General features: G+C 40.9%; 1 protein-coding gene and 1 long non-coding RNA gene across 2 annotated transcripts; one reads left to right on the top strand and one right to left on the bottom strand.

Annotated features, from left to right (window-relative positions):
• The first annotated feature begins 283 nt into the window (after positions 1–283).
• LOC122457717 lies at positions 284–10,831 on the top strand. Its single transcript, XR_006277390.1, has 3 exons — positions 284–519; positions 4,683–4,727; positions 10,732–10,831. It is a non-coding gene; the product is annotated as an uncharacterized LOC122457717 (long non-coding RNA).
• A 16,045-nt stretch (positions 10,832–26,876) lies between these two features.
• On the bottom strand, positions 26,877–28,175 carry CLDN14 (claudin 14). The gene has a single exon (XM_038378623.2). The coding sequence runs from the start codon at positions 28,098–28,100 to the stop codon at positions 27,390–27,392; it is 711 nt and encodes a 236-aa protein (XP_038234551.1). The 5' UTR covers positions 28,101–28,175; the 3' UTR covers positions 26,877–27,389.
• Positions 28,176–60,948: the final 32,773 nt, after the last annotated feature.

The following is a 60,948-nucleotide window of genomic DNA, read 5'->3' as shown; positions in this document are numbered from 1 at the left end:
AGATAAGAAACAGGAGGTTCCTTTGGTCCCGTGGGTTTCAACCTGCAGTCCGCGGACCTCAGGGGGTCTGCAGACTTTGAGATTTCCATTTGAACATTTTTATGGGTTTGCAAATGAAAAAAGCCACTGCTCTAGGCGTCGCCCCTCTCTAGCTCCAGGCAGGAGCTTTTTCCATTACACTTTTTTCTATTCTTCTCCCTTTCCTTGGTGTCCCCCTCCCCCAACGTGGGGAGAGGATTTTGAGAACAGGAGTCTGCAGAAAACGGTTATTTGAGGACAAATCTGGCAGGGTAGCAGCCCAGCTAAGATCAAAGTGGCTCTAGCGCACACCCCAGCTGCACATTAATGCACCAGTTGCCCCCACTCTGCAGCGCTGTGGCAGGCAAGCCGAAAGCTGTTTGGGGCGGAGATTCAGCGGAACCTGGCATTTTGGAAGTGTCAGGCCAGAGGTCCTTGACTGTTTCTCTATTCTGACTGGGGTGAAAAGTGGCACGACCCTGGAGAGTCTTCAAGAGCCTGGTAAGCCGAAGGGCAGGAAATATAGGCGCCAACTTTGTGGGTGCTCCAGGGGTCAAGCACCCACCTAGGGTGACCAGGTGTCGTTTTTGACCGGAACACCCGGTCAAAATGGGATCCTGGTGGCTCCAGTCAGCACCGCAGACCGGGCCATTGACTGTCTGGTTGGCAGCGCCGTGTGGAGAGCTGGCAGGCTCCCTGCTAACCTCCATGCTGCACTGCTCCCAGGAAGCAGCCAGAGTCATCCCCTCCCCCAGCCCCCTGAGCCAGCCCAGTGAAAATGAGCAAGTGAGTGAGGGTGAGGAGAGTGAGCAACGGTGGGGGGAGGGAATGGAGTGAGTGGGGGCGGGGCCTCAGAGGATGGGCAGGGCAGGGGGCGGGGCAAGAGCATTCGGTTTTGAGTGAGTAAAAAGTTGGCAACCCTACACCAACTGGGGGGGAAAAAGGGGTGCTCAGCACCTGCAGGGATGGATGAATCTTTTGTGGGCCCTGGCACCTGGTCCATGGCCCGGCCCCCGGCTCCACCCTGATACCCTGCCCCCACTTGGCCTCTTCCCACCCTCTCCCCCCAAGGCCCTGCCTGCCACTTGCACAGGGGTGGGAGCAGATAGGAGGGAGCACCCACTGGTAAAAACAAAAGTCAGGGCCTGTGGCAGGAAAGATCCATGATGCAGGACCCCTCAGCCCATTCAGACTGCCACAGTAACCAGGTGTTTCTGCCCTAGGTGTTCCAGAAAGGGCTTTAGCAGCACTTGGCATCAGCTCCCCTCACCCTCTATCCCTTTTATTGGTTTTGTCATCCCCTCTCCCTCTGAGGGAAGCTCCGATTCCCACAGGCTCTGAAACCAAAACCCCACGTGGGGTGCTAGTTCCCCTTACATCACAGGGCAGCCTGAGGGCTCCATGTACAGATCCGGTCCCTCCAGCTCCCTGTGGCATGTGGGTTTGTACAGCATGGCCAAACCTGCCATTTCCCCAAACTTTTCATGTTCCTTCCACAGGCTTTTTCTGAGGAAGTCAGCAGAGCGGGCTGGTCCATACTGCTAATTAACCCTCTATTCCCCAGGCTCCCTCAAGTGTGGCCTCATCCAGTCCTTTCTCTTACTGCTGCTTTCTCTGATTTTTCCTTTCTCAGGATACATGAGTGATCTACCTCATTCATTTACCCAGCAAATCTTCTGTTTGGCTGGCTCTTAAGTCTGTGTATCCCTGTCTCTTTTTTTTTTTTTTTTTTTTTTTTTTTTTTTTACCATGCCTGCTGGTTGCTTTACTTACCAATGCAGCAGAGCAGTCTGACCCATACTGCCAGCCTGCATATGCCAGTAGACCACCAAAATAGCTGGAATGTGCAGATGGCGGTGTGATTAAGTCTTTCTCCCTCCAGGTTCTCCATGTGTGTTAGATCAGCCTACCCTGCCATTTTCATTGAGCCTGACAGCAGCTTTCAACTAAGTGGCATTGCTGAAAGTTTACTTGCTCTTTCCATCAGCCTTCCAGTTCCAGTGAATGATCTGAAAGTCTGTGATCTAGCACTAAAAGTTCAATATTAAAGGAGAAGAGTGCATCATTTTGTTGCACAGCTGTAAAACCAGTTCAGAAAAGCTTTAAAGCTCACAGAGCATTACTGCAGGAGCAAGGGGCTTCCTGTATAATATTCATGCCCAGCTCTGCTCTTTTTCCCTCTCACCCACCTACCCACCCTGCCAGCTCCTGTTTAAAAAAAAAAAAAGATTTAAAGAAAGAAGGCACTTCAAGGGGCAGGACATAGATAGGGCAATAACAAAACAGGTAGCTGTGGAAGCAGAATCTTTACAGCTGCGTGGCTCATTATGCTGAGTTGCTCAACCATTTCCGAGGAGGTTAATTCAAGCCCTTCGATAAGATGCCTTTGTGTACCATGACCAAAAAAGCACCCCAAAAACGAAGAAGAAAAATTCTTCTACCATTTTTCTCTTTAGAACTGAGCTTTCTTCCAAAGTTTTCAAGATTCCAAAGTCAAATTAAAAAAATATATATCCACATATGGGTTCTCAAAACCATCTGAGAGAATCTTCCTGTAGGTTTTGAAGTTCCCCTTCTCCATTCATCCTCCCACCCCACTTTTCTCTGGATCAGTAAAAGGCAGTAAAGGGCAACATTACAAATCTTATTTCAGCAGAAACAATTACTCCTTTTCCTGAGATTTTTTTTTTTGGGTGTTCAAGACTTTTTCTGGTAGAAAGTAATAACAAGTTCACTCTCTACTTATTCTGTCCAGGCTGATTGACTGGTGCAAGGTCCATTTCTACCTAAACTCCAGGACTTTCTGATAGAGATTTCTCCACAGGATTTTCATTGTCCTTCAAAAAAACCTGTCCTCATGGACCAATTTGCCTGTGTCACCAATACTACAAGTACTTTGCAATGTTGCAGAGCCATTTCCAATTCCAGGCAATGCCCTTAGACTTTGCCCTGTTCTGTTTTTTCACCATTTTGATGGTCTGTCTCGTGTCCATTCTACAACAGGAAGGCAATAGAGTACTTGTTAATAGCCCAGCCATATGAGAGAACGTCTGTACATAATGACCAGAACTTTCAACTTCTTGAGTCCCTTGGTTTCTTCATAATTTATTGCAACTGTGAAAATGTAAATAGATAAAAACTAGAAAAAATGCTTAAAACCCATAATTTTGTGCCTGTGAAAATTTAAATTGGTAAATAATGAAAAATGCTTAACGACAAACATTGATATCTGTTGAAATTATTTAAAAAATTGAATTCTAAATTCTTATATTGTTTGTTTATAATAGTATCAACTGTGTGCTAGTCCCTTACCAACTCCTCTTTAAGGACATTTTGTGCTTCAAGGGCTTCCCAAAATAAGGCATCTAATTATTAAAACTGCCACCTACGTTTGAGCAAAATGGCCTGGAACCTCATAGACTTACAGACTTTAAGGTCAGAAGGGACCATCATGATCATCTAGTCTGACCTGCACATTGCAGGCCACAGAACCTCACCCACCCACTCCTGTAATAGACCCTAACCTCTGCCTGAGTTACTGAGCCCCTGAAATCATGGTTTAAAGACTTCAGGTTACAGAGACTCCACCATTTACAATGAGACATTTTGCCTTCTATAGCATGAATATTCAGGAGAGCTCATAGATTTCTTGCTTGAATCTAAAAACTGTCCACAAATCTGAGTGTTTTCAAGGGATTCTGAGAACTTGAATTTCATGGTGCTCTTAAAAGGACTAGAATACCATTTTGTTTTTCCTGGTAGTAATTACATGGAACAGAAAAAATATTACGTTGGTGGGGGAGGGAACTTTATTCATCTGGAATCCTTGTGTCCAATTTTTTCCCAGATAAAGTGAGTCACAGGCCTGCACCAGATTTTTTTTCTATTTTGTCTCTCTTGTGATCCAAACCCTTCCACATGCATGTTTTAGATATGGTTAGGGTTGCAAATTGTGTTTACGCAAAATATTCCTAAAAGAAAATGGGATGTAATTTTATAATTAAATAGGTGACCAAGGAAGGAGCGCAAAGCATCCATATTTACCATTTCTAGATGGATAAATTCAGGAGCTTGTCAGGCCTACACATTTTTATAAAAGATCCCCTTCCTGCGAGAACTCAGTCAGGCATTTGGTCATTTCCTGAGTAGAACAGTATAGTACTTCATTCAAGTAATTTTGCCTTCTGGCTACCTGGTTTTCAGTGCATTTTTTTTATTGCTTTCAAATAGCTATGTCGTTGTTGTCTGTTCTGAGTTTTGGACACATGGCTCTGCAGTCTCTCTCTTGGTTTGTAACCCTTCATATAGAGGGGAAGGAAGAGGAAAGAAAAAAGACAAATAAACAAACATCCTCGACTAAAAGGTGCTTTTTCTTTGTTCACTTTTCTCTATCTTTTAAGCTTCCGTCATTTGTGGAGAGTTTAGTTTTTACTGCTGCCTACATTCCAGTTGTCTGGGGATCACTGAACACCAGGTGTCCATGAGGGAGAAAAGTAAAATTTACTTACCCTTCTGCGATTTGTCGTTTTCTGAAATGGGCACCAGGTGCCAATGAGACCCCATTCAGGGTGTCACCTAATTTGCATGACCTTTTATTTGAAGGGAAATATGTTAATCCTTCCTTTTGAATCCCTTTCTTTTTTCTTTTTTTTCCTTTTCTGCAGAGAGAGATGGAGAGATATATTGGGATTGCCTTATATTGGGATCTTGTAAGTATTAATATCCATTTTTGTAATATAAATGAATATGTAGATTAACCATCCTGCTTGGCTATAGCTAATCTTTCATTATTAATCAGAATTTATAGTTCATCTTCTCTGATAGAGCAGTGAACTGGGGAGTTAGAGAGACAATCAGCTCTCTGAAAAGCTCCACCTGCTGGTACTATGTTGCAAAGCTAGAGAGAGATTTGAAAAAGGAAAAAATCCTCTGTTCTTGGAAGATGAAAAGGAATGACTTAGTTGTTATGGAGCAGACAGGGCTGATGGCACAAAAGGGAGAAGGAAAAATTATGGGAAGGTAAGTAAATTTTACCTCTCTCTTCTCCTCCAATTTTGCTGGCAAAGTTACTCTACTGGATCTATAGCTGCATGGGTCAGACACTTCTTCACATAAGTAGAAAATGATCACCTCTGCAGTACAGAGCTTTCATTGTTATAAGTTACCTCTATACAGAGTAATATTTAAGTGATCTTACTACCACTTTTTTCTTCTTCCTGCATTGACTTCTTACCTCCTCCGGGTTAGATGTCACTGTGTTAGGCCTTGTCTGTGTGCAAATTTGCAGTGTTTCACTGAAACCAGTGAAAAAGGATGTGTGGCCACTCTGATTTTGGTTTGAGTGGCTTATTTCAGTTAAGCTTAGAGCTATACATAATTGCCTTATGATAAACCGAAATAAACCTGATGTAAATGGAAGTGAAGTGTCCACATACCCTTTGGCACTTGTTTAAGTAAGCAGGTATAAAATCACACTTTTTAACCTCATGTCGTGCACCGCTGTATGTACCCCCAAGTAGTGGGGGCTGCAGGAACCTTGCTATTCCTCTCTCTGTTGCTAACACCAGTGGAGCTGTACCACTTGGAAATATTTAGGGTAGGGTGGGAGTCTACATTAGAAGTGCTACAGCGGCGCAGCTACACATCAGTGCAGCTGCGCTGCTGTAGCGTGTCTGGTGAAGACGCTCTATGGCTGCGGGAGAGAGCTCTCCTGTTAGTCCAAGAACTCCACCTCCACAAGAGGTGGTAGCTATGTTGGCAGGAGAAGCTTTGTTCACATAGCGCTGTCCACTCTGGCCATTAGGTCGGTATAACTTACGTCGCTCACGTCACGCACACCACTGAGCGACATAAGTTGCACCAAAGTATGCGATAGTGTAGCTCTGGCCTGAGTGTTGACCAAGCCTGTGCGGAAGACTATGTGGATTAAACCTGCAGGTAGAAGAGATGCATTACGTGACTTGACACTGCAGTATTTAAACTCAACATTTGTAAGTCTGACCATATGAAGTTTTTGTATCTCTGACATATGATGAATTATTACAAAAAGATAACCCCTGGGAATCAGTAACAAACAAAAGTAGTCGTTCTTTCAGGCGCAATAGTTACATAAAACTTTCTACAATTACAGTATTTTGTCTTGATATAAATGCTGAATGCTTTTGTTTCATGTGTAGTATAATGTATAATAAATACTGTTGGTTACAAGTATTTTTCTTGAATATTAAATATTACATAGTTACAGAAAGTACATTTATTATAATAATAATAATAGCACCTTGCATTTATACCATGTCCTTCATCCAAGAATCTCAAAGCACTTTACAGACAATTAATATGCATTAGTGGCTGTGATTATTGCTTTGAATATTAGCTATTTGTAATAGATTAATAGATTTTAAGATTAATAAATTTTAAGGCCAGAAGGAACCATTAGATCATTTAGTTCTTGTCTGAGCTCCTATGTAACACAGGCCACAGAATTTCACCCAGTACACTGTTTGTCACATGATATTGTTTCTGCTATTTGATTGCATATTCCCACAAACTCAAACAGCTTTCAAAATGACCTTGTAATCTTGCAGAGATTGTGAATATTGTCAAAGTAAATTCTGTCTTTTATTCAAATGATATTTTCAAAACCTTTTAACCTACTTATAGTTCCACCAACTCCCATTAAAGTTCATGGGAGTTGAGAGCACAGGATTTGGTGTGCTCTTTGCAACATTATTAGAAAGGGATTCTTTGATGTGATTGACTAATTAGAAAAAAAAGTGACAGTGATGTTAGACTATGTAATTGCTCCTTAATTTACAGTATTTTTATCCTGTGTAGAATAATTTAAAATGCATTTGTTGAGATTGTGCTCAAAATCCACATGCTAAAAATCATAACAAACTTTTGTTATGTCCGTAGCACTCATAAATTAAAATAATTAAGTTGTTTTTGTTTGTTTCTTTCATAATAATTCAAAGCCATTAGTTCACATACTGGAGTAATGGAGGGACTTTAAAACTTCACTTTAAACCATTTTGGATTATAGGACCACAAAAGTGCATCTGAAATTACTATTTTTTCCTCAGAGCTACTAGAAATGAAAAAAAGCCACAAGGACTATTTTCAAATTTGTAAAATAAAATCACTTCTGATCAAATCAGTCAGGATTCAGCCTGAAATGAATTTTTACATATGAGCTACAAATCCACAAAAATAGGGTTTTCAACAGAAAGTCTGATGCAATGTTAACTATTTTAATCACCCTCACTCTGTACAAATTACAGTAAAAAGGGGGGATTTTGGATATTAATAATGTCATAATTGTAGAAACTATTTTTTAAAACAAAACTTTATTGCTTTTCTTGTGTTAACAGGAGCACTCAGAGGAAATAATTAGCTTCTTGAATTAATGAATTCAGACTCATGCCTGAGCAATTACTCCCACTAGCCACATGATGGCAATATTGCTAATCTTTAACTTTTATTAGTCTGAATAATTTACTTGCTCAATATGTTTTTGTTTCATAAAAGGCATGTAAATTATATGTTAATACTTAAGCTTCTCTGTTGTTTACAAGAAATCTGTTTCATGACAGACTATATTTTTTATGTTCCAGATATATTTGATGCACATTTTGTATTTGACCACACTTTACATGCGTAATTTCAGGAAATTACCTTAATCTGTGACATCACATAGCTGTATATTGGGCTATACTTCTCAAATGTGTGGTGTTAGAAGCTGTTTAAATGTTCATTGAAGACACACAATGGGGGAGCAACAAAACTAGTAAAAAGTGTAAAACGAAGGAATTGTTTCTAAAGATTGCTGTAAACTCAGTTTCATGATGCAGCATTTCTGATGGTTATCAAGCCCCATATCTTCACATAATGCTTTACGTACATTCCCTGCTCTGAAGAATTTTCAGTCTAAGGCACTAGTCCTGCAATCTGTTTTGCGTGGGGCGACCCCTATACCTGCTTGGAGCTCGCTGCAGGAGCAGGACCGAATTTAGACAAATCTACTTAGATAATCATTCAAATGTAAGAGGTTGCAGAGGCAGCACCAGTGATAGAAATGATATAGGAAGGCTTCATGTCAGCCAAAGGCTTCAGTGAGGGATCTGAAAGAAGCAAAAGAAGGCACTTTCTGCATGGGAAGAGGGAGACTCTCCCAAGTGCAGAAGTGTGCCCGAAAGAAGGTTCAGGGTTGAAAGTGAGAGGCAGTAATGCAGAGAGCAGTTAACAGAAGGGTGATGAAGGCATAGGGTGAAATGAAAATAATGTTGACCGTAACAAACAATGAGAGAACATTAGGTTTGTGTGAGGTGGAAGTGAAGTTGGGTCCAAAATAAATAATGTTACCTTGTAACTATAAATAGTTGAGAGGTCCTGTATGCTTCCAGCTCAAAATGAGCTGGATTTCAGCATGCCAGACAAGAAAAAGCGATTGTTATCTTTTTATAAGCTAGAGTGTAACCTGTCAAAGCGTTGTCCCTAGTGGGAACTAAGTAATTTCTGAAATAGTTCAGCTATAAAATAGAACAGGACCTGGCCCCAATGAGAGAGCACAGTTGATTTTAAGTAAGATCCTCGTTAATGTCCACAAATAATATAGGTGATAAATACAGGCAGTTTTTGGTAGAGGCTGGGGAAAATCTGTTTCTTGTGCCAATGTAACTATCATCTTGACAAACTTTTTGCCAGATTATTATTTGAATGAATATTTAATGTAAAACATGCAACCTACTCTAATAAGAGCACATTCATAATTTTTAACACACTAATCCGGTCCAGAATTCACTTGGCTTTGCTCCTTGGTAAGGGATACTTTAAGAAGGAAATGTTGGACTGCAGTTACAGTTGGCTGAAGTTTTCAGTACATGAGCAGCTGTAGAAGCCAGATTTTCTGCAATAAGTAAGGCTGCTACAATCCTGACGTTACTTTGATTTTTTTTAATGAAAAAGCCCATATACAGTTTATGACTTCTCATACAATTATTTATTTTAGCAAAAAGACATCTGCCAAACACAGCAAGTAGTTAATATCCAATTCAGTTTGAAACTACTACATTCAAATAGGAAAAGCACTACCAGCTACATCCTTTGGGATTCTGTGATTAATCTATAGAGAGATGTTAGTGCTTTCTCCATATGAATGTACATGTAACATACTTTATGAGGCATTAAAAATCTTCAATCCTAAGTAAGGCAAATCAGATGATTTAACTCATCCTCTATTGAAATATCTCCCTTCTTAGCTGGAGATGAAGCATGCTTTTATGGGTTTGGCAGTGAGCTGGGATACTTTCATGGATCTGGTAGGAGATCCCTGGCTCACTGGTATGTTGGGTGATCATGGTGCAACCCACACTTACACAATTGGTACTCTGTCCCCTGCTAGTGGCTGGGACATACAGAGAGGTTTGAGCATGCTACAGTCTTCAAGTGAACAGGCCTGTGTCTTTTAGCTCTGGCAGTAGAGGCTCATGCTTTTAGATCCGGTGGTCCAAGGTACCATCCCCGCTGCTGACAGTTGACCCAGCAGCCTCGTGTTACACTGGGAAATTCACTTACTCTCTCTGTACCTCATTTCCCATTTGTAAAAAATAGGGATAACAATACTTCCCTCCTTCACAAGAGTGCTGGGAGGCTAAATACATTAGTGTTTGTGAGACACTCAGATACTGCAGTGATGGTAGCCAGGTAAGTACCTGGGTAGATAGCACAGAACAATATTACTTTCCTACTCCAGATATCGCCTAATATTTTACAAAGTGATGTGTTAAATATTGATAGTATGGAGATTATATGCAAATAGAGCCACTATTAGCTATTTATTAATGCATTATAATACTAACTCAGGTTTGGATATTAGTACCTGTTCTTGGGCAAGGCATATCCCCCACTCATTTTGAAAATGTGTTACATAGTTGGATTAATGAACTAATCTAGTTTAAAAAATCACCCTTTATTTCTTATCACAGGTGTTCATTATTTTGTTCCCAACCAAATTTAATAAACCAGGTTTTTATTGCTCCCAGCCTTTCCAGATTTGTGTGTCTATCCATCACAAAGTGCATATAATCATAGGAAAGATGGACTGATCCAGTTTAGCAAAATTTAGGTCTCATGGTGAACAGGACTGTTGGAAGTTCATAGAGAAATCCATATGTGAAAGTGTGGTGATGGTGGACTTAAGACACAGGATGGGGGAGTTTTCAGAAAAAATAGTTTTATTTTAAAGATGTGAGCAAAAATAAGTTAAAATTGTTATATTAAGATACTTTGTTACATAAAATTTGTGTTAATCCACCAAAGAAGTGTAGTTTAAAAAGCATGTATATAGTTCTCTTTCTCACTCACACTCACACACACGATTTCTGTAGTGATTCCATAGTTAAGGTTGCCCAGAGATTTGCTCTTAAAGCAGGACTAAAATAACTCTCTCTCTCTCTTTAATTATTACTTTTAGTCTTCAAATTTGGCACAAAATTTTTTCAGAGGCAACTGAATTTTTGATTTTGTCATTTTAGAAAAATATTTATGAACTTCTGTAGAGGAAACAATTTAAAATGCTTCTCACATCAATGTCCATCAGCCACCCTAACCATTCTAATCAGCACATTTGAAGCCAGACATTGTTAACATTTGGCTGTGCAGTCCATGTTAGTAGTCTAACGATAAAGTACAATACTTCTTTCTCTCCTCCAACAGTACGCTTCATTAAAAGATAAGGGAACAGGAGGCTGAAGACCTACTGCGGGCTTGTGCTGCCAGGAAGGAAAGCTTAGTGCAGAAGCGTGTTATTCAGAATATCAAGGCAAGTCACAAATCTGTGATTCTATCTAAATATGCCATTGACTAATCCATGATTATGGGCAAAGAGCCCTAAAAATCATAAGAACTAAAATGCTAATGGAGACTTATGCAATTTGTGCTTCCAAGGTCTCCATTTACATGATACTTACATTATAAAATGCACATCCTGCCCTTGGAAACAGGTGATTGGACACTAAGCTGACAAACAGACAGAGACAGAGTTTAACTCGCAGTATTATCAGTAATCAGGCCAAAAAAGATCTTACCATCTAATTACACATGTGATATGACAAGGGAGGACAACAAGACACTGGGAGAAGCAAACTAACTCCCTAGGATAGGAAATAAAGATAAAGGAGATAAGAAAAATGGAAACCTCCTGTTGCTAAAGGCTTCCTTCTTCCTGACTGAAATAAACAGGTGTCTTATATTCATTGAATTACAAAGTTAGATGGGCCAACGACACTTGTATCCTGGTGTGATGAGCACTGTATAAATGCTTAGATGGACAGAAAGAAAGAATACAGTGGATTGTCAGATGTCACGAATCTGTGCCTTTGCCATGTATTTACCATAGGAGAACTTCTCCTAGAAGCTTTATTAAGATAATGTTGATGTAAAAAGAAAACAGTACAGAGTTTAGGCATAGAAGTTTCTGGTTATCAGGGAATAAGACACAGATTATGAAGGGGTGCAAAATTCGGTTTAGGAGCAGGTGGCATAAGGAATACATAATCTGCAGTCTCCCTGATTGGGGGTAAAAGTTTAACGGGTCGAAGTACAGATATTGAGATATGGGGGTATGTTGTCCATATAATGGCTATATTCAGGTGTGGAGTATAATGAGCGGATACGATGATGAGGATGGATCTACCCTCATTTGGTGGGATTTAATGTTCAGTGAGTTTATGGTTCCAGTTCATATGGTCCAATGGAAAAAGTCTCTCAGTCCCTTTCCCATAGTTGATGCATGATGTCGTACCGGCTCATACCTCCTGGTACTGTCGGTGGCCGGTGATGTATTCAATGTAGATGTCCCTGGACCATCAGATGGTGTCCGAGACCATGAGGCGCTGCATGAGCCGTGCGTAGCGTCGACCGATCCCGCAGTTCCGCAGCACACGCTTGTTGCAGGGGTCCCAAGCGCCCCGGGCTCCAACGATCAGGGCATCCATCTGCACCTCGTAGCCCTTGCTCTCAGGGTGTTGGCCAAAGATGTAAATCTCCATAGTCAGAATAAAAAGTTGTTGTCTGGATCTGAGGACAGGACAAGTCATCACAGAGACAGGCTGAAGATGGAGCAGGTATCTATAATGTTATAGAAGTCCCTGGTGTCATGATATAAAACCATGCCTATAGGCTATTGCATAGCAAAAATAAATAAAACAATCTGTCAAAATATGTTAGGCTTAGATCAAATCCTCCTCATGCTCAGTACACACTTCATTATACTTACAGTAATTAGATGCAAATACGATACCCAATATTCCTGAGCTCCATTGGGTATGACTTGGAACCGGGCATACAACTACTTTTTTAATCAACCAACCGGGTGTTTGATGATAGTTAAAGAAGAGTATTTTAATTGGTGCATTGAGAAAGAAGTAATACTTAACACAGCCTTAATGCACAATTAGATTTACATACAGTGCTTAACACCCATGTTACAGAAGTTTAGGATAATTTTCCCTGAAATAGTCTCTCATCTTTTTCACTGTATTTTCACTGTTTTGAGCAAATGACAAAGACCTTCTTATCATATTTTTCTCTCTTTTTGGGTGGCACCTCAGCAACTTGGATACAGTGTTATGTAGTTTTCTTTTCAGATGTAAATCAATAGCGTCAATTCATCAGGAGGGGATTTTTTTTCCCCTGCCTGGATGTTTGTTGCCACTATTGAGTCATTTCTTATGTTTAACCAACCATCTTTCATTCATGTTGATTCTTTTAGTTCTTCCTTAATGTTTCCTCTATTTCTTCACTTTTAATTTCTTCTAGGCATGGTGAATCAAATAAATAGAATTCATACTATGAATAAATAGAATTCATTCATTGCTAGTTGGTAATAACTAAAACAATAATCATCCATTTGCAGTATTGATTAACAGCTTTCACATTCACTATAGTTAGAATGAGAAAACCGTTTAATGAAATCAACACTGAGGACCAAAAATTGAAAAATAATAAGCTCTAGCCAGCCAGCTCTGTATAGCACCATGTGATCAGATATGTTACCACCTCCCAGAAGTTCTAGCTAACCAGATCCTACTATCAGTTCACAAGTCCATCCACTTTTGTTCCTTTACCATCCAATGACAATTGATTCCACTCACTAGCCATGTCCCTCTCTGAAAACTCTGATGACTCCACCCGTTTCCCATCTCCAAATTTCTAGACAGTTTAGAAATGTTCTTACTGTTTTCTAATAGGCAAAAAAAATAGAATTTGTTCTTTAAACATTTTACTATAATGTTTTTATTCTCAGATTGAAATTCGAGCCTGATGTTTCCGGTATGAAAACACTTTCAAATATGTGTTATGATTACGTAAATAATTCAGAGTGATATAGATGTTCAAAAACTGAAAAAGCATGAAATCCCTGCCCTCCTCCAAAAAACCCCAATGAAACCTGATCATTTCCCCCAAAAACTAGACTGGATTAGTAAGGGGGAGGGAGTTCTGTAAAAGATGGTATATTGTTCCAGCTTTATCGCATGAAGTACAGATTTGAAAATGTATCAGAAAAGATAATACTCAACTTACAGTGCCTAGAAGCAGCTCCAGCTTTCAATTTGTAATGCATATAGAAAAGTACATGACTGTTAAGTAACCAGGGGTGTGCATTACTATAACCCAATGCACTACATAATATGCACTCATTGACAATTCTCTTAAAGAAGTGTGCAATATACCATACATTGCCACATACACCCTGAGCTTGTGTTTTTCCTGTACATTAATTTTTAGTCCTTGGCAAGTGTACATGACAGACACATCGTCATATTGTTTCATTACTGTGGAAAGTAGCTGGGAGATTAGTTGTTTTTGTGGGAACAGTCCCATTGCAGTGAGCAGCAGGTAGTTTTCCTTGTGTTAATGAGGCCTATCAAGAATATATCACAATTTATAGCAGGTGTGATGAAGATGGTGTGCATTTAAAGTGGGATTTTCAAATGCGCAGCACACTGGCTGAACTCTACTGATACTGAAATCAATGAGAGTTTCACCATTGACTTAAATGAGAGTTAGGCCAAAGCTGAGCGCTTTTGAAAATCCACCTTGCAAGTTCTGCTCCCTCCCAATGAGCTGGAAAGAAAGACATTAATGCCCTTACTGAATTCTCTGCAATACTGGAAGTCACTGACTGCGCTTATGTCCCGTTAGCTTCTCACACACATGGCCAAATGCTGAGGTGGGAATGCAGGAAAACTCCCAATAGCTTCAATCAGTTTCCCTGAGAAAAGATTGAATGTGTCTGGCCCTTCTGTGGGTGTGCATAGGACACAAGAAGCTTTCCCCACACTTGAGCAGCCAGTGGAAGAGTCCTATTATGTGGGCTTAAGTGCTGGCTGTTTACAGAGGGGTGAATTTTCACCCCTTATTGATTTGGGCTCTTCAACATTTTAATTTTTTATAAAAGCTTTTCAGTTAATCTATAATGGATTACCTGACACTTCTTTCCCCGCTGGAGAATGCTGATACTCACTGTAAAAGAGAATGTTTTTACAAGTGGACCACATTTACAGTGGCATTCCTAAATTTAAAGTATTTCATCAGGTACATATATATATGTGTATTTATTATGCTAATAACTACTTGCAGTGAAGTTTAAGGTAAGTTATTAGCCTCCGTCTTTCTGGCATATGGCCCACAGGCATTGGCAATCGTGTTGCTTGAATTATGAATTTTCTTTTCATTTTTTTAATAGTGAAATAGCTGTGCAGTGTAACTTTTAAAGCTGAAGTATATAAAAAGCAGTGATGCAGGTGAAGCAAACCGGGGGAAAGGTGCAACATCTGGATTTGGATTTTCTACAGCTAAAGGGCTGTAGTCTTTAGTTACTTTCAAAACCAGAATAACATACAAACCATTCACAGAGGGCAGTAATGTTGTGACACATGAAATCCACAAACTGGTTTATGAACATGCATAAGGTTCAGATTAAAGTTACTCTGCAAAATGTACAGCAAACTATCTATAGGCCTGATCCTACTCCTATTGAAATGAAAAGTAGAGCTGGTTGAAGATTTTCATTCAAAACTTTTTTTGATGAAAAATTGCTTTTGGAAATTTTCCAAATGCGTTTTTTTCCTCCCCAGTTTTCAATGAAAACCTAGACTTCTATTTTCTAAATTCAGCTTCTTCCACCACAGAAGTTCCCAGAATATGGTTTTCAGACTGCTGGTGAGCCATAGAGTGTTTCCAGGTGGTCTGTGTAGCCGTTTCTGCCATCTGTCAGTCTTCAAACTGAGAGGTAGTGGTAGGTTTTTCAGATGTTTTTTCTGACCAACTCAACCAAAAGCCCAAACCTTTTTCTTCCTTCCACATGGCTTTGATGGCTTCAGGTCTTACATGACAGGCGTTTCTTTGCTCTAAATTCAATCTTGTGCAGATTTCTGGGCAGCTCCAAACTAATAAGGTAAACAATGTGCAGGAGGACACAATCAATCTGCAAAGCAATCTGAAGAGATCAGAGCAAATTTGGAGGAACTGGAACCAAGGAGAGGCGTTTTGGTGCTAGGAAATTAAAAGTGCTATAGTAAACGAACACCACTGATACAAAATGGAGAGCCATAGCTAAGTGCCATACTCATTGTGTTTAGGCAAGTTTATTTTCATATTGTTTTTTTAATGCTGCTCTACTAATATGATGCTACAGAGAATGTATAGTATCAGGACTGTGAAATGACTTGGTCTATAATAAAGGTCTGATACACAGGTAGGGTGACCAGATGTCCCGATTTTATAGGGACTGTCCCAATTTTTGGGTCTTTTTCTTATATAGGCTCCTATTACCCCCCACCCTCGTCCCAATTTTTCACTTTTTCTGTCTGGTCACCCTACACACAGGAAAGCTGGCCGGAAACGGAAACTTCACCTACTGGCCCATTCACAGGACCTGGGCACAACTCTGAAGGCAGAGATCCCTGTCTCATGACAGGGATCATTACCCATCAACTCCAATGGCTACTTATAATAGTCCACAAGTGTGTCTCTGTCTTAAAGAAATGCTTCATAATATAGAAGAAGTTTGAAAGCCATTGCTCTAAAGCACTAGCAATTGCCTCATAATTCTCCTTTTCAAGGCTTATTAACCTGCCTCAACTTTTGTCCTTGTGCGTTTTATACATAACTAACTCTTTGCCATTCACAATTTGAATGGATGAAAAAAAGTGGGCAGCTCACTGTAAAATGTCAAGTCAAGGGTGGGCTTATTCGGTCAGCTTGGCCCTTTTCTCACACTGGGAACACAGGAGAGATTGAATGAAACTGCCATGCATTAGCAAGCCTGCCTAACTGAGCACAAAATGTTTGCAAAGTAACACTATCCCAAGCCAGATATGGATTCCAAGCACTGCCATTCACAACTGTCGATCAATATAAATGATTATGGCATTTTAAAAATAAAATTGATTGTCCTTGACTGAAGTGGAAGGGAGAACCCCCATGTGTCACGAGGAATGACTGTCCAGCTCCATATGAAATGGAGTTAGTAAAATGGCTTCATTTTTTTACTGATGCTGCAGAGGTCTTTAAGCTAAATGCTGTACAGTAGACTTGGAAGTATTGATCATGATAACAAGCTTATGGGTGAAATCCTGACCCCATTAATGTAGACATGATGGCAAACGAGGACAAACATAGGGGTGAATTTTAAGTAGCAGACCACAACTTTATTAAATTTAACATGGGGAAGAGGGTGCTGTACACCCTGTTAGTCACCAGATTCTCACCAAGCAGGTATTTTAAGTGGCTCCAGTATGGGGTTACAGGGCTCCTACCTTATAACACATACTCAGGGTAGACTCTCCTCAGCCTACCCCCAGGATTCAGCTTGCTCTTCTGAGTCCTACCACCCACCCATCCCCCTGTGAAGGGACCTCAGCCCACGAAGGCTACAAGGTCTTCCTCCATCCCACGAGCACAAGGCTAATCAGTAAAATCCCAGCTCTGTTAGTTCTGGGAATGGTTCCTTTTAGCCACACTGGAAACTGGCTACAAGTTGCAACCAGCTAACATCCTTACCAAGTGCTATCCTAATTATTCAGTCCTAGTCCTCTTTTACTCAACTGCACCTCCAGGGTGCTGCAAGGAAGGTGAAAAATTCCTTAGGCCTCTGCCAATTTGACCCCTCTGGGAAGAAAAAATTCCTTCCTGATCCCAAAACAGATGGTCAGTCAGACCTGCAGCATTGGCAAAACACAGCTCCAAGGCTTCCAATACCCGGTGGGGAGGGTGAGGCTGCTGGAATGGTGCCAACAGAGGCTCCATGTGGCCCAGGCTAGAGTTTAAGGTAATGAAAGAGGAGGGTGAGGGATCAACCAGCTCCCTTCATGCCTAAACCAGCTAACAAGTAGCTAGAGATTCTGTAGGGGAAGGGACCCCTGCAACCTCTCAGTGTGTGCTTTTCTCCTCAATTCGATGGGGCCTGTCCCTGCTGCTGATGGTCCCATCGAGTTTCCCACCTGCTGAGGTGGGTGAGTGGCACTGAAGTCAACGGAGCCACGATTTATCCATATATTATATTTAACAGATCACATCAGCACACCTGGATACACACAAGTTCTTTTATTTTTTATTGACCGAATTTCCTAGCAATTTCCTTGCCAATGAGATTTCAGTAGGGTATAGAGAATTTAAATGAGCTGATGGGACATTTAAATGAACTGAAAGCAGAAAAGTTAGCTACAACTTTTTCCCCAATCCCCAGGAGACCTCTTGAAGAGTACCTTTTAAGGCAAAGGTGAGAGCGGTCAGTGTATATTGCATGTCTTCTTTCTAGCAACCTTTATGCCCAATTTGTTTGTCAGTGGGAATTGCTGTATTGCAAACTAAGCAGTTTTCTTGGTGATGAGAAATGCATTAAGTAGTTGCATAAAATGTACTGCTTGTGAGAAAGAAAAAGAGGGAAGTTGGAAGTTTGACTTAAATGGAGCTTTGCTGATTTATACTTGCAAGGAATTGGCCCTGTATGTTCAGACATGCCTCCTTATCTTGATGATAGAACAGCAGCAGAAGAGCTGACAGGTTTCAGAGTAGCAGCCGCGTTAGTCTGTATTCGCAAAAAGAAAAGGAGTACTTGTGGCACCTTAGAGACTAACAAATTTATTAGAGCATAAGCTTTAATAAATGTGTTAGTCTCTAAGGTGCCACAAGTACTCCTTTTCTTTTTAGAAGAGCTGACGTAAACTGAGAATCAGTTCAAGGAGGTGCTGCAGTTGGTTATTGGTAGGAACAAGAAAGATTGTAGAGAAGATCAGAACTTAGGGTCTTGCTATAAGAATTACCTCATAAGAAAGTGAAAGATATTTAAAAAGCTATCTGTACCTAATTTGCCTTTTAGTGACAAACAGCGATCATAAAGTTAGGAGCAATCTGTAGAAAGTAGAGATATTAGCTGAGATTTTTAATGACATGCAGGCAATGTTCTCTCAGATTGTTTCCATCCATGTGTGGAATGAATTTTGTTATGTGCAGCACCAATATTGAGGTGATATGAGGATGTGCGCCACCAGTAGAAACAAAAACCGTAGATATGATATATATATTTTTTTAAAAAGTTGTAAAGAATATTAAAACAAGGGATAATTAACAAGGTGCACTGCTTATTTAACATGAACTCAAATAAAAAGAACATTAACACTGCAAAATTTTCAGTAGCCTTTTGGAATCTTACATGTATCTATTCCTTTGAGGCATAAAACAAAATTATCTGTTTTCTTGACATAGGAAACAAAATATTTTATCATTAGTATTGATGCATGCAATAAAATAATTGTTATGCTTTCTTTATGCTTGAAATACGCCGACTTCTATGGGGGCCTCACAAACCCTGCATCAAGGTGTTTGGCATAAGAGCTGCGATACTGGGTCAGACCACAGGTCCATCTAGCCCAGTATCCTGTCTTCCGACAGTGGCCAATACCAGGTGCCCCAGAGGGAATGAACAGAACAGGTCATCATCAAGTGATCCATCCCATCGTCCATTCCCAGCTTCTGGCAAACAGAGGCTATGGACACGATACCTGTCCATCTTGGCTAATAGCCATTGATGGACCTATCCTCCATGAACTTATGTAGTTCTTTTTTGAATCCTGTTATAGTTTTGGCTTTCACAACATACTTTGGCAAGGAATTCCACAGGTTGACTATACGTTGTGTGAAACATTACTTCCTTTTGTTTGTATTAAACCTGCTGCCTATTAATTTCGTTTGGTGACCCCTAATTCCTGTGTTATGAGGAGGAGTAAATAACACTTCCTTCTTTACTTTGTCCACACCAGTTATGATTTTATAGACCTCTATCATATCCCCCCTTAGTCATCTCTTTTCCAAGCTGAAAAGTCCCAGTCTTATTAATTTTTCCTCATATGGAAGCCATTCCATACCCCTAATAATTTTTGTTGCCCTTTTCTGAACCTTTTCCAATTCTAATATATCTTTTTTGAGATGGGGCGAATATACTGCACGCAATATTCAAGATGTTGGCATACCATGGATTTATATGGAGGCAATATGATATTTTCTGTCTTATTATCTATCCCTTTCTTAATGATTCCCAACATTCTGTTCGCTTTTTTGACTCCTACTGTACATTGAGTGGATGTTTTCAGAGAACTATCCACAATGACTCAAAGATCTCTTTGAGTGGTAACAGCTAATTTAGACCCCATCATTTTATATGTGTAGTTGGAATTATGTTTTCCAATGTGCATTACTTTGCATTTATCAACACTGAATTTCATCTGCCTTTTTATTGCCCAGTCATCCAGTTTTGAGCGATCCTTTTGTAGTTCTTCGCAGTTTGCCTGGGATTTAACTATCTTGAGTAATTTTGTATCATCAGAAAATGTTGCCACCCCTTTTTCCAGATCATTTATGAATATATTGAAAAGGACTGGTCCCAGTACAGACCCCTGGGGGACACCACTATTTACTTCTCTTCATTCTGAAAACTGACCATTTATTCCTACCCTTTGTTTTTCCTATCTTTTAACCAGTTATCAGTCCATGAAAGGACCTTCCTTCTTATCCCATGACAGTTTACTTTGCTTGAGAGCCTTTGGTGAGGGATCTTGTCAAAGGCTTTCTGAAAATCTAAGTATACTATATCCACATGCTTGTTGATACCATCAAAGAATTCTAGTAGATTGGTGAGGCATGATTTCCTTTTACAAAAACCATGTTGACTCTTCCTCAACAAATTATGTTCATCTATGTGTCTGACTGTTTTGTTCTTTACTATGGTTTCAACCAGTTTGCCCGATACTGAAGTCAGGCTTACCAGCCTGTGATTGTCAGATTCACCTCTGGAGCCCTTTTAAAAATTCGCATCACATTAGCTATTCTCCAGTTATTTGGTACAGAAACTGATTTAAAAGATAGATTACAAACTACAATTAGTAGTTCTGCAATTTGGTAACTAATTGATCTTTAAATATTCATGATAAATAGGCCTAATGGCCTGTGATGGGATGTTAGATGGAGTGGGATCTGAGTTACCCAGGAAAGAATTGTTTGTAGTATCTGGCTGGTGAATCTTGCCCATATGCTCAGGGTTTAGTTGATCGCCATATTTGGGGTCGGGAAGGAATTTTCCTCCAGGGCAGATTGGAAGAGGCCCTGGAGGTTTTTCGCCTTCCTCTGTAGCATGGGGCATGGGTCACTTGCTGGAGGATTCTCTGCTCCTTGAAGTCTTTAAACGATTTGAGGACTTCAATAGTTCAGACATAGGTGAGAGGTTTTTCGCAGGAGTGGGTGAGTCAGATTCTGTGGCCTGCGTTGTGCAGGAGGTCGGATTAGATAATCATAATGGTCCCTTCTGATTTTAGTATCTATGAGTCTATGAATTTCACATTTGAGTTCCTTCAGAACTCTTGGGTGAATACCATCTGTTTCCGGTGACTTATTACTGTTTAGTTTATCAGTTTGTTCCAAAATCTCCTCTAATGACACCTCAATCTAGGACAGTTCATCAGATTTGTCACCCAAAAAGAATGGCTCAGGTTTGGGAATCTCCCTCACATCCTCAGCTGTGAAGACCGAATCAAATAATTCATTTAGTTTTTCCGCAATGGCCTTATTGTCCTTGAGTGCTCCTTTAGCATCTCAATCATCCAGTGGCTCTGCTGGTTGTGTAGCAGGCTTCCTGCTTCTGATGTACTTAAAAAAAAAAAGTTGCTATTACTTTTTGAGTCTTTTGGCTATCTGTTCTTCAAATTCTTTTTTGGCCTTCCTAATTGTATTTTTATATTTCACTTGCCAGAGTTTATGCTCCTTTCTATTTTCCTCATTAGGAGTTAACGTCCACTTTTTAAAGGATACCTTTTTGCCCCTGACTGCTTCTTTTACTTTGTTGTTTAGCCACAGTGGCACTTTTTTGGTTCACTTACTATGTTTTTGAATTTGGGGTATACATTTAAGTTGAGCCTCTATTATGGTGTCTTTAAAAAGTTTCCATGCAGCTTGCAGAAATTTCACTTTTTGCGCTGTATCTTTTAATTTCTGTTTAACTAACCTCCTCATTTTTGTGTAGTCCCCCTTTCTGAAATTAAATGCTACAGTGTTGGGCTGCTGTGATGTTTTCCCCACCACAGGGATGTTAAATTTAATTACATTATGGCCACTATTACCAAGCGGTCCAGCTATATTCACCTCTTGGACCAGATCCTGTGCTCCACTTAGGACTAAATCAAGAATTGCCTCTCCTCTTATGGGTTCCAGGACTAGCTGCTCCAAGAAGCAGTCATTTAAGGTGTCAAGAAATCATTTAAGGTGTCACGAAGGAATAGGTTTTGGATTTGAAGGGACAACCCCAGGCCCAGGGCTACGGCTACGGACTTTTCCCAGCCCTCTCTCCCCACAGCAGCCCTGGAGCTGGGAGAGACAGGCATCTTTCCCTGCAACAGCCCCGGAGCTGCGTGGAATCCTTTCTCCCTGCAGCAGCCCCGGAGCTGGGAGAGTCTCTCCCCACCACAGCCTCGGTGTTGGGGAAGCAGCATCTCCCCCACCACTTCCCCCCACTGCCATCTTCCAGGCCCACCTGACTATGCCCTCTGTGCAGTGTGCAGGCCTGCACAGCTCTGCTCATCAAGTGTGCGGCCCTTGGTAGGCTCTTGTGCAGCCGCACAGGTGCACACCTTAGGGGGAACACAGCATGCAGGCGATTTAGACACACAACTTCCATACATTTTAATGCACGGCTGTGAAGAATCCCAACGGCTGGTTATTACACATGTATCTAATTATAGGAATGTTTCTGTAGTTTTTGTTTTTAAACTAACAAAACTTCTAGGTCACTGAGTTCAGCATTTTCTAGTCTCATCAGCTAACTCAATCCCTATCTTTTCTCTGAATTTTCTCATAGACTCAATATTATGATGATGATTTTATTTTATTATTTATTTGTATGTATTATCCAGAAGGTCAGACTAGAAGATCATAATGGTCCCTTCTGGCATTAAAATCTGACTCTTAGTGGCTCCAGTTTCTTGGAAGCCCTCAAGCAACTCGCACTTTCCTGTAGCTAAGGAGGGTCTCGGGTTAGGTTTTTGTGCCATCACCAAGCTACCCTTTGAGGCCTGTTAAAGGAGCTTCTTTTTATTTTCTTGTCAGTCAAACCCCTTTCTTGGTGATTATCACCGCTTACGAGGACCGTCAGCGAATTAGGAATATGTCTTGCAAGGCGCCGTTCTTAGACCTTTTTCCAGATACAAGACTTGAATAGACAGCACCTGACTGTTCTCCCTTTCACATCAATCAGGAGATCAAAACAAGATTTAAGTAGTGCATAGCCCTTATGTTTAGGATGAAAGTTGACAGTTTTATTTTCAGCTGGGGAGTGCCTTTTAGGGAAAGTTTGAGGCTAAACCAATTGGGCTTTCTCGAGAACAATGGATCAAAGCAGAACTCAACACTCCTATGAGTGCAGGTGCATAGGGAGGAAGGCAAGGCTCCTGCATCAGTGCACATATCACATAGCACAGAGTGTTGTGATACTGTTTAGCACATAATTTGCACATGATGGAACTTGTTTTCTAATTTGCATTTTTAAACATTTAGGAAATTGCAGACAAAAACTAAAATATTAAAAGAATGTTCAGTTTGCAAAGCGAAGCACTCAAAAAGAAATGGCCCTCTTTTGCTCTTGCATTGTAGTTTAATGTTCAGTACTATTTCCTAACCAATATACCATAATACATTGCCATTCTTCTTTATAAGAAACATGTTTGTGGCACACTATAGTCGTGATTACTACCATACCATTTCTGTAATTTTGAGTGCTTCACCATGCAACCTTGTTGTTCTTTTAGGACAAATTAGTAAACATATTTAGAGGTTAATTGTAGCTTTGCATCAGTCACCATTTGTGTTCAGCACATTTTTGTGCTGCCCCAGCAAAAAACCGGGAAGCATATTATGACCTGGAGACTTATGATCTGCCTACTGGTTTCTCCCAGCCCTTTACCTGACACAAGTACATCTTTCTCATGGCAGTGCAGCTGCACAGGCTGGAGCATTGGGGGAGGAGCCAAGGTACCACAGGTTTCCTACTCTCTCCCTGCCCATCAATTTGGGTTGGGTATATAGTAGCCTCACAAAGGGTGTCCCTCCCTCTGGACCGTGACCCAAAGAGGCATATCACAATCATGTGAATCATCCCATAGGTTTCAATAATACCAGTTGTGTCAAATTTCTTCTCATGAGCATTTCTAATTCCTCTTGTAAATTCAGGTATCTAGCATTGGCATAAAGGCAATGAACGTTTGGCTTCTCTTCAGGTCCCTTGTCATCTTGATTTAATTTGCTTGTGATATCTTCCATTTGATACACTGTCCCATCAACACTGACCCCTGCTATACTTTAATGCCTTCCAGACTCGTCTATCTCGCTGTCACCCAGAAGATTTGTTCCCCTACTACTGAGATTGAGGCCATCCAAAGTGTACAGCTCCTTTTTCTCATAAAAGGTAGCTCAGTGTTCCATGAAACCAACCCCCCTACTTTATATCATTTACCTGGAGATCCCACTGAAGACAATGGGACTTAAAGAAGTAAGGCTATTGGGAATTCGCTCGGCTGCTAAGATCTTAGAGCAGTGCATCCTTTTACATGTCACACAGACCAGGGAAGGATTTGGTTCCATATGTACAACTGTTGTTCAATTCAGTGTGCACAACTGAGGGCAGAATTTGCCCCAATAATATGTGTTGCAACAGTTTGGCATAATAGGAGGGTGAGTTATAATTAAAGGCAGCATGAATTCAAATTTAGTATTTATATTTTCCTTTATTAATTGAAATCAGATCTTCTATTTTATTTATATAAATAGGAATATCTTTTTAAACCAATAGTAAAAAAAGATGGGGGGGGGGAATTCATCCCGTTAGCATGGAATGAGATCCACTGGTCCACAACACACTGTGACATAAACCATTCCTCTCTTTTTATTGACATCAGAGCAGTTCCAGACTTTTTGCCAGGAGTTTACAAACTGTTCTTACTACTGACACACATTCCATTTGGCTGGGAATTTGTGCAGTAAAAATAGTACTACACATTAGTATTCCCACTGCACAAGCATCTTGGCAAGTGGAATAATTTATCAGTATGTAGTAAGCATGCTACATAGCTCATTTCCTGTACTTGGACTTGTATTCATGACTGCACAAAACCCTTGCTCCAGGTTGATATCATAATTGCTTGGCTGGACCCATTGTAATGTGCATACAGTAAAATCTCCATAAAAAAATCTTTATTAAGCTACCTCTTGTCCTAAAAGACCATCCCAAAGAATCCCCAAATGTACGAAGCACAATTCTGCTCCACCTGTTAGAAAACCACCTGTGTCAAACAACCGGTTTTTGTCTGTCCCCTGTGTGGTTACTTAAGATAGGTTTGTTGTAATAAAGTCCCTCTACAAAGCCTGGGTTTCACATAATATACAATATCGACAGTAGGGAAAGCTGAGTGTATTAACCATATGTGAAATAATGATCAATATAAGTTTTAAAAAAACCATCAAATAGATGTTTGGCCAGCAGAGCTATCTAATATCAGTTTGAAAGATAAAGTTATTAGTTTTACCAGTCAAATGTCTGTTTAAAATAATAATGATGATAATAAATTGTACCTCTGCTGAAAACGTCCATGTCAAGTTTCAAGCCAAATGTGAATACAAATGGCTGGATGATCAGCCTCTTTAAAAAAAAAAAAAATTTATAGTGAAACCCCTGGAAATGTTGACAGAATCTGAGCTGTGGAGGTGCTGCCAGGTGACACTAATTTCAAACAGGCTTTTTGCCAAGAGAAGTGCAGCAAGTTCAGTTGACTCTCAGATGTGGAGAGTGTTTTTCTTACCCCTATTAGCAGTTAGTCTGTTGGCCCATATGTTGCTCCAGTGGGGTTAACAGAAATCTACTATTTTTATTCTTTGTGACAGTTTTGTACTGTGCATTACATGTTGGGTTGGCCTTTACTGCAATATAATGAGGACAGACACTTTTATTTGCATGTATTGTGGCATAATTTCATTTTACCATGATTTTAAATGTAAGTTGCTTTCAGCCAGTGTTTTGGCCTTGGCTTTACTTCTGACTCTGTCCAGCAAGAGTCACAATCAATGGTACAATCCATGTTTTTTGAAATTGTACGTATCCCTATATGTTTTGGAAGTTGGCTTGATACGGGCTTTCTCTGTCAAGGCCTGATCAAAATCCCACTAAAGTAAATGGAAACAACTCCTGTTGACTTCAGTGAGCTTTCAGTCAGGCCCCAAATACACCTCTACTCCGATATAACATGGTCCTTGGTAGCCAAAAAATCTTACCACGTTATAGGTGAAACCGCGTTATATTGAACTTGCTTTGGCCTCAAGCATTTCAAATATTAATAGTCACTTCCCGCTCCCTGACTGACCCCTCAGAACCCCCGACGCATCCAACCCCCTCAGCTCCTTGTCCCCTAACTAAGCCCTCCAGAGACCCCCCCGCCCCTAACCACCCCTCCCAAGACCCCACCCCTACCTAAGCCCCCCTGCTCCTTGTCTCCTGACCGCCCCTCCAGAGATGCCCCCAACCCCCTTGCTCCCTGTCCTCGACTGCCCCAACCCCTATCCACATCCCCGCCCCCTGACAGGACCCCCGGGACTCCCATGCCCTATCCAATGCTCCCGTCCCCGACCACCCCGCCCCCAGAACCTCTGAACTATCCAACCCCCCTGCTCCCTGACCGCCCCCCAAGACCCTCTGCCCCTTATCCAACCCCTCGGCCCCAGCCCAGCACCCTTAACACCGCTCAGAGCAGCATGTCGGAGCCAGACATGTTGACGTGTTGATCTGCCGGAGCGCACAGCTCCGCCCCGCAGAGCGCTGCTTTACCTCATTATATCCAAATTCATGTTATATCGGGTCACGTTATATCAGGGTAGAGGTGTACAATAAAGTAATATAACTGAGAGACTAAAAAATTAATACCTTTGATTACTCTTTGAAATTTCTGGGATGAGATAATAAAAGTTATTGTAATCAAGATAATAAATAGCATGTACTGTGGTAGATTCCTACATTAGAACATTTGTTTTTATTCTGAATCAGAAAAAAAGTCAAAATGTTGAAATTTTTCTTGGAATAGAAATTCCAAGCAATTTTGATTTGGAAACGTCAGACTGTTTTGTTTCAATAATGTTGAATTGTTTCATTTTGACAGTGTCCTAATATTTTGTTTGGATAAGGTCAAAACATTATAACACAATATCAAATATGTCTATAATATGAAATATAATCTTATAATATTATATAATATCATAGTTTAATATGTTAATATATAACCAACAAAATGATCAAATCAAATCTAAATGTTTTGATGTTTTTGAAATGTAATGAGAAAGTTGAAAGAATAATTTAGTCCAAATCAACATTACCCTGAAATGTTTTGATGTAGATGAAACATTATTTTTCAATGGAAAATTGTTTCATTGAAAAAATTTCAACCAGCTCTACTATTAACCCTTCTTATTGTTTGTGAAAGCAGGTTTTAGTATTAGAAACGTGATCAAAATAAAAACATTACTTTTAATCAGAACTGACCACATCCACAGCTTAAGGTTGTTGACCTCACATAGGGAGAAATTTGCAGCCTCTGGAATACAACAAAGTCCTCCCCTCCCCCCCGCCAGTTTCAAAGCAAACAATTTCATTTTGTTTCTCTGCATAAATACACAATGGTAAACTTTGTATCAAAATTTGCATAAATTATAAGTGTTCTTTAGATTAGTTTTATGTCATACACATCCATTATAGAGCAGTTCTGACTCTCAGGTGAATCTTAAGGAACTCACACATAGTCATTTAATCTGTAGCCACTCTGTGAAGCAGATGTCAGCGAAGAAGCATGGTTTCCCTTGTAGGCAGTTGGTGGTCTATATGAGGGAGCAGCCCTTGTTGTGCTTCTTGGTTGTGGCTGGTAAGGTATGTTGTTCCCAGCACTCTGGCATGATGTACACAGTAGAGCTCCGCCAAGTATAGTCAAAGATGCAGAGAAAAAGCCGAGGTAAAGAGCTTGCCCTATCTCATACTTCATCCCGTTGGGAAGCATGGGGTTGTAAAAATCTGTAACCACATCATTAGTAGTCCAAGAAACAGGAACCAGGCATATGAGACCAGCGAGGATGAAAAAGATTCCACCAGAGACAGCGAGAGAATTTTTGGCAGAGGCCCCTTTGACACATCGAGTGCAATGCATGCCAATAACAGACACCACACATGCCAGTGTGGAAATGAGACAGGAAATCACCATCATGGCACGAGCTGCTTGAAGGTCATGAGGCAGTGCAAGCTGAGACCGATGGACCTGACACTGGTATATGCCAGTGCTATGCCAGACACACTCCATCCAGAGCCCTTTCATGTATGCCACAGCTGTTATAATATTGGTGCCTACATGTGCCGTCCTCCACCAGTGAGGCAGAATAGTAGCAATTAATGTTCCAATTAGACCAAAGAGACTTAGTAAGAAGCCCAGTAACTGAACAGCCATGCTTGCCATGTTAATGTTTGTCCTAATTATTCCCTTTAATAATGTATCTCTGGTCGGCTTCCTTCTGAAAACACAAGCTTTTCCTGGGAGATATGCAGCAGTTTTACTCTGACACCTTCTGGACTCCTAATAAAAGGTAATTGAGGAAAAAGAAGTTAAATATTACCTAAATGCATTATTTCTCTAACCAGTAAGATGCATTTCAAGTGCAATTAGCATAGTTATGGTGGTTAATGATATTTTGTGGAAGCAGTGGGAAAGTAAGCTTCCCTCTTCACTTATGTAAACAGGCTTCCATGGCCTGTTGGGGAAAAAACTTCAGGCAAATTATGAAACTGAAAAAATATTTTAAAATAAAATATTCTTCTTCCCAACAGACTCCTCAGAGAAACATGACTTCCTTTCTAAAGTAGAAAATTAACAAGTGTTAACACTTGGATTTATAAAGCAGACATCTGAAAGCTACTTTACATGATGAAAACATTTCCAAAAGTTCATAGCAGGACTACAAAAACAATAAGGGTATATTTGCTCGAAATAGAGAGCAGAGAGAGTGATTTAAAATCTGTGGAAGAGGATAACAAGTATTGGATTAAAGTTTCCTTCCCTACCCTAGTTGCCAGTATTTCTTGAGGTTTTATTTTATTAAAGCAACTCAAAGAGGAATAACTTTTATTAATCCCTATGGAGACTCAGTTTATGACTTCAGTTTGTGGGTTACATGACAGCGTGTTAAACCCGATGTGCATCACGCATCTTCTGAGGAGCAATGCCTCGTCATTTCAGAAGAATATCTCATAACAAATTCTACCATAAAAAGCCCTTGCAAGAAATAGGAACTCTTTCTTCTGTATAAATCTTAGTTACAGTTATCTATACTAAATTGCTGCCTTGCAAGGTCTGTATTATCTGTGGGGGCAAAATCTTTCTATATTAATACATAAAGTACTCATGCATCAAAGTCCAGCAAGGAACTCAGAAACAGAAGCAAATTTACATCCCACACAGTCCTGCAAAGATTTATGCACTGCCTGAACTCGTATTTAAAAGTAAGAATATGCATAAGTATTTGGGGGACTGGGCCTTAAAGGGTACATGCACACACAAAAAATGACTGGTCAGACTAGTTACCAAGGTACACAGGACTCTGAAGACTCTTTGGTATAAAGAAGTAACAGAGAGTCAAAAATCGGTGCTGATTTGCTCCCCATCCACCCAAACAAAAGGTGGGATTAAGTGGTTTAGGGAAGCACAAAGGTTACAATGAAGATTGAGACAAGATGGATGAGGTCAGGTTTGAAGAGCTCTGTGAAGGCCTTCTCTCTTTCACCAACAGAAGTTGGTTCAATAAAAGATATTCGCCGGCGCTGTCTCTCTCATATCCTGGGACTGGCACGGCCACAACAATACTGCACACAACAATGAAGATTGTGAGATAAACTCATTGTCATACATGTTAATTCTTTTTTCTAATTTTTAGTTTCAATATTAATACATAGATACAGAGTGGGAATGAGGGTGATATTAATTGACATCAGTGGAAAGTTAACTGGCAAATTTAGCCTTGATGGCTTGAATATAAAAGCAAAACCAAAGAAGAGCAAAACAAAAAAAATAGCTTTGTTTTTGCTTGACTACTTTTAGACGGTATTTTACTGTTTGTAACTTCTATTATGGCTGTATGATCTTTCAGCTCCACTGTGCCTATTTTTTAAATGACAATGGACTGTTTTATGTTGTTGCTAAGTAATCTTCTTGATTTGATAATGATAAAATTAAGATAATGATAAAAGTCACAGCATTTTGTTTAGAAACTCCCCTCATTATTGTTCCTGCTGAACATTTCTGCATCTCGCTGCACGGTGTCAGGTGGAATCATACCACATATTTCTTTCTCTCTGTCATGGCTGAGTTGAAGTAATGTGCCATAATAGGACATAATCCAGGGTAAAGCAGAGCATGTAGCAAGTCATAGGAACAAACAAAATGGAAATCTCCAGTAATACAAAATACTCAATTTACCACAGTTTGTTCAGGCAAGAAAAACTCTTAACTGCCGTATTTCTAGTATTTCTTTCTGTGCGATATTTTATTATTTCTATCTATTCATTTTTTCTATGATGCTCATTGTAGTACCTGAGAATTCCACCTACATTAAAGAATTAATCCTCAGAACACCCCTGTGGGGTCAGGAAGTGTTGTTATCTACATTTTTAGATGGAGGATTGAGGCACAAAGGGGCTAAGTGACTTACCCAAGATCACACAGGCAGTCTGTGACAGATCTGAAAATGGAGCTCAGATCTCCTACCTCCTAGTCAGTTCCTTAGATGCAACACCAGCTTTCAGTCTCAGTTTCATGATTGTCCGGTTTCTCCCTTGATCCATTTGGTATTGTTTACCTATGCATGTATAAAGATTGAACCACAGATTATAATCCATCTAACTAATCAATGAACACATTATAGCTGTATATTGAGGCCCCATTAGCAAGTCCACTTTAGATTACTTCTGGATGTTTGCAAAAGGTTTTCAAGGTCAGGCATTAGGCTTTGCAGTTAATCCCAAAGGAAACGGGATATAAAAGTTAAATGTGATTTACACCAGTAGTCACAGGAAATGGACTTCCAGATTTAATGGAGGTCAAAATACTCAGGCTTGGCAACAGCTATTTTTAGAAATCATTAAGATGTTATTGTTAAACCTTAGCTCTTAAGGTCTTTTTAATTTAGGAAACTGGCCTTAATTAGCCCCACTTGCTTGATGTCATGTTTTCCATGTTCGGTGTTTAGCTGCGGCCAACTGCGACTAGTGTTAAGTAATGCTTAACTACTGTAGAACAACTTTGCACTCTTTACTTAATTGTGGCAAAAATAACTGTATATTAACACATTTTATCTCAAAAAATGTCAATCGTTTTGTTAAAATGCCTTGACCTATGGCTTTGTTCCTAATAGATTACCCTATGAACATGGCCACGAGCAGTAAAGCTTTATCCTGTTGTGAATGGCTGAATGAATAGCGCAGTCAATGGCTTGCAGATGGGCGCAGGTTACATGCTAGAGCATAGGCGAAGCCATCCATTCTACACTGATCTTGGTTCTCGTCGTTTTAAGAAAATGCAGATGAGATGTAGCCTTAACAGGCCTGAGAAGCAATCCAACCTGTGAAGAAAGCTTGTTTTAGTTGGCACTGTTATTTTGGGGTATTTCATTAAGTGATATGGTCCCATAAGTCCAAGCAGGCCCTGCACTGCAGCCCAGAATTAAACAAGGCTTGGGAGAAGCAGGACAGCCTGCACAGCATTCAGGTTGAGTTTTCACAACTCAGCCCATCTGCAAACCAAAAGGTTGTAAAAAGTAATGTGAAAATCTGTGAAGAGCAGCTGTGGAAAAACTTGTTTTCTTATGCCAGCACATGCCATCTTTATTTAATAAATAAAATGGTAGGAAAGCCAGTTTTTCCATATAAACTTTTATGTTGTCTAATACCTGTGTGGTATAGGAATAGCTATATTGCACTCACTATACATAGGATACTTCTTTTGGTTTGTTCTCCCCTGTATCATACTACAGCTGTATTCGTTTGGGGAGACCTGTCTCCTAATTAAGCTCCAATTAAGCAGCAGAAACCAATGTTTCTAATCTGGGTATTTACCCAGAATTAAAAGACGGATGCAGGTTTCACTGATGTCTCTTTCATTGTTTCTCATTTTACTATTTCTCCACCCATATCAATCTCATACTTTCATGGCTGTTCTTTTACAAGTGCTTTCTCCAGACCCATAAAATGCCTCGTTCTTGTGCTGACTGCAGTGATTCTCATCCCTCTTTTCTTCTGTTGCTCATAATAAAGTTCAGCCAATGGAATTTTTAATCCAGTAATTCCTTTCTCTCCCTCTACATCCTTACCTAACTCTGTTTTCATTTCAACCCCTCAAATTCCACTTAACTTCTCTTAATAACACTGAAAATCTGATAAAATAACATTAGGGCTCAGATTATTTTGTCTTTTGAAGTTTCTCTTCTCACAAGTAAATGAAAAGACCACATTCAAATTTGTGCTCATGAAAGTGAAATGCTGAAAATTCTTGCCAGAACAAGGACATAGTGATGCCAAACAGAATGCAAGTCAGTATTCACCGATCCTGATCTATAACAGAACAAATCCTGTCATTTCTGGGCCTTTGTGAGCAATGATGCTAAAGTTTGTGGTGGAGTTTTTATTTATTTTGTATTTGGGCAAATATTCATTAGTAGGTAGGATCAAAACCATGAAATTATTGCATTCCATTTGTGCCTTCTGTTGAAATTTGAACTCAGGACTTCACAAGTGTATTAACCCACTGCTCCATATACTGTAGTGTCCCTTTATTTCCTTGAGTGTCTTTTAAAAATTAATTGATTTTCCTCTTCATTACTATCTAGCAAAGGCTAAATAAACTATGTATAATCGTCTTTCCTTTTGTACTCTATATACATTTAAGTTAAATAATTAGAAACACAGTATGATATGTAAAGGGGAATTTATTTTATAACTGGTATCACTTGTTTCTCTCACTTCTTAGTAGAGGTCCAGGACTTGATGCTAGTCAGATCTGAGATGCATTGGCAGAAATGTATGAGGAAGCTCACACAAGGTCTAGCTGCAGAAGGTCCGTTTCATTGATATTTTGTTCTGGTCTACATAGATTATTATACCACTTTCATCATCATACTGTTTTAGCACCTTCCAGTAGTTCATAAAGTGACGTGAATAATATCAGTTACGTGGGATATTCGTCTCTCATTTTCACGTGCAACAAATTCCATGTATAGAGTACTCCAGCATCCCTCAATTATCTGCTTTTTTGTCCCAATGCTAAAGGTCTTGAATTGCAAGGAATTTCCCTCCAGTGGACAAGAAGAGGGCTGAATACAGCTACTTCTGTAGCCTGTCAGTGCTGCTGTATGCACACACCATGAGGATACTAGACAAAAGGAGTCATCCTTGTCCCCTGCCTTGCACCTTGTACAGTCACAGAGACCACTGCACTTCAAGTGCTCAGTAGCAGGAGTAAGTCTCTGCCATACTGGTTTGGTAACATTTTCTACCCACTTTGTACTCACTTCGCACATGTTTGACTATCTACTTTCAAGTTGCAACACAGTAGAGAATCAGGAGCAAGGTACTCCCTTTTCTAGGCCCCAGTTCAGCAAGACACTTAAGCATGTGTTAACATTAAGCATGTGCCTAGTCCCACATGACGTGAATAGGACTGCTCATATGCTTAAAGTTAGGCTTGGGCTTAATGGCTTGTCTATACTTGAAATGCTACAGAGGCACAGCGGTAGCCCTTCAGTGTAGACCTTGCCTATGTTGATGGCAGGGGTTCTCTCACTGGTGCAGGTAATCCACCTCCCTGAGAGGTGGTAACTAGGTCCATGAAAGAATTCTTCCACCAACCTAGTGCTGTCTACATTGGGGGTTAGGTTGGTTTAACTGTGTCACTCAGGGGAGTGGATTTTTCACACCCCTGAGTGACATAGTTGGGTCGATCTAACTTTTTAGTGTAGACCAGCCCTGAGTACCTGCTGAATCAGGGCCTTAGGGTCTAAGCATATAATGTCTTTGTATGAGCAGAGTGAGGAACCACGTTCCTAAATGTTGATCCCCTGTGTTTCAGGCAATGGCAGATTAGCCCATGGGGCCCGGGCCCAAGGGCCCCGGCCAATTGGGGGCCCCAGAAAAATGGGCACCCTGCATCCTGAACCGTTCCGTGTGACTACCTGGCGCTCCTGCCGAGAGCGGGATCAGGGCGCAGGGGCTTGCCCTACTCCGCGAGCCCAGCGCTCCTGCCGGGGAGTGGGAGAAGTCCCTGCTCCCTGGTAGGAGCACCAGGCGGGCGTGAGAATCCCACATGCCCTCACCCCACTCCTCAGCACAAGCTTTGGGCAGGGGGGAGGGGCAGGGCAAGCCCCTGTGCCCAACCCCATTTCCCCAGCAGAAGCGCAGGGAGGGGAGGGGCCCCCCACTTGCTCTGTCACAGGGCCCCATAAAAGCTTAATCCAACTCTGGTTTCAGGTCACCATCATGCATTTGATTGCTTGCCCTTTACAATATTTTTAGGGGGGAATGGAAATCAACTTTGTTTATTATAAGAACAGTGTGTGTGTGTGTGTGTGTGTGTGTGTGTGTGTTGGGGGCTGAATGCTGGCTTACAAGGCATAGAGCAAAAATCTAGTCTTTTTTTAAAGAAAAGATTAGGAGATCAATATAAGTTTGAAAGGGACTTTGTGTCCAACTCTGATCTTTCACTCACTCTACCCCACTCTCCTCTGCAGAGTAACAGTCCTAAAGCCAATGCTGACAATGACAAATGCCTGACAAGACGATAAACTCCAGTTCAGAATGAGGAAACTATCCAGAATACATCAATATTCATTGTATTCTTATACATGTAGTATAGCCTTGTTACAAACACCTACTTGATTTTTTTTGTGAATTTGTTCTTTCATATATCTGTTTTGGCTGCCACTATGGTTAGCTGTCAATTATACTTGTATTCAAAGAACAGTGGTATCTCTTGAATTTCATTTTTTGTCACATAGACTGATTATATGTAATCTGTAAACCAAATTCTGTAGACTTTGAAATGCTCTTGGATGGGTTTCATATTTTTCCATCATAGAAATATCTGAAGTTAACTTTTTAAAATGACATAAAAACATCCTCTCTCCTCCCCCACTTTAAATAAAGTATTCTGCTCTGACATAAATAAGGTAAGTGATGTATACCACTGGAAAATACATAAAGAAAAAGGATCAGTGACCAGGACTGAAAATGGAATAAAACATTTTGGATAGTGCTATATGGAAACACGATGAAGGAATACCCAAAAGACTACATTTTCAAACCTTGGCACGTAGGCCAAAATTTTTATAAGTAACTAGTGTTTCAAGTCTCAGATTTTGGGAGTCTGATGCTGGCAGGCCAGGTGCCAGCTCATGCCGAAGTCCCCATATCTCAACTGGACAGACCGTTACATAGCTGGAATCTGACAGGCTCACTTGTGGATTAATATTGATAAAATAGGTATTAGAATTATAAGAAAGTGTTTAGACTCTCCTGGATGCTTGCGAGCTGTCCATGCATTAATCTGACTTGTAATATCTGCGCACCACATTGTAAGGTAATATTTGAGCAGGTATATTGTGAGCCTCTGTGAATCACCATACAGGAGAGGGGCATTAATTGGTGTGAAGCGCTGCTGTTCTACACAACATGTATGCTTCTGCCAAAAGAGGAGACCCTTTGATACCAGACAGGCTATGGGTGGATCTTGCAACTGAAAACTCCCTGCATCTGGGTTGAGGAATTGTCAACAGGACTAAAGACTCTTATAGTTGTTCTGCTCTTCTCCCTCTGAAAATGAGTTGTGCAAGTAGACTCCTTCCATCAGCTGAGTTTGCAGCTCAAAGCACACGGCAGGAGGGGACCATACACAAAGGAACACGGGGGCAAAGTGTTTCTAGGCATAAGCAAGAAATCACTAGTTGCTTAGCCTGGGTTAGCACTAAAGGACGAATAGAACTTACTGATTATAGAAGCCTATATTACCTTTTGAAATCTAAGACTGTAACTCATTCATGTGGCTATGTGTGCTTGCTTTAACCATGTAAATAACACTTTAATTTCCTTATCCTATTTAATAAGTCTTCATATAATTTACTGGAGGATTGGCTACAAGCATTGTTTCTATTGTGAAACCTAAAGCAAGATTGACCTGGGGTAAGTGATTGGGCCTTTGGGATTAGAAGTACCCTAAACATTGCTGTGATTCTTGGGGTAAGCGCCTGTTGGTCACAGAGATATGCTCACCTGGGTATCAAAACAGTCTGGAGTACCTAAGGGGACTATCTGTGAGTTCGTGTTTAGGATGTTGATGTGCCTATGGAGTTTGCACATAGTGCAGTTGGTTGGTGAAATCTAAGTTTAGAACTCACAACCAATGTGGGGTTTGTGCCCTGGTTTTTAACAGTCTACCCTGAGGTTGGTACTCATGCTCTTCCATCACCGTTGGGAGCACCACAAGGTACTCAACTTGAGATACTTTAAAATGCTCAACATCCACCCATGAAAATCAGATCCCTTTAAGGTGCCACAATTTGAGTATTGAAAAAAATGAGACATTTCAAATGACTGGTCACTTTTCTAAATTTAGGCCGTAGGTTCCACCTGCAAGATTTGTGCACAGAAAAATCATATTAACCTAAACAGATAAATGCCTGCAGAAAGAGGCATTTGTGTATGCAGTTATCTGGGTGGCATATGTCACCCTTTGACATATGTCCCTTTGCACAAGCAAACTGTAGGGCTTTCCCACTCAAATATTGGTGAATACAGTCAAGGTGACCAGTTTTGAGTGTCAACATCCATAATAGAGATGAGTGAGATGATATAGACATGAGTGAGTAGAATATGAAGAATAATGTTTTTACAGGACTCAATTCATGCCCTGAGGTGCTTTATTCCTTCCTTCAGATATTATAATATTAATGTCTTTAAAAGAGCATTCTATTCTATTAAGGTTCATAACCATAATATCTAAGGGCCTTTCAAAAGTGCATGAAGAAACATGACTACACATCTGTCATCTGTTGTTTGTTCTCTCATCCTCTCCCTCAGGGGAGAAGTTTGTGCAGTGGAGTGTCTTGTTTTGGAAAGGTATTTTGTTTTAATATACACATTGCTTTGTATTTATGTTAGAGAAGGCCGGGATAAAAAAATGCTCCTTTCATTTGCAGCAGAAGGACGTGAGGTTTGATGGTCCTTAGTTCCTGTGGGAGTTCATTCCATAGTCTGACTGGCTCCCGAGAAAGCTCTGTCTCCTGCACAGATGATACCCCTGGATGCAACAAAAATGGGAGTGTACCTGGTGTTGACTGTGACCTTGCAAAAATCTGTGAGTAGTTACTGTGCAACCTTAGTTTGGCCTCTTTGTGCAGAGGCATTTCTGTGCAGCCTGTAATTACATGATCACATACTATTTTTTTCAGCAGGACACCTGCCTCATTCAGTGTCCAGGATGAACAATGTTCAGGGAGTGAATCAGGGTTGTGTAGTGAAATCGCCTGCTGTCTGGAGGATCCATGCCTCATTTGTTGCAAGGTGTTGTGCAAGAAGTTGAAAGGTGTGTAGGGAATGAGGCAGGGGATTGCAGGAAAAGAAAGGATGGTCTTGTGATTGGGGCAGTTGAATGCTGCCCTGGAGAATTCGATTCTATCCTTACCTCTGCCAGAGACAGGGCTGGCTCCAGGCACCAGCAAAGGAAGCAGGTGCCTGGGGCAGCCAATAGAAAGGGGCGGCACTCCGTGCGCTATTGGGGCGGCACATCTGGGTCTTCGGTGGCAATTCGGCGGCGAATCCTTCATTCCCTCTCTTCCTCTTCGGCGGCAGCTCAATTGGGTTTTTCTTTCTTTTTTTTCTTCGCCACTTGGGGTGGCAAAAAAGCTGGAGCCGGCCCTGGCCAGAGAGTTCCTATGCAATATTGGGCAAGTCACATAAACCAAAGTTTTTACAGGTGGCCACTGTCTGTTCCTCATTTGCAGCAGTGTTGAGGATTCACAGCTGCAACTGAGGTCAATAGGAGAGCTTTTCTGGCCATATAAAAAACTATGAAATGCTAAGAACTCTGAAAAATTAGGCCCTAGGCTTCTCAGGTTGGACACCAAAAATCAGTTGACTCTTTAAACAATTTTGGCTTTATCCTCCGTGCCTCAGTTCTCCATGTGTGAAGCGGGGATAATTTTAAGGCTGTTTTGAAGATAAATTCATCAATGTTTATGAAGCACTAAGCTATTACAAAGAGAATATAATGGAAAGGGCCACGACGAAATTTTAAAAAAAACAAGCCTTGTGGATTTGGATGGTGTGAAGTAAATAATGAATGTGTGCACTGAATGATGAAGATAAAAAGAAACTGTCCACCCTGTGCACTGAATAAGCCAGCACTTCTGTGGAAAAAATAGTATATGTTCATATAATAAAAGAATGCATTAATGCATATGCACAAGGGGGGCAAATTAAGGTTGCTCAGGCATCCTTAATGTAGACTATTTTTCACTTTTGAGTGCTTGACTTTGCAAACTTAATGTTTTTTTAACATGGTTTTTGGATGTAATATATTAAAATATTAAATAATAAACTGAGGGCTCAGTTTGCTTTTAGGAACCAGCTTGCAGCATAGGATGGTGTAGAGCTGGGCCAGTCCAACAGGAGCTCCTGGAAGCATTGTGCCTCAGGCAATCATAATGCCTCCAGGAGTGCATCACCTCTGCTTCATCCTTATACAGGATGCAGTATATAGTCCCCCTGATATTCCTGAGTTGGACCAGTTCTGCCCCTCCTTGCCGCCTGGGGGGATACTAGTAGCTATAATCCAAGCCGTAGTTCATTCTGGCTCTGGGGAGCTCAAGAGCTGCATTGTACCTGGCATCTCTGCAGGAGTACACATGGAAGGAGTGAAAGTTCTTTGTGGGAGGGCATCCTCATACCTTTAATGTTCATTTAATGTAAAATACATAAAGAAAGAAAGAAGCAATGTAATAAAATATCATTTCAGAATTTATTTCAATTACAATACAGAACACACAGTGCACAGTGCTCACTTTGTTATTTTTATTACAAATATTTGCACTGTAAAAATGATAAAAGAAATAGTATTTTTCAATTCACCTCATACAAATTCTGTAGTGCAATCTCATTATCATGGAAAATAAAAGGGACATGCATCCATGCTGATACGTTCGTTTAAAAGAAATTAATTAATTAAATTTGTGACTGAACTCCTTGGGGGAGAATTGTATATCTTTTGTTCCTGTGGTTTTACCCACATTTCTGCCATATATATTTCATTAAAGTAATATTAAGCACTTACTGGTACGGGGACCTGGCTCTGGGGCCCCAGAAGTGGCGGAGCCTCAGGCGTAAGTGGGGGGGCCTCAAGCTGCCTGGCCCATGCCACCTGGGGCTGCAGCGGCGATTTAAAGAGTAAGGGGCTCCGGCTGGTCCTGCGGTAGCAGCAGCGGCAGCCAGGAGCCCTGGGCCTTTTTAAATCACCGGCCATGGGGCAGCTGCCCCTTCCCCCCCCCCCGGCGGCGGCCTGGGTGGGGGCAAAAGTGGCAGCGATAGCACTTTAATGTCAGCTGCGTACAGGTCGGTACCGGCAGCCACTTCTTACCGGTATGCCGTACCAGCCCATACTGGCCTACTTTCACTCCTGATGTTATAGCAGTCTCAGATGTTGTTCAAATTAAGAACACTTTCACTGCAGATTTGATAAAACGCAAAGAAGGTACCAATGTGAGATTTCTAAAGATAGCTACAGCACTGGACCCAAGGTTTAAGAATGTGAAGTGTCTTCCAAAATCTGAGAAGGATGAGTTGTGGAACATGCTGTCAGAAGTCTTAAAAGAGCAATACTCCAGTGCAGAAACTACAGAACCCAAACCATCAAAAAAGAAAATCAACCTTCTGCTGGTGGCATCTGACTCAGATGATGAAAATGAAGGTGTGTCAGTCTGCACTGCATTGGATCATTATTGAGCCGAACCCATCATTAGCATGGAAGCATGTCCTCTGGAATGGTGCCCGAAGCATGAAGGGGCACATGAATGTTTAGCATATCTGGCACGTAAATACCTTGCAATGCATTGCCGGCTACGGAAGTGCCATGCAAATGCCTGTTTTCACTGTCAGGTGACATTGTAAATAAAAAGCGGGCAACAGCATCTCCCATAAATGTAAACAAACTTGTTTGTCTTAGGGATTGGCTGAACAAGAAGTAGGACCGAGTGGACTTGTAGGCTCTACAATTTTACATTGTTTTGGTTTTGAGTACAGTTATGTAACAAAAAAAATCTGCATTTGTAAATTGCAGTTTCACAATAAAGAGATTGCACTACAGTATGTGTATGAGGTGAACTGAAAAATACTATTTGTTTTGTTTGTTTTTTTTACAGTGCAAATGTTTGTAATCAAAAATATAATATAAAGTGAGTACTGTATACTTTGTATCCTGTGTTGTAATTGAAATCAATATATTTGAAAATGTAAAAAACAAACAAAAATATTTAAATACATGGTATTCTATTATTGTTTAACAGCATGATTAAAACTGCAATGAATCATGATTTTTTTAAAATTTCATGACTAATTGTGATAAATGTTTTTAATTGTTTAACAGACCTCATTGTCAGTTGTTTCCTCCACAGATAGCAACCCTTTTCCACTATACATCCTGTCCATATCTTGACTGATATTCATTACTCTGTTAATCACCAAGAGCTTCTTGTTTGAGTGTCAAATTTCTTCTTCTTCTCTTGATTCCACTTGATTACTTCCACAGTGTACCATGCTACTGATATTGCCCACATATTAATGGCTTGGATAAAATTATTTGAGATGAATTTTATCTTATTCGTTCGTAATAATCTCTTTTCACTTCTTCTTTGAGTTCCTTACGTTGTAACTCTGACAGTTCCCCAATTCTAAGATATTTGTACAAGTTATGCTAAGAGAGACCTTGGATAGTGCCTCCGTTAACTTGTATGCCATCTGGTTATACAAGTTTGCCCCTCATCACGGACATGGATGCACATTTAGCTAAGCCAACCTGTAGCTCTATATCTTCACCAAACTTTTCTGCATGTTATCAATCTCTGTATCTCATTTTATGACCATCTGTAGAGTTTCAAATCATCCATATCATTACTATTTAAATTTTTGTAATTGTGCTTGTCACTGCATAGACATAACAAAACGATGGTTTCTATCCCAAACAGCTTACAGTGTCACATCTTCACTGCTTTTGCTCTGTTGCATGGCAGACCTATAAAGCCTGATTTTTAATCTCACTTATGATGGTGTCAACTCTGCTGAAGTGCATCATGTAAAAATAGTATAAGTAGGGTTGCCAACCCTCCAATGTTGTCCCAGAGTCTCCAGGAATCAAAGATTAATCTTTAATTAAAGATTGCATCGTGTGAGAAAATGTCCAGGAAAACGTCCAACCAAAACTGGCAACCCTCTATAAGACCAGAATCAGGCCTACAGATTTAAAGATGGGTTTTGCCATTATCAGTCCACATAAGGTATCTTAGGATAGAGCCTCACAAGACACTTAAGATGATCCTATGGAAGTTTTATAACCCCACAACTATATACACTGGACCCTTGCTAGAACCCACGTCTATATAGCGCGAATTCACATATAACGTGGTTGCAGCAATGGATCCCAAATTTAATTACTTTAATTGCAATTCATTTTAATGCGGTCCCCGCGTTAACACGGTACCGCACATAGATCCCAAATCCCTTGTTCTAGCGAGGGTCCGGTGTACCAACATGCATGCTGTTGCTCTTTATTCCTGTGCTAATGGAATTCCATTGCTGTTAACAAACAAGTTGACGGCTGTGTTACATGCCGCTCAGGCCATATTTAACTTTATACACAATTTCTGTGATACTTAATCGAATCCAAATAGCTTGTGGAAGTATTGAGTTTAAGGTGTTGTCATTCCCTTGTCCTGCACTTGGTCCTTTTCAGTACCATACTTAGCTCTTTATTTGTTTTGACTGCTATCTCTTTGGTTCTGAATTAAATTCTTTCCTCATCTTTGACACTTTCATTTATCTTTCAGCATAAAGCTAGAATAAATAATGTCATCTGCCACAAGTTCATTCATCTTCCCTGTAACCCTCACAGAGCTCTGTAATTATTTAACTACTTAAAACTTTCACACTCTTACAACTCATAAAATAGTTATTTAATTCTTGATATTTTCTCCCCAGCTGGGATGATTTAATCGAGCTCAGGTTTTTAAAAAGTCAGCCAGGAAAATCCCACTGAGCAATACAGCTCATTTATAAGGATCAGCATTTCTACAATACCGAGTTTGCTCTGCACTCTCCATCTGTCTTATCTAAACACTACCATCACACCATATTTAGGTTTTCATGGTAAGTGAAACCATTGCACACAGATCTGGGGAAAGCTGTACATCTGGCCTGGAAACATCATTCTGTATTTTAAACATTTTGCAGAACAGATCTATGTTATTAATTCAGGTAGAGCCCATTTGTTCTGGAGGCTTAGCTAGCTTGCCAGCAAGGGAAGCACTGTGGTTTCTTCACCACAAGAGTTCCTATTTCTCAAAAAAGCTTGGGTGAACGTTCACTAACCAAAGAAATCGCAAGCTTTCACAAACCCTTACAAAGGTTTTGATATGAGTTGTCTTATTTTTTTATACTAGAGGGTGAAATTCACCTCTGTGCACAGGGATAAGTATCACCCACAAATGATAATACTAGGCAAAAAAAAAAAAAAAGGTGAAGTTAATCTTGCACAATCAAGCGCTCTAAACTCAAAAGTTGGGAAATTCTGATGACTGCAAACATTAAACATCCTCTATATTTATGGTATCTGTTAATGCTCAGCAAAAATACTTTAAAGTTTACATTTATCAAGGAGAACAGGAATGGAAAATACTCCCAGTACATATGTTTACCATTGCTGAGGTAATGTTGAAAGAGAAACAGTAAGTTTTTAAATATCTAGACTTTTATGAGTGCTTGATTTTGCAAACTTACCATTGTTTTAAAACTAGCATTGGCTACAATTTTCAAAAGATTCAAAAGTTTCTGAAAAATTTTTTTTGGGGGTGGTGAGCAGATGGCAACTATTTTATTATTTGTTCTTCTTGGGTGAAAATCACCTTTCTGCAGAGGGGTAGCACAAGACCTAACTATATACCACTTAAGCCCCTTAAAAAGGGATTAAATGGTGAATAAGCTTTGTGCTGGCTTTCTGTAGTAGGGTGAATTTCACTTCTTATGAACTCCATGTGAAACCTGAAATCAAATTAGAGCCATCCAGTGTCCTTGATCCATGCATGCAATTCTGATGAACATCAGTTTGGCATGACCCTTCATAAAGCTCACTGTAGTTATTTCCTTTTCCTGGGATTTATTGCCCCCGCCCTTTTAAAACCACAGAAAGATGCTATCAAGCACAATATACCTGCATATACTAACTTTTGCTAAAGTTAAATGGTACATGATCCCTCTCTTAAAGCAAATGTGGTAACGGCAGTAAATCACATGTCTGAATATGACTGGGACAGTTGCTACAGGAAGCCAATAACACTTTAAGGGGTTTTGTATTAAATAAAGGGAAAGCTTTTGTGTGACAAAGAACACAAACCCTTGTAAAAGCAAAGGTCTTCCAAAGAGCTTAGTACAGTACATGAGAAAATTATTCACACTGTTACTAGCTCAGTCTGCAAAAATATATACAATGACAGGGGTATTTATTTAATTTGGAAAGTATTGGGTGACATAGGTTCGTTTCCTTAGAATACAAGTCTCCCCAAACCATATGCCAGTGTCTTTTCATGAGCTAATGAATGTATCTGGTTTAGGTGATAAAAGGAACTGGAGACACTTTTACTGTGTTCCACAGAATGGGAAATATGGTTTAATACGTTTATTTTTCATTCGTTTAAGTGTAGTCCGGTTGACTGCTACAGATGCCTCTGTAAATATCTGCAAAGGAGGAACCTTTCGGGAACCAGAGGCTACTGATATACTGTGCCCAGCAGCCAGAGCCAATAGAAATATACCCAATGTTCTGTATGTCTGTTTTCATTTCTTTCTTGTTCCAGTGAAGCAGTGGATTTTTTTTCTTCAAGTCTGGAGGTAAGAAGTGCCAATGCTCAGTTTGAGTGCATTGCAGCTTTACAGAGAATTTATGCTCACCTGGAGCTGTGCCCTAAGTTGTCTGAAAAATCTAAAAGGTAGCTCATGATCCTGAGATTCTTCCTACGCTCAGGAAGAATGGTGGGGGAATAACCTTCTTCACTCTTCTCTCCACACCTTCTCTTTCACTAACTTTGCTTCAGGAAACAGCAGCAAAAACACTTAGGTGACTTTGTTTGTTCCAAATGGAGGAACAATCAAAACAAACTAGCTGTTGTGGAGAACTTTCCACATTCTAGTTGCTGTTGGCCTGACTATTGAGAAGTCTGCCTGTGGCACTGGCAGCTCTTTAAAGAAGGAACAGTAAAAGCACTTAATGCCCATAGGATGGAATATGAAGGTCAGCTGGAATGAGGAATATTTTGTTTAATTTTGCTAAACTGGCAGATTTTAATATTTTTATTTATTTATTTACTTATTTTAAATCAAGGAGTTGTTTCATTGCTTTGCATTATAAGATGGAGTGTATGTTCCTTCAGTAAAAATGAGAAAGGTGTTACTTTTAACATCAGCAAATGCAATTGTAAATTAATCCCCACAATTGAGATCTTCATCACCATTCTCATGTAGGTGACTACTGTGGACTTGACCTTACATTTGGTCTTAGTATTAGTGCTAAGTTGAAAGTATACTTTTCATACTGAAATCAGGTCTTCCAAGAACCTTACTACTACTCATTACAGGAGTGGAAAAAGCCACATGTCCAAATTACCTCAGTTTTACTGAATGGAATTAAAGCTTGGCTTGCCACACCAATTAACCTACTGGTGCTTCCTTGATGTGATGATCCACTACTGATGAAAGCTCCAGACCTGCTGGCTCCAAGGAGTTACATGTACTGTACCAACTTTTAATATATAATAAAAAGTATAGCCACCACATGAGAAACTGAACTTATCTGTGCATCCACTGGTTTCGGAGACCGAAAGACTTCTAAACCAAGTGATGTGATTAGAGGAAATGAGGAAATGAAATCACTTAATGGGTATGTGCAATACAAAAAAGGAATCAATAAATTGTTCCCAGGAATTATCAAGGGCTGTTTAATGCTTCTGGGACCTAAACTATCTAATACTTTACCCTTTCTGTTTTATTTGTCTTCCATTCTATCACATTGTTGGAATATCTCATATCCTGTGAAGATCACAACAGCTACTCAGTTCTGGGACTCAAGGTACAGTAAAAGGATCAAGTTTTCTATATGTTATGTATCAGATTCTCCATGAGAACTCTTTCATTCTCCTGGACTAGTTTATGTCCTTACTAAGGCTACAAATACTAGGCTGTTTCCACAACGCCAAAATCTTCTTTTTTCTGAGGCATAATATGTACTATGGAATACTCATCCTCTGAAATTGGCCAGTAAGAGTAGTTCATCTGAATATCGATTGATAAACCAGTGCGATACAGTTTGGTGCATGACTGGTGAATCACGTAAAAAAAGGAATAATTAAAATAAAAGAATAGCTTCTAAAAGACTACAAGCCAAATTCTGCTTTCAAATATACCTCTGTAACCTCACTGTGCAACCTCTTTGAAGTAATTGAAAGTAGAATTTATCCTTAGGTGTTTTATGTCTCATCTGTTTGGGGATCTTTTAAGAGGCAAATTGGACACACACCTGAAATAGGAGATCTCTTAGGGCTTGATCTCCAGGGGATCTTTTCTGTTGACTTCAATAGGTGCTGGATCAGGCTTCGTGAATTAGACAGAAGATTATTCTCTCATCATTGTTACTATCATTAACTTTTTTGAAAAAAAGGATGAGTTCTGTAGTTGTCAGTTGGTGAAGAACTCTGATTGGAATATAAATGGGAGCTCTTGCTCCAATAAGGATGACAGAATTTGGCCCAGAGTTTGATTGTAATGTATGTACACATTAACATCCCTTTCTAACTCTTTTTGTTTGGCAGTTTCTTCTCCTTGACAATTTGATATTAACCTATGATAGCATCTTATATGGGTGTTTATTATTATCAGCCAAATTCCAATATCCTCATATGGGCAAAAATTTCATTCAGTTCAATGGGACTTTTGCTAGAGTAAGGACTGAGGAAAAACTGAGAAAAGAATTCAGGATTTGACCTATTTGTATGATCGTCAAAGCAGATTTCTTGTCAAATGGACAAAGATATGCCAGACACTAACCTTGTCCCATCTGTGTTTTTTTCCAGTTTTCATCAATCTGAAGCTTGAATTCAGAGCATAACCCTTTATCTAGTCCTTCCAGCATCCTTCTGATAAATCAAGAGATGGGACCAAACCAAATTTTGGATCTACATACCCCCTATGAACTTTGGAAAGTTTCAAATCCAGGTTTGGATTCAGATTCATACATCACAGCTCAAGCCTGCATCTGCATATATCACAGACTCTTTGCATTCATTCATAGCATTCTTTGACACTAAAAAATCATTTCTTGTCATCTAGCTAAAGATGAATCTGGCTATGATGATGATGGCAATTCAAAACTAGACAATGCGGACATGGGTGAGTATTTGGTATGTAGCGGGGTAAAGATGCTCATAGATTCACATAGTGAATTTACACAGGACTTTATCTCTCTCTTTTCCCCTACATAACCCACGTTTTTCATCATGTAAAACATAAAGGACAAGAGATCCTTAGCAAATGGAGCTATGTTGCTTTTTCCTAGCTGTGGATCTGGATCCATATATTTAATAAATACTCTTTCATACAATTACATGCTATTTTAAATAATGAATATAGAAAGAGATGTGGTGTTTTTTGCATCAGGTGTAAACAAATTCTGGCAAATAGCTGGTTAGTACAGTAGTAGAAAGGTCAGTGAGGCCATGATATGTCATTGCTTTACACAATAATAATTACTTGCAGATATTAATCATTCATTCGCTTACCACTGTTAATCTTTGCAGGTGTTTTAAATGCCTTTAGTACTTTGCAATTTTTGCAAAATGCCAGGTAACATAGGGCCAAATTCTGCCACTCTTACTCACATTGAGTAGTGCCTTAGTCCATTATACACTCATGTATTTCCGTGGAACTATTGTGAAGTAAAATGGTGCTCATTATGATTAACAATGGCAGAATCTGACCCTGAATTTGCTGGTCTCTGAATAATTTTTGAATAGCTGGCATCAAGACTTTGAGTATAATCTTTAAAATACTGGAAGTCTGAATCTTATTTCCAGAATTTGTTTTTAAAACTCTTATGTTATATCTATTAGAGTCTCTTTGTAAAAGCTACATATTCTTAGACTTAATACTGCAATTTCTAAAATGAAGAGTAAATTACAAATTCAGACTCATAGAATTATGGTACTTCCACTGAGAAAATAACCCTGAAACCCGACCAGCCACATCTGTATAAATCACTATTCAATTATTACTATTTTTATTACACTGCATATTATTTTGACTTGCACCCAATGGTCCAGAAAAAAAAATCTTATTGGCAATTAGTGATACTGGAGAAAAGTTAAACCAATAAAATGAAAAACGATCCTCTAATAATTACAGCTCTAAGTCTTATTTCATACACCATGAAAGCAATCTGCATTCCAAGCCTCTGTTATTATATTACTCTGTTTCTGCAAAAATAAATAAAAGGTCAGAGAGCAAAGCTGACTAAAGAGACATCCTCTTAGTGCCTTGATGTGCCAGACATAGAAGTCACCCGTTGGAAAAACTATGCAAAGGGAGAAAACCTGAGAAGGAAGTAGCTTGAATAGGTTTTCAGTACCATGGAACACATACTAATGTAAGAGCCAGTAGAGAAAAGCACTTCTGTGGGAGTTGGAAACAGCATTAGTGTTGCTGCCGACTGCCCTCAGTGTATGTATCCATCACAAGCCCTGCAGAGCCATAGACACAGTGCCAGATTCGCAGTTAGTGTAAATCAGCATAGCACAATTAGTGTCAGTGGAGTTACGCTGATTTACACAAGCTGCGGATCTGGCACAAAATTCATATAAATTTGGGGTTTAAGAGGAGAATAAAACTTGATCAAGGGCTTAGGTCTTTAAAGTAGTAGGCACCTCCTGTGATATGTTGAGTATCTACTGAAGTCAATTGAAGTTGAGAGTGTTTAGCACTTTGCCAGATCCAGGTCGCAAGGGAGGAACATACTTAAATGCTTCCCCTCAGGATAGACAGAAAATCAGGAAAACTACTCTAAGAGTTAACAGATCAGCAAGGTTTGTACTTGCCTAAAAGTCGCAGCTTTGCTTTTCTGGGGCTGGATTACAATAACTGCATAGATACTGCTACAAACCAGAATATCCTTGGGAAAGCCACCTGCAGTGTGAGAGAACTCTTAGCTCCTACCCACACAACGTTTTTCTTACCTTGTCTTGCCTCCTCCTGTTAAAAATTCTGAGAGCCAGCTCTGCCAAAGCACAGGACTTGAGTCAACATTTTGGTTGTGAAATGAAGAGCATACAGAATGTATAATATCCTGCTGCGTGGCATGCAATTTGTAGCTAGCTTCCAGGTCCTGAGGCAAGTGGCAATAGGTCAGTAAAAGCTTTTATCGTTGTTTGCTTGTGGAATATAAAATCTTTAATCTTCTTTGTTTTCAAATGATATTGTCAAGTGAGCAGGACTAGGTTACAATAGCTGCTGTAGGGAAAGACACAATGAATAGATGCTATCGGACCGGTCTCGGATTTTTCCTCAGGTGTGGGGAGGGAAGGTCTATTTACGTCAGGCTGGGCACACACAATAACTGAACAAAGAGCTGGGTTAGGGTGTGTTTCTTCACTACACAGTGGGAATTGGTACAAATTTATAATAGGGAAGTCTTTCTAAAATTCATCCCACAAAGCACAAAATGAGGTAGTAATAATAATAATATTTTGCTTCTCTATTGCTATATCCAATCCATAGATGTCAAAGCATTTTACAAAGAAAGGTAAATGCCATTCTCTCTATTTTATAAATGGAAAAACTGAGGCCCAGAGTGGTGATGTTGAGTTGCCCCAGGTCACACACTAGGTCAGTGGCAGAGTTAGGAATAGAATCCCAGTCCAGTGACCTCTCCAGCTAGACCATGATGCCAGGGGTCCTTTCTCAGGACTTAATTGTAATCTCTGATCTACTAAACTATGCTGGTGGAACCCTCAAAAGGTGGGTGGTGGCAGAGTGCAGCTAGCCATCGGGTGAGGCCCAGTGAAGTGGTCTGATAGATAGCCAGGTCTCTTTTAAACCAACAGCACAACTTAGAGTCAAACCACTACTTAATTTGAAGCATTTGTAATATTACAACTGCCTATTTTGTTGTGCAAATGTGCTGCTATATTCTGCACTAGCTGGGAACCCTACCAAAAGAGAATTACAGCAATTGAAAAACATGGCCAAGAGGGCAAGTGTTGCTGTTGGGAGATAATTGCAGGATAAATAAGGCTGTGGCAATTATGCAGACAGGAGGGGAAAAAAATTCTTTCATATCACATCCAGTACTTGGCCTTCTAGTGACAGGTCAGAGTCAAAAATAGCCAAGTTAAGAATATTAGTACTAGCTAGGTAAAATCATGCTCTAGCAGTACATGGGAAGACACAAACACAGTGATGACCACCAGCACCAATTCTGCTGTTGTGAATAAGGGAGCTCTTTCTCACCCACACAGCAATATCATCCAAGCTTTCCTCCGTAGCAGAGAATGAGTGAGAGAGCAAGAGAGTAACAGTTGTGTGCCAGCATTCTGACAATACGTCATCCTATATTTAAAATTATCTCACCAAGAGGCCTTATAAAATATCTTGAACAACATTGGTAACAGATGAAAGAATCGAGGGAAGGCAAATTTTAAAGCCCTTAGTAAAGACTCACAGTTGCTCATCACTGTGAAATCATCACTGCTGATTGCCTACACTCATGAGAGGATGGTTTCAGAGGCATCAGCAAAGTCCTTATGGCATGCAAGCAACAATAAGCAAGCATATGAAAAGCTGCTGAAATGTGCAGCATTACCAAAATAGTCCAGTGACCCTAAGAAGCTCATTGCTGTCCCTGATAAGGGTTCAGCCACAAAAGGAGGGCTAATCCATATTGGAACATACCCAGGATGTTACTGGTACAGGGGGGAACCTGGCTCTGAAAAGCAAACACCTTTTCCAATAAGGAGCAGTTTAAGACAGGGTAGTTACAACCAAGTGATGGCTTTTCTAGGGGAGGTGGATTCCTGCTTGTTGAGGGGGCTTGGCATGCACCCTTTGCTACGTGAGGCTTCAATCAGGCCTATTAGTAATTGCACCACAGCCATGCTATTGGAAGCAGAGGTGCTGGATCTCCAGGAACCCAGAAAACTACAGCTATCCTTAGCAGAAACCATATCAGAAGAGGACAATAGATCAGGAGCCCAAGGCTGTCACAATAAAAAGATTCAGAAGTACTAGTTCTGGGCCTCTCAGGATACATCTACCCTGCAAAAAAAAAACATGCAGCAGCAAGTGTCAGAGCCCGGGTCTACGGACTTGGGCTCATGTTATAGTGCTAAAAATAGCAGGGTTGACATTCCCACTTGGGCTGTGAGACCCACTCTTCATGCTGGGCTTCAGAGGCCAACCTCCACCCCGAGTGGGAACATTTACATGGCTATTTTTAGCGCCATAGCACATGCCTGAGTCTCTAGACTGAGGCTCTGAGTCTCACTGCAGGGAGTTGTTTGTTTGTTTTTTTGCAGTGTAGACATACCCTCAGGCACACTAAGCCTGGGCTCAGACTCAGGTTTGAGCCCAATCTCCCCCACTTCCATCCACACACAAATTAGTCTGACTCTAGTCAATAAGTACTCAGAATCCCGGTCCTAGGGCCCTGCTAGGGGTCGTGGGTCAGAGTCCAAGTCCTACCGTGACTAGGGTCCAAGCCTTGTCATTCTGCAGTGTGGATGCAGCTGAAGCTTAAGACCTGAGTCAGAAGGTCAGAGTAGTACAGCATGGATACATTAGTGCAGCTGAAATATTCGGGTCCTGCAATTGTAAACTCAGGTTTATAATGCAGTGTGGATGCTCAAGTATGGGCTTGGAAACACCAAGTCCACGAGGCCAGATCCCATAGACCTGGGCTTAGTGTGCAATGTAGACATTCAGTCTTTTCTGTGAAGAACATAGCAATCTCATCAGTGTTCAGCTGAAATAACTATAGATGGAAGAAATAAAACCTGACTGACTAACCCTGTTCCATGAGAGCTCTCATCTGTGGAATTCTGCAGAGTTCAGTCCTGTCGCCCCTCCTATTTGTCATCCATATCAAACCACTAGAGGAGATCTTGAGAAAATCCCCTACCCCCACCTTGAGGCTTCAGTGCCATTAACATTCCAATGGCATTCAGCTCTACGTCTCTTCCATACCCAGCACTGACAATGCTTTCTCTAGCTGTGGTAGTGTCTGAAGGAAGTTGGAACTAGGTAAAAGGAAGCCTGTTCAAGGTAAATCTGGGGAAGATTATGTGACTATAGCAGAAAGAAACAATTTGAGAAAATGGTAGGAGCTACTGTCATATCACTGTTGAAAGCATCTGCTCTCCTGCTTGTTGAGGAGAGTTGGCATGCCCGCAGTTGAGGTGGTGTGCAGTCTTATGGTCCTAGTTGAGTCACTGCTGCTTCTAGAAATCAAAATAACAGTGACCAGGGACACCAGATCTCTTCTGCAAGTAGCCAGGAAATTGTACCCTTTCCATTTCGTATATGGAACTAGGCTCTTTCACCCATGCTTCCTTCACCTCCAGCCTGGACCATTGCAGTGCACTAAAGGTAATCAGAAGTTGTAGCTGGTTCACAATGTAGAGGTCTCTCTTCTTAGCAGAACATGCCAAAGAAAGCACTTCTCAGCCGTGCTCTGCACTCCCCATTGACTCCTGATCTAATTCTGAATTTGCTTCAAGGATCTCATCCCTGATCCTTAAAATTCTGCAATCTGCCTGAGCTATCTCACAGCTCATCTGTCCCTTCTTCACCCACTGTGATCAGTAGGGAGAATGGCTAAAATTATCAGAAGCATCTATCTGACTTAGGAGCCTTAGTCTTGTCTTTCAAGATCAATGGTACTTAAGCTTCTAAGTCACTTAGCTACTTCTGAAAATTTTACCCACTGAACTTGAGGGTCTTAAATGAGGCTCACAAGGTCAGGAGGTAGGTGTTCTCAATAGAAGACCATAGATTTACAAATTAGATGTGGTCTGACTAAAAATGTGGTGTCTTGTGCACCTGTAACTCATACATGTGGTGTTAGAACTTGGTGTCAGAACCATGTGCAAGAGTTGAAGGGGTTGAAATTCGACCCTCCCCGCTGCCACACAGGGACAGTCCACAGTGCTGTAGATTGGCCTATCCCATCCATAAACTGGAGTAGCTCCACCAGTTTTTCTAGTGGATCAGGTGGATATTTTGGAACCAGTACAGAACCCAACTCCCTGTGTTACTTTTCATCCCACAACCCTATATCCCATGGAGGTGTACCATGACACAGAGGGTAACATTTTCAAAGTGCCTAAGTGACTCAGGAGCCTAAGTTATACTTATCCAATTGTATTTAGCCTCCTAAGTCACTCACATGCTTTTGAAAATATTACCCAAAGAGCCTTATCTGCAGAGCCCTGCAAATCTGCAGATATCTGCTTTATATCTGTGGATATCCACATCCACAGACCATGTTTGCGGCTCTTGATTGGAAGCGGATCCAAATTTTATATCTAGAGCCCTGCAAATCTGCGGATATCCGTGGACCATGTTTGCAGATCATGGATTGGATGCAGATACAAATTTTGTATCTGCACAGGGCTCTACTTATCTGAGACCTTCACCAACAGGTGAATTCTACCCAGAAGACAGATTGTTTTTACATTATATATTCCATTTACTTGTAGGAATAAACAATATGAATGATTCTCTCTGGATGCGCAGGCAAGAGGGAGCTGTTTGCATACAGATGATTTTTATGAATCTTTTAGTTAACTCAGATAGTCAGCTACCAAATTCATCATTTGAGATCAGCATGTGAAACACTCTGTGAAAGTTTGGGGTCTGTACATGGATTACACTCCTCCAGATGTAGTGTTTTCATCTGTGACTAATTTGGGTAATAGTCACTTAATAACTAATCCCAAAACAATTCAGTTGTAGCCTTTATTAGTTATGGTATTAAATAATATCAATAACTCCTTTAAAACTCAAGTATTAGAAAAAAGTCTGCTCTCCATGGCTACTCCAGTATTGAAAACATTAGGGCTAACACCACCATGTGGGCTAGTATCATTAATTGAGACTTGAGGCACATGTAAGAAACGACAACCTCATTCAATCAGATGCACCTTTATTTAAAGTTTTATCACATAGAAACTCCAATTAATAGAACTGTCACATAAATTGCAACGGTTCGAAAAAACAAAATGTCCAGCACCAGTTTTTCCAGTTCTTTCTCACTCACATCTCCATATGAAATCCTGAAGAAGGGTAGAGGTGGCCAGCTCCTGTGGAGGGTCAGGAAATAATGACCTCCAGGAAGCGACAACCTCCAGCCATTAGCTGGGCCCTAGTTATACTAAGTTATGCATGTACCTACTAAAGTTCATTAATATGCATAAGGGTTGAACCCCCCCTCATGTCCATGTTTGGGATGTCATCCCAATATTATCCGGGGACTCTTCACCTGATAGGCCATTTGCATAATACTTCTTTTAACTGATTAACATTTAAGTCACTTTATCACCATAGTAACACCCCTCCCCCACTTGGAGTGATGGGGCTCAGGTGGCCTCAGGCTTTGGTCCCCTCTCCTGGGGTCGTGTAGTAATTTTTCTTGTCAAAAGGAGGTCATGGTGCAAGGAAGTTTGAGAACCCCTGCTCTAGGTTCTCTCTGCCTTATACACAAGTTCCCTCTTCCAGGGCAGCCCAGTTTTAAAGCTTGCTTCCTCCCTCCTGGCTTGGTATTGCTGACAGTTGTTTCAGGGAGAGGCCAACTTCACTTCTGTCTCCAAGTTAAACCATTAACCATTAACTCCTTCCTGTATAAGGATTGTCCTCACCATAACAGCCCTCACTGTAGAATCTCTGAGGTATTTATAGAGGACCTCTTACCATTTATAGACCAAATACAGTATAAAGCTTTTATATCATATTAATCCACAGCAAACTATGTTCTTCTCATCCCTAAATTTGGATACTTTTTTATCTGCTGGAGATACAGTTGTATCAAACCGTGAGATTTGTACGTTATTTCTAGGAATTGCTTAAACATACAACCCCTTCTTTATTATCCCTCCAGAATAAGCTTGACAATGCAATAGTGCAACAAAACATATTTTTGCTCTATTATTTGTATGTTTATCATAATTGTGAAATAAATTCTATAGGAACCCCTTCATTCTATAATGTGATTATCCTCTGCCCCATACACCTCTTTTTGCCTCTTTCTATATGAGCCTTTTCCCAGTGCAACATACTGAATTGGATAATTTTTGCCTTGAAAGCCAACAAAGCCAGTCATATCACAGTTGCCATGGTTTAAGCTGCATATGGTGAAGAAAAACTTCAAAGCCAGCAGGAAATGCTTCCACAATCGCAATTAGAAAGGTACATTTTGATAATTCACCTGTATAAATGTGCAAGTATGCACGCACACACACACAAACACACACACATAAAAAGGAAGAAGAAGAAAGGAAAGAAAGTCTTTCTCAGTAGTAGGTTTCAGAGTAGCAGCCGTGTTAGTCTGTATTCGCAAAAAAGAAAAGGAGGACTTGTGGCACCTTAGAGAGTGTGGCACCACACTTGTGGCACCACACTTCATCGGATGCATTGGAAGTGAGCTGTAGCTCATGAAAGCTTATGCTCAAATAAATGTGTTAGTCTCTAAGGTGCCACAAGTCCTCCTGTTCTTTTTTTCTCAGTAGTAGATAGTAATTCCTCTTAGATAAGGTTGGTATAGTAAAGAAGGAGATCAAAATTGAATCCATTCCGCCTTTTCAGCCTGTTTATCTTTCTTCTTTGAGTGTTTGCTCATGTCCATTCCAATGTAGGTGTGTGCTTGCCCTGAGCACCACCACCAGAAAACTTTTCCCTCAGTGGTATCCATTAGGTTGGCTCTGGTGCCCCCTAGAGTCGTGCCCTCATGGCGCCAGTATAGAGGGCCCTGCTACCCCACCAACGCTCCAGTTCCTTCTTACTGCCCCTGACAGTTACTGGAATTTCTGCTCGCTTGCGCTTCTGCAAATACCTTCTCTCAGTGGACTGGTTCTGTAAAAATTGTAAATAATTATTCTTTAGAGTTAAGTTAATTAGTTAATTCGTAGTAGTAAACCCAGCTTAGCTACTTCCCTGGGCGCTGGGGTATGCCTCGGTCCCAGGGTTTCAAACCATGTGCATCATGTCACAAACCAATACCAGTTAGTGACCCACTCACTAGCTGCCTTAAGTGTCTGGGAGAGACCCACGTGCAGGAGCAGTGTAGGATCTACAGGGGTTTCAGATCCAGAACTAAAAAGGACAGGGACACTAGATTTAAGTTCTTCCTCTTGCAGGCAGAGTTCTGCCTCCCTTCGGAGCTGAGTCATGGGGACTTGGCACCGAGCACTTAGACTTCAATGAAAAATTCCCTGGCCTCTCTGAGGGAGGCACAGTGCAGTTCTGCTTCCCTGGCACTGCGGAAAGACTCTGCACCAACAGCCCGGGACTCCCAGCACCGATATGCATCCCCAGCTCCAAGGTAGTAGACTCTAACACGGAACTCTCAGCACCGCTCCCCTTTGCCGATGCTGAGAAAAAAAGCAGAGAAAGACTGACCAGGGGCGTTCTCCAACCCCAAGGTCTACAGGCCATAGAGACACTGATAGAGACACTGTGCCGGGCCACTCGGAGACACCATCGACACTGGAGGCATTTGAGGCAGTGCAGGACCTTATCTCTCTCCCGGTGCCACTATCCCCGGTCATTTGGGAGTTAACAGTAGCAGCACGGGAAGCAAGGACTACCTCAACACTGAGACAGGTGCTGTCGAAGGGCAAGTCTGCCAAGATGGTGCAGCGCCGATCTTCTCCCTCCCAGCACCATTCTCCTGCACTGGTCAATACCACTCCATCCTGGTTGCCAAGAAGTGACTCCACGGACTCCAATTCAGAAGTAGAGTCCTACACTGCAAAAGCAGACACAGCTCCGATTGACGTTACCCTATGGCTTACATGAGCCAGGGCATGTTGCCTACAGCCTGGCCACCGGCACAATGGCAAATGCCACTGCAGTGGCCACTCTGGAATCTCTGGGCTTTCCAGCCAATCCAGGGCCCCTAGTACAGAAGGTCCTACTCCAGTACATCCGAGTCAAGAGCTCCTCTGCCGTCCCTGTCAGAATGGGGATCGGTTCCCTGCATGAGATCCATCTGGGGCAGAGGGAGAAGTACAGGGACTTGGGCCAGTACAGGCTTCTTCTTCCTCCTCTCCTGACAAGGCGGTGGCGGGAACAGCTATGTGCCCACCCAAGACGATTACAGGGTGCACCAGGAGCTCCTGAGGAAGATAGCCCAGAACCTGGGTATCCAAGGGGAGGAGATCTCCGAATCCTCCCACACCCTAGTGGATATTTTAGCAGCCTCAAGATCATTGTGGGTGGCCCTGCCATTGAACAATGCCATCCTGGAGCCTATGAAAGCTCTATAGAAGACTCCTGCATCCCTCCAACCTACTGCTAAGAGGATGGGAAGAAGTACTTTGTGCCTCCCAAGGGGTATGAATTTTTGTACACACCCCCTTCCACTGGGCTCACCACTTGTTTCAGTGGTGAACAAAAGGGAGAGACAGACAACAGGGGCCGAATCCCAAGGCTAAAGAAGCCCAAAAAATTGACTTTTTGCCAGAAAGGTCTCTCCGTAGGTGGCCTCCAGCTCAGGATGGCCAGCCATCAGGTGCTCCTGGGCCAGTATGGTTTCAACCCCTGGTGTGCAATAGCAAAATTCAGGGAGCTCTTGCTGCAAGAATCCCAGGGAGAGTTCTCGGCCCTAGTGGAGTAGGGGAAATTGGTGGTTAAGGCATCCCTCTAGGCAGCACTGGATGCGGCAGACTTGCAGCCCTCTCCATGGCTTCTGTGGTGATCATGAGGCAAAGCTTATGGTTTCAATCTTCAAATCAGGACATCTGTAGAGCTGCGATGTGGTCATCAGTCCACACATTTGTGTCACACTACGCCATCACCCAGCAAGCTAGAGACAATGCAGGCTTCGGCCGAGCGGTGGTACAATCAGCATACCAATGAACTCCGAACCCTCCACCTATGCAACTTCTTGGGAGTCACCTACATTGGTATGGACATGAGCAACACATCTCAAAGAACAACAGTTATGGGAGGTTAGTAACCATTTTTTATTCACTACTGCCTTCAGCATGCAAAATGCTTGTCAGCATCCTCTTTAAAACAACTTAAGGAAGTTGCTGTTAAGGATTTTGCATTGAAACCATTCATATTGTTTTTTTTGTGCATGTGCATAATCATGTCTATACCCATGTCACCAATAGAAATAGAATAGATATTTTATGTATACTATAAATACCAGTCCTTGAACAGAGGTGGTCATAAAGAGCATGCAGGCAATCCTCTGCTTCACAAGTGCCCAGTTCCCTGAGAATGGCTCTGCTGCAAGACCTTACTCTAGTTAGATTAAGGCACTGAGCAAACTCTCTTAAGGCAATGAGCTGCTTGCTATAGCTCCCTCAAAAAACAACAGTATCACAAAACTAACCGTAATATGGCACTTCTTCAAAGACTGAAGAGTGCTCGCAGTGACTCCTGCCATAACAGTACTAATTGCCTTGAGTTAGGGTACAGAATTTGACCCAGGGAAAGCAGATACGTATCCTATTTCTGACCAATGAGCTTTCACTTGAATATGATTACCAGGAAAACATTTGTGACCAATATCCAGTGGACAATAAAAAAAAAAAAAAAAGGAGAGCCACTAGAGACATAACATGCCATTGTATGGTAGCAACAGACTATACCAGCATCTGGCAGAGGTACAGCTCTAATGGGCAAAGGGATTTCTACATGTCGAGTGGGATGCTCAGCATGGACTAACTTTATTCCTTTTGAAGTCAATGGGGAGTTTACTGAATGCCTTTGAAAAATCCCACCTGTCATTCCTTAGGTGTTTGTATTGCTTCCATATTGAGCCACATGGAAGGAGCACGGAATAGTTTGTGTTAGGAGAGATGCCTGTATATATGTAAATTAAATAGTTAGCTAATAGAGAAGGTATGAGTATTTGGTGCTCAAGAATACATGGTGTAGTTCCTGGCTTTTGTATGACCAATGAAAACTTCTTTGTTGTGCATTGCAAATGGAGTCTTATGTGCAGTTATTTACATGGCGCTCTTAATAGTTTGGATATACTTGCAATTTGAAGTACAGTAGTACTCATTAGAGAACCTGCTCAGGAATGTTTAAAACCTGGAGCCTGAGTTTGAATTAATGTCATTAAACACCACAAATGGATACTCCTATATAATGAGGGCTTTTACAAATCATCTTCCTCCTTATCAGAAGGACTACAAGAAAAAATCTGGTGAGCATATACTTCAGTTTGCTTTCCAACAGGAAGGGATTTAAGACCTGCCTTTTCTTTTGCACAAATTAATTATCTACATGTCATATCTTTTGGCAAATTCAGAATGGCCCCAATGGGAGCTACAAATAAATTAAATCACAAAGACTACACTGAAATTATTTTTAAGCCCATAAAAGTCAATAAATGCAGAGTTGAGATATTTTTATGACAATAACAATGAAAGAAATAAAAGAATTCTATTAAAGTGCATAATAGATTTGATTCTTCTATGTAAGGCCCTGATCTTGCAAACCCATATAGGCCCACAAGTAACTTTAACCATGTGAGTAGTTCTATTGGGATTACTTGTATGTCTAAAATTACTCACAAACAGAAGCCTTAGTAGGCCTGTATCCTAAGGCCCAGCTCCTGCAGATAGTCATATACATGCTTAACTTCATACACATGAGCAGTCCCACTGAAGTAAAAAAAATTCTGAGTTTCTTCAAAAAGTTCAACCAATTTAGCAAAATTAAAACTAAATGCAGAAACCTCACATTTTGTTGTGACTATTTTGCACAGACCTCATTCCTAACCCCGTGAATGGTCTGCAGCTACCCGTGCAATTCAAATGTTAATAACTTGTTATAATGGAATGTGTATGCCTCACACATCTGCAGGACGGGAAAGGGTTAATGGTGGCAGCTAGAACCAGAGAAGATAATGAGTCCCACTTGTAGAAGCTGCCAAACTGGCCTGAAGAATCTCCAGCTGTGGCTAATCAGGAAAATAAAGCAAAAGGTAAGGTAGGTTTCCCTTTTTCTGTGTTTGTGTGAGAGGAAGCTTGGTTTTGTGTATGTTGTGGGAAGCACAGGAAATAACTGAGGAAGGGGCAAAAGTGACCATTTATTTAGTCTGCGAAAGAAAAAAGAGGTTTTATGTCTGTTTTTTACCTCTGATGCGAGAACCTGGGGATAAGGGTGAGAGGCTGGTTACTGGTCTTATTTTTTCCCCCTTGAAAACAAAGGCTGATATTTAAACTGAGAGCTTGTCTGTGCTCCTGTCTGTCACGTATGCCTTCTTCTGGTGAAGGGTGATCCAGTTTCTTTGCAGTGGGGTCAAAAGACTTTTCTAGGTATGGTGATGACTCGAGGCCTTTTGAATCAGGTTTACTATTTGTTCTTGCTGGAGAAACATGAAGCAGCTGAGATGTGTCTTTGATTTTAGTATCTCGAGTGTTTCAGGGACATGAACAGCTAAACCAGACCATAGGGTGGGCCTCTACCATGCTTATCTGGCCTCCTTTAAAGAGAGGAAAATCAAATAGCCATGTCTGAGTTGTAAAGTCTAGCTGGCAACACTCTCTCACTTTTTAAAATAGACTAAGACTGCTCTGGAGTAAGGGGAATACAAATTAGCGCCTCCATCCAGCAAACTTTTCCAAGCACCTGCATTGCCTGTGCTGCTTCAAACCCTGCAAGCTGCACTGTGTGACTGGATCCCACCGTAAGCGATGTCGGTGAGACACTCACTCTTTGTGATTGTAAGAGACAACAAGGGTCGTAATGGGTAAGTGAAACACTATTTCTTTTATGAAACAGCAGAATGTATTTTAAGCTCGCTTTGCTGTATTACTGTATGGGGAAAGCAACATGTAGGGCAGGGGTAGGCAAACTTTTTGGCCCAAGGGCCACATCGGGGTTGCGAAATGATATGGAGGGCCGGGTAGGAAAAGCTGTGCCTCCTCAAACAGCCTGGCCCCCACCCCTCCCACTTCCCGCCCCCTGACTGCCCCCCCGAGAACCTCTGACCTATCCAACCCGCCCGCTCCTTGTCCCCGGGACCCCACCCCCTATCCAATGCCCCCCGTCTCCAAACTGCCCCACAGAACCCTGCCCCCTATCTAAACCCCCCTGTTCCTCCCCCACCCCCCTGGAACCCCCTGCCCCAAATCCAACCCCCTAGCCCCCTTACCATGCTGCTCAGAGCAGCATGTCTGGCAGGGGCTGCTGCCTGGCTGGGGCCAGACATGCTGCCCTGCAGGAGTGTGCGGTCCCGCCACCCAGAGCACTGCCCATGCATCAGTGTGACTGCGAGGGAGGGGGAACAGCGGGGGAGGGGCCAGGGGCTCACCTCCCGGGCCAGGAGCTCAGGGACCAGGCAGGATGGTCCCATGGGCCGGATGTGGCCCACAGGCCGTAATTTGCCCACCTATGAAGTGAGGAATGAGCTAATATCCTAGGATGCAATTGCAGCCATGTTGTTGGACCTACACATTATTTGAATGATATTGTGGTGTACACACCTGTGATTATTTATGTACTGCCTCTTTCAAAGAATCAAGAACATTATAGGTATAAAATTCTAGAGTTTCTTTTCAAAAGAAGCTGCAGCCTGATCAAAGAGAATGTGCATTGTGCTCTCTCATGGAGACTTAACAGTTGAGCTTTCTTGTGTGCCTGAATGTGAAATCACTCCTATTAGAGAGAGCTCATGTGCTTTTTGTTCTTTGTATGGAAACAGAATGTCAATATTGATGCCCATTTAATTC

Source organism: Dermochelys coriacea, chromosome 1 (genome assembly GCF_009764565.3).
Source record: "Dermochelys coriacea isolate rDerCor1 chromosome 1, rDerCor1.pri.v4, whole genome shotgun sequence".
Lineage (NCBI taxonomy): Eukaryota > Metazoa > Chordata > Testudines > Dermochelyidae > Dermochelys > Dermochelys coriacea.
The sequence above is the reverse complement of the archived record's forward strand: the minus strand, read 5'-3'. Positions and strand labels throughout refer to the sequence as shown.

Bases quoted from the DNA above. Each gene is read 5' to 3' on its own strand.
- CLDN14 (XM_038378623.2), bottom strand. From the start codon at position 28,100: ATGGCAAGCATGGCTGTTCAGTTACTGGGCTTCTTACTAAGTCTCTTT.